The 72,089-nt window shown below is 41.0% G+C and overlaps 1 long non-coding RNA gene across 1 annotated transcript; it reads left to right on the plus strand.

The window, feature by feature from the left end:
• The first annotated feature begins 17,148 nt into the window (after positions 1-17,148).
• LOC140737968 (uncharacterized) lies at positions 17,149-55,947 on the plus strand. The gene is made up of 6 exons (XR_012101271.1): positions 17,149-17,244; positions 25,591-25,712; positions 39,313-39,364; positions 42,890-42,959; positions 48,283-48,442; positions 52,900-55,947. It is a non-coding gene; the product is annotated as an uncharacterized lncRNA (long non-coding RNA).
• Positions 55,948-72,089: the final 16,142 nt, after the last annotated feature.

Below are 72,089 nucleotides of genomic sequence, written 5' to 3' on the forward strand. Positions count from 1 at the left end.
ATGGTGAATTCTATTATATTATGATCACAGGTCCCTAAGATTTCCTTTATCTTGACCTCTCTAATCAATTCCGGATACCTTTTGCAGAACTGAGAAAGAAATAAAAGCAGTGTGTAAAGCAGCAGAAGGATTGGGGAAGAAGATAATCTGGGCTAAACTGTGAAATTAAAAAAAATATCTGCTCAGTGAGTCAATGGCAGCAGACAGAGGAAGAAGACACGGATAACAGAATATGGGAATTGCAAAATGCAGAGCAGGAAGACAAGTTCAAATCAAATTCAATGTCATTTGCATATATACCCAAGGTATAAATGCCATGAAAGTTATCTTTTTAGCCACTGCATAGAGCATTACAATATAATAAATATAAATTATACATAACTTGCACAACAAAATAAACATTAATGACATCAATGTAAGTTCAGGGAAATACTGTATTGTCCAAGGTAGGACTAAGGTTTTTTTTCAGTTGAGTTGAAAAACCTGATGGTAGTAGGGAAGAAGCGGTGTTGAATCTTATGGTGTAGATATTCAGGTTACTGATGCAGCAACCTACCTGATAGCAGCAATGAGAAGAGGGCATGAACTGGATGGTGGGAGTCTTCAATAGAGAATGGTGCCTTCCTATGGCATTGTTTTTGTAGGTGTCCTTGATGGTGGGAGGAGCTCTACCCATGAAGGAACTGCAGGCCAGGCTAGTTACACCCTCCAATCCTAGAGTGAGTGAAATAAAATACAAACCCCATTTCCAGAAAAGTTGGAATATTTTCCAAAATGCAATAAAAACAAAAATCTGTAATATGTTAATTCACGTGAACCCTTATTTAACTGACAAAAATACAAAGAAAAGATTTTCAATAGTTTTACTGACCAACTTAATAGTATTTTGTAAATATACACAAATTTAGAATTTGATGGCTGCAACACATTCAACAAAAGTTGGGACAGAGTTAAAATAAGATTGAAAAGTGCACAGAATATTCAAGTAACACCGGTTTGGAAGACTCCACATTAAGCAGGCTAATTGGTAGCAGGTGAGGTATCATGACTGGGTATAAAAGTAGCGTTCATCAAAGGCTCAGTCTTTGCAAGCAAGGATGGGTTGTGGCTCACCCCTTTGTGCCAAAATTCGTGAGAGGATTGTTAGTCAGTTCAAAAAGAACATTTCCCAACGCAAGATTGCAGAGAATTTAGGTCTTTCAACATCTACAGTACATAATATTGTGAAAAGATTCAAAGATTCAGAGACATCTCAGTGCGTAAAGGGCAAGGTCGGAAACCGCTGTTGAATGCGCGTGATCTTCAAGCCCTCAGGTGGCACTGCCTAAGAAACCGTCATGCTACTGTGACAATTATAGCCACCTGGGCTTGGGAGTACTTCGGAAAACCATTGTCACTTAACACAGTCCATCGCTGCATCCAGAAATGCAACTTGAAACTGTATTACGCAAGGAGGAAGCCATACATCAACTCTGTGCAGAAACGCCGGCGAGTTCTCTGGGCCTGAGCTCATCTCAGATGGACCGAAAGACTGTGGAACCGTGTGCTGTGGTCAGATGAGTCCACATTTCAGCTAGTTTTCGGAAAAAACGGGCGTCGAGTTCTCCGTGCCAAAGATGAAAACAACCATCCTGATGTTATCAGCAAAAGGTGCAAAAGCCAGCATCTGTGATGGTATGGGAGTGCATCAGTGCCCATGGCATGGGTGAGTTGCATGTATGTGAAGGTACCATTGACTCTGAAGCGTATATTAGGATTTTAGAGAGACATATGTTGCCATCAAGGCGACGTTTCTTCCCGGGACGTCCATGCTTATTTCAGCAGGACAATGCCAGACCACATTTTGCACGGGCTACAACAGCGTGGCTTTGTAGACACAGAGTGTGTGTGCTTGACTGGCCTGCTGCCAGTCCAGATCTATCTCCTATTGAAAACATATGGCACATCATGAAGAGGAGAATCAGACAATGGAGACCACGGACTGTTGAGCAGCTGAAGTCTTATATCAAGCAAGAATGGACAAAATTTCCAATTGCAAATCTACTACAATTAGTATCCTCAGTTCCAAAATGATTAAAAAGTGCTATTAAAAGGAAAGGTGATGTAACACAATGGTAAACATGCCTCTGTCCCAACTTTTTTTGAGTGTGTTTCAGCCATCAAATTCTAAATTTGTGTATATTTACAAAATACTATTAAGTTGGTCAGTAAAACTATTGAAAATCTTTTCTTTGTACTTTTGTCAGTTAAATAAAGGTTCACGTGAATTAACATATCACAGATTTTTGTTTTTATTGCATTTTGAAAAATATCCCAACTTTTCTGGAAATGGGGTTTGTATAAGCTAGTACTACAAGGATACAGACAGAGAAATAAAGTTAACTGAAGTTGTAGAACTCTATATTGAATCCAGAAGGCTACAATGTTCCAGACAGAAAAGGAATTGCTATTTCTGAAGCTTATATTGGGCTGCACTGTGACAGCCACAGAACAATATTTCGGAGTGGAAGTCAGCTGAGAAAGTGACAGGTAACCTGAACCTCAGAGTCTGCTAATACTGTTTCTACACTTAGATCTCTCTCCTGAGCACATACCACAGGCTAAAGTTTATCCCACATGGATTCCAAATGAAATATTTCCTCTTCACAATCTGGGCCAATCCCAGATTACAGGCTCCTCCTTACTTTGAGAAATCTTCTCTCCACATCTTCTCTCTTACTGTGCCACTTCCTGGATACTCAGCTTCTACCTCCTACCAAAATCCATATGCAGGTTCACCGTATTTAAACCTGTACTCACCCCAATGAAGATATTTCTTCCTACTTTGACTCTATCCTTGCTCAAATGCTCTAGTCCTTTCCCACTTACTTATGACATATTCAACGCTCTCTGCTATTTTATCTGTTAGCAATTCTCACGTCCTAGCAGATTTTATTTTACCATGTATTTGCAAGCTCTTTATACTTTCATCCTACATCAAAATGATCTGAGGGTCTTCCACTTCTTTCTAGAGGAGAGGCCCAACCAGTTCACCTCTACCAAACCACTTATTTACCTGGCTAAAATTATTCTCACATTAAACAACAGCTCTTCCAACTGCACTCATTTTCTCTGGATTAAGGGAGAAGCTGTGAGCATTAGCATAGGCCCAGGTTATGCCTCTCTTTTTGCGGATATGTCAAACATTCTTTGCTTTAGTCCTGCTAGGGACTGCTCCACTAGTTCTTTTCCAGTACAACAACAACCACATTGATCATTTGTGCTGCCTTCACCATTTGAGCAGAAGTCAACAGTTTCATTACTTTTGTCATCTATTTCTGCTCTGTCCTCACTTGCAAGTGGTAATCTCCCTTCCCTTCTTATTCTGTATTTTTCTGTTTGCATCTTAGCACAAGTTACTTACTAATATTAATTAGAAGAATACTGACTCCCTTTGCTACCTTGACTATTTTTTGCCCCTGCCTTCTGTACGATCTCTGTTCCATTATCCAAGTTCTTCTATCTCCATTGCATTTCGTCCACTGAGACTTTCCACACATATGCCTCTGATATGTCTTCTTTCTTTGTGAACCATGGCTTCTCTTTTATGATAGTTAATAAAGCCTTTGAACATATTTAATCTAATTTCTATTTCCCACAGTTGTGCCTTTAGCCCCCAACCCCCCCCCCCCCCACCCCCATTGGAACAGGAATAGAGTTGCCCTGGTCCTCATCTTCCCACTGGTCTCTGCATTCAACAGATCATTCTCCACAACTTCTGTCAGCTTCAAAAAGATTCCAGCACTAAGCACATGTTCTCTTCTCAGCAGTTTGCATGGATTGTTCTCCGTTACTCCCTGGTTCAGTCCTCTATTCCCACCATCCAGGATCCCTCTCTCTCTTCACTTCCCTCAGGCCACATCTCTTCACCCAGTTCAGCTCTTGCACGTTCACTATCCTTTCTGATCTTTTACCTCTCTGATCTTGAATGATTAGTCTTTGCATTAGGGCTCCAAAATGAGCAGCGGAAATTGAACCCTGATCTCACAGCTGATGCTGTAAAGTGTTGTGCTAACCATATGCTGCCATGCAGTCCCACTTGACTATCTGGTGTGTGCAATGTGGTCTCCTCTACATTGGAAAAAACAACTGCAGATTAGATTCCAAACACGAGGAAATCTGCAGATGCTGGAAATTCAAGCAACTCATACAAAATGCTGGTGGAACGCAGCAGGCCAGGCAGCATCTATAGGGACAAACACTGTTGATGTTTCGGGCCGAGACCCTTGATCCTGATATCGACAGTGTTTCTCCCTATATATGCTGCCTGGCCTGCTGTGTTCCACCAGCATTTTGTGTGTGTTGCAGATTAGATTATTACTCTGTGGAGCATCTGCATTTAGGTTAACAATGTGATCCTGAGTTCCCTGTTGCCTACTTTTTATTTCTCCTTTCCACTTTGACCTATCAGTTTGTGACTTCTTGCACTGTCACAGTAAGGCCCAATGCAAGCTTTTATTTTCCATCCGGGCATTTGGAAGCCTTCTGGTCACAGTATTGAATGCTACAACTCCAGGTAATAACTTTTCAAACTGTATCAGTCATCTACCATTTGGATCACTTTTATCCTTTTTTCTCTCTCTCTGGGAGAAAAGGACACAACTCTCTGACCTGCTGGTCTTGTCCTCCTGCTCTGCATTTTACAGTTTCCACATTCTTTTGTCTCTGTCCTTACTCATTGACAAAAAAAAATTCTTTATGAGTTATTCCCATGGCCAACTCCGTTTTACCTCATCAGTGATGCCTCCTTGGAGTTTTGCATACTGTTTTTCATTCCTATTCAGTTCTAACAAAAGGTCCTGGACCTGAAATATTGACTCTGTTTCTCTTCCAACAAAAGCAGGCTAACATGCTGAGTATTTCCAACATTTAAAGATTTATTTGTAAGTATTTTGTTTACAATTATTTTTTAATATGTTTATTCAACTAAAACTCGTATTTTACTTCTGTTGCATCTGAAATATTGACTTTCATTACTTGAATCAGCAGCATTTGTGATAGTTAGAAGAGGAGCTGTGTCTGTCTCTGTCACATAACCATTTACCTTGTCGGTTGCAGATAGCATTTCACTTTGCAGGATCGTGGTGACTCTATGGAACAAACCCCTGTAGCCAGGTTCTTTTCGGGTAAGTACGACGATGTTTCAATCAGAAGCCAGTGGCGAGTATGGATGCCAGCAAATTCCCGACGACCTTGGCAGTGAGCTGCGTTGAGACAGCGGCTGTTTATTGCCTTCTCACACCGAGACCGTGTACACTGAAGCCAGTCCATGGACCACTGGTTACCCAAGCGGCAGGGCTGCGCCTTCGCTCTTGTGACTTCAGTGTTTTGGGCATTTTCTGCAGGCTCTTGCTGTCTGGTGACCAGTTGCACTGAAAGAATGAGCACTATGCTCTGTCCCTTTCCAGCCAACTGAGACCAGCTGCCGCACCCCTCCCAGACACTCAGCCAGGACCAGCCTGAGAAATTCTGTGGTATGCAAAACCTACAAGTGACTCATCTGTTCTTACCCAGAGACTGGGGCTGTCTGAGCAAAAGCTGCATGGTCAATAATGTGATGGGGGTGTGTTTTATTTGGGCGGTAGTCACCTGAGCAGGTATCTTATTTTCTGAAGGTGGCACCTGAGCAGTTTTAAACATTATTTTCATGAGAACAAATGGATAGTGCATTTTTAAGTAGGGGAGCACCTGAGCAATGGATTGTTTTGGTGTGCGTGGGTCACCTAGGCTGTAATTTGTATTGGGTGATGAATCAACTGGCCACTAATATGTTTTGGGTGGGGTTTGTCTGTGTAATTATTTATTTTTGGTGAGGGCAGTGAACATTATTTTGATAGGCAGACCAGTTATTTTTTATCATGTGGGGGTGGGTAGTACTACCTGAATGTGCGCCAACAAATCTTATGCATGTGCCATCATGGGCACACGTGTGATAGGTTTGCCACCCATGGATTGGTTAGTATAATGTTATCAGCATAATTAAATCTATAATAGATAAAAGTAGTTTCTAAACTACTGCTAAGCCTTATTTTTGTTTGACGGGAGACAGAAGTTGGGGAAAATCTCTATAATGATTTTGGTGGAGTAATCGAGGGAAATGATTTAAAGTGGATATTTGAGAGCAGTTTGAGGGAATTAAGGAAATGATAATAAAGTGTTTTCAGGCAGACAATAGTATTTTTTAGATCATTGCGTCTAGGGTGAGGCACCTGGTAGGTTATTTGCAATATAGACCTGTTTTGCAGGGATTTAGTAGTGCTGTAGGTTTTCATCTTTTAACTGACACTGAAGCAATTCTAAATCTAGTTTAAAACTTGTTTTAGTGGCTTTGATGACTTACATAGACAATTCAAATTTACATATTTAACATGAACCAAGCATTCTTTGTGATATACAGTAATTTATCTGCACTTATACATCACTTGAAAATTTTCAAATTCAGAAATGTGGTTCCAACTCCAAGTTTGCATTTCCTTGCACTAATTCTTAATGTTCCTGTTTATGTTTGGAATTAATGTCCCTCTACTTACAGTATGTCAGAAGGTGGACTGAAGGAATTAAGCAATGATAATTGGAGCACCTTAGAAAATGCACAATAAGGCAGTATTTTCAAAAATATATAACAAACCAGTCACATCATTGCTTGAGGACCACAGTAAAGTTAGGTTCATTTTTAATATTGAAAAATATTTCAGCTGAATATTTAGAGCCTTAGGATACTACAGGCCCTTCGGTCAGTCTAGCTTGTACTGAAGCAGTCCCATTGGCCTGTACCTGGTTCATAGCTCTTCTATCGTTGTAGCCATCGAAATTTCTCTTTAATATTGAAACCCCATCTGCATCCACTACTTCCACTGGCAACTTGTTCCACAATCTCACCACCCTCTGATTGAAGAAATCTCCCCCGCAAGTTCCCTTTAAACATTTCACCTTTCACTTTTAACCCATGACCTCTAGTTCTGGTCTCACCCAACCCCAGTGGAAAAGACCTGCTTGCATTCAACCTATCTATGCCCATCATAATTTTATTTACCTCTGTCAAATCGCCCTTTATTACCCGATGCTCTGGGAACAAAGCCCTAACCTAATCAATTTTCCCCTATAATGTTGATCATCTGGTCCTAGCAAAATGCTTGTAAATTTACTCAGCACTCTTCCAATCTTATTGACATCTTTCCTGTAGGTAGGTAATCAGAACTGCACATAATAATCTGAATTAGACCTCAGCAATGTTTTATACAACTTCAACATAACATTCCAACTCTTTGTACACAATAGTCTGATTTATGAAGGCCAATGTGCCAGAAGTTCACTTTATGACCCTATCTACTGTGACAGCACTTTCAAGCAATTGTGGATCTGTACTCCCAGATCCCTCTGTGCCCTACTGCTCACTATGATTTGTCCTCCTGAAGTACAACACCTCACACTTGTCTGCATTAAATTTCATCTGCTATTTGTCAGTCCATTTTTGCAGTTAATCCAGATCCTGCTGCAAGCTTTGATTGCCTTCCTTACTGCCCACAGTGCCCCCAATAAGGGTGCCATTTGCACGTTTGCTGATCCAGTTTAATACAGTTGATCTACATTAACTATCTGGATGACAATCACAAGTGGACCTATTATTGATCCCTGCAGCACTCCACCACAAGCCTCCAGTCAAAGAGGCAATTATCTGCTTCCACCCTCTGGCTTTTCCCACGAAGCCAATGTCTAAACCAATTTATGACCACATCATGAATGCAAAGCAACCAAACCTTCTTGACTACTTTCCCATGTGGGATGTTATCAAAGGCTTTGCTCAAGTCCATGCAGACAGTATCCACTGGCTTGCCTTTATCAACTTTCCAGGTAACTTCCTCAAAAAGCAATAAACTTAGTTAGACACAACCGACCAAGCACAAAGGTTTTAAAATGTTGAAATTTAAGCAACTCACCATGGATCTTTACTATAGATAACCTTTAAGCTGAAACAACACTGCTATTTGAACCTAGGTGACTATTAAAACTTGAAAGCACAGTATCTGCTCATTATTGTCCATGGACTAAGATACAGTGAAAAACTTGTCTTGCACCCTGTTTACACAGATCAAATCATTATACAGTGCACTGAGCTAGAATTATTTAAAAGACAACAATGCTGAATAAAGTGTCAAAGTTAATGAAGAAGTGCAGTGTAGATAAATGATAAAGTGCAAGATCATAATGAGGTAGATTGTGAGTCAAGTGTCTGATAGCAGTGGGATAGAAACTGCCCTTGAGCCTGGTGGAAATTGTCTTCAGGCTCTTGTATCTTCTGCCCAAAGGGAGAAGGGAGAAGAAAGAATGATCAGGGTGGGTGGGGTTTTTGATTATGTTGGCTGTTTTACTGAGGCTGCGGGAAATATAAATTTGGTCAGTAGAGGGGAGAATCATTCCTGTGATGTGCTGAACTGACTGCACAACTCTGTAGTTTTTTGTGGTAGAGCAATTTCCAAGTTAATTGATAAAAATTGGTAATTCCTTTAGCTTCTGAGGAAGTAAAGACACTAGTGAACTTTCCTGGCTGTGATGTCACCATACATCATTGCAATCCAAGGTTGTACCGTTAGGAAAAGGGTTATTCTCCATGATTCCTGATTGAACTTGCTCAGTAAATGTGCTGCCTGAAGTGAGAAATTTACCTGGGGAATGGAATAAAGTTGAAGAGTCAGCTAGTACTTCCTTGTATTCTATTTCACATCTACAGGATTCTAGTTAAATATTTCTTATTTGGTGAACAAAAAATATTGAGAAAAAGGATCTAGTGCTTACCTGGTGTATATGACAAATAAATTCTTCTTGGGCTCCCAGCCGGGTACTGGTACCAATTATAACTGTTGTTTCGATGACAAACTCTGCCATCTTCTTCAGGGATGATACTTGGGCATGTCTAGTCCAGTGGTATTTATACACCCATTGTCCGTCCCTCCTAATATGTTAGTTCTCATCCAATCAGGTTTCTGCTCTCCCACCTTGCCTACAATTGAATTCCAGTTCTTACTTAGAGCCAGATCTTTATCTTTATTAAAATTCTTTTCCTCTAGTTTTATTTCAATGGCTTCCTTCACTAGGCCATCTCAAAAGCCATTGGCGTGGCACAATAGTTTCGTGCCGTCAAAGTCAATCTGATGGCCACTGCAAAGGCAATGTTCTGCTACCACCAGTTTCTCCAGGTAACCCAAACAGATACACCTCCTGTGCACCTTGATGCAGATTTCCACCCTGTACCTTGTCTGGCCGATGTAAGCTGTTCCGCATTCACTGTGAATCCTCTAGATATGAGCCGGTCCTGAGTCCCAGGCCATCGCTAACCCACATAAAGCTGTGATTTGAGCTTCCTTACAGGTTTGTAGATGGTATTAATCCAGTATTTCTTCAGGATCCTGGTGATGCTTCCAAAAACTTTGAAAATATAGAGACTTTAAAAACGCAAACATGAGAAAATCTGCAGCTTCTGGAAATTCAAGCAACACACTCAAAATGCCGGTGGAATGCAGCAGGCCAGGCAGTATCTATAGGAAGAAATACAGTTGACGTGTCAGGTCGAGACCCTTCAACAGGACTAACTGACAAAAGAGATAGTAAGAGATTTGAAAGTGGGAGGGGGAAGACCCGAAATGATAGGAGGAGGGGGAGGGGTGAAGCTAAGAGCTGGGAAGTTGATTGGCAAAAGGGATACACGACTGGAGGAGTATCATAGGATGGAAAGCCTTGGAAGAAAGAAAGGGGAAGGAGAGCACCAGAAGAAGATGGAGAACAGGCAAGGAGTGATTGTGAGAGGGAAAAAGAGAAAAAATAAATAAATTAAAAATTAGGGATGGGGTGAGAAGCAGAGGAGGGGCATTAACAGGCATTCTGCGAAGGCTGAGGAAAGTCCATCTCCCACCCCCATCCTCATTACATTCTGCAAGGGTTGTATTGAGAGCATCCTGAGCAGCTGCATCACTGCCTGGTTTGGAAATTGCACCATCTCGGATCACAAGACCCTGCAGCGGATAGTGAGGTCAGCTGAGAAGATCATCGGGGTCTCTCTTCCGGCCATTACGGACATTTACACTACACGCTGCATTCACAAAGCAAACAGCATTGTGAAGGACCCCACGCACCCCTCATACAAACTCTTTTCCCTCCTGCTGTCTGGGAAAAGGCTCCGAAGCATTCGGGCTCTCACAACCAGACTATGTAACAGTTTCTTCCCCCAAACTATCAGACTCCTCAACACCCGAAGCCTGGACTGGCACCTTGCCCTACTGTCCTGTTTATTGTTTATTGTAATGCCTGCACTGTTTTGTGCACTTTATGCAGTCCAGTGTAGGTCTGTAGTCTAGTGTAGTTGTTTTTCTCTCTCTGTGTTGTTTTTTACGTAGTTCAGTCTAGTTTTTGTACTGTGTCATGTAACACCATGGTCCTGAAAAAATGTTGTCTCATTTTTACTATGTGCTGTACTTAGCAGTTATGGTTGAAATGACAATAAAAGTGACTTGACCTGACTTGACTTAACGGATGTTAGAGAAATCAATGTTCATGTCATCAGGTTGGAGGCTACCCAGATGGAATATAAGGTGCTGTTCCTCCGACCTGAGTGTGGCTTCATCTCGACGGTAGAGGAGGCCATGAATAGATATATCAGAATGGGAATGGGACGTGGAATTAAAATGTGTGGCCACTGGGAGATCCTGCTTCCTCTGGCAGACAGACCGTAGGTGTTCAGCAAAATGGTCTTCCAGTCTGCGTCGGGTCTCACCAATATATAGAAGGGAACACCGGGAGCACCAGACACAGTATACCATACCAGCCGACTCACAGGTGAAGTGTTGCCCACCTGGAAGGACCCTGAATGGTGGTGGTGAGGGAGGAAGTGTAAGGGCAGGTGTATCACTTGTTCCACTTCCAAGGATAAGTGCCAGGAGGGAGATCAGTGGAAAGGGATAGGGGGAACGAATGGACAAGGGAGTCACGTAGGGAGTGATCTCTGTGGAAAGCAGAAAGTGGGGGGAGTTTGTTCTGGAACAAATTCTACACCTGCCCTTACACTTCCTCCCTCACCAGCATTCGGAAAAAAACTCACAAAAACAGTCAAACATTCAACATGTGAAAAAGAAAGAACAAATCATTCAAACAATAAAAAATCAATAAACAATCCACAGGACATGAGCCACAAAATGTCTGAAAGTAAGTCCACATTCACGGAGCCATTTCAGCACTGCAGCCACTCCAGGAGCTCCAAGTCTACAGGCCACAGACGTGGAGCCAGGTTCAGCACTAAAGCAAGTGCTGATGACTGCAGGCCAAAGCTGTGGAGCTAGTTCTGTGCTGAGGCAGGTAAAGCATCACAGAGTAGTGAACTGAACACCTGTTTAGCCTTCGCCCTTGGACTCAATACCTTAATCTCTTTAATCTGACTCAGCACGTAAAGCAGTCAAATGTCGGTTTGTTATCTGCTCTCAGGCCGGGACTCTGCCGCTTCAATCTGGTCTGAACCTTTAGTGCAACCGCAAGTCCACTCCAGCAATGGCTGCTGAGGCAGTGCCTGCATTCTTGAGAGACCATTTTGCCAAATCCTTCAGGTTATCACCAAAACACTAGGTTGTACCTGTTGTGTCTGTGTGTAACTACATATTAATTAAATAAAAGCATGAACGTGGGAGATGGCTTTAACTGGTGTATTCACATTGCAGTGAGAGAATAATAGACATGCGTAGATATCAGTGCATGGACAGACGACAGATCATTACGTAGTGTTAAAGGGGAGAGGTGGTGGTCATTGCTCTAGATCCATACATTACACTTCCTCCCCCTTCAGATTAACGCAACATACAACTGTATATGTACAAAACATTCAATTTCCCTTTTACAAACCCATATTCCAAGTAACCATGCTTTCACAATAGCAATCCATAGTTAACCTCAGTTCTAAAGGTTCAGTCTTTTGGGTGGTGCTCTGGTTATTTCAGAATAGTGTCTCTGGACCTGTGGAATGGCATTGGGTTTGGTAGGTGCCTTCTCTGAGACAACGTTCTCAGTTCCCAGTATCGCGTCACTGAGAGTTATGTGTCTGTCTTGCTGGATGTAATTGTCTTAGCTGTGTTCATCGGTTGAGCATCCAATATCTGGTCCACATGACACTTCTATGTAGAACCTCCACATCCACTTTGCATATCAATGGTCTTATTCTTGTAGCTGTCCTACCAGGTGTCCACTTGTCTTCTCGGTAATCACACGCTAGGACACTCTGGCCAATCTTAAAACTCCTTGCTGCCTCACTTGGCAACTGGCTGAACTGTTTATTCTGTACTAGACCTAGTTTCAGGCGGCCTATGCGAGATCTCAGATTCCTGACCATGAACAACATTGCAAGTGTTTGATTTGCAATCACATGAACAGAGTTCCGATACACAAAAAGGATGTTGTCCACCAGGTTCTGCAGAGAAATATGTTCCCTGCCCATCCCTTTAATGGACTTCTTCAAGATTTGGATAAGCCTTTCAGCCAACCCATTTGTTGCTGGGTGATGAGGAGCTGACTTGAAATGTCTGATGCCATTTTCTGCAGGAACTGTTGGAATTCTTCTGACATATATTGTGGTCTGTTGTCACTCACAATTTTGTTCTGGTAAGCCATTTCTGGTGAAGACAGTCCTCAGGACAGAGACAGTCTTTGCTGAAGTGGCTGACTTCATTGGTATGACCTCCTGCCACTTCAAATGAGGATCCACAGCAATCAGAAACATGGAGTCCTTAAATGGCCCAGCAAATTCAATATGTACTCTTTGCCATGGTGATGATGGCAAATCCCACAGGTGAAAGGATGCCTGTGGGGGTGCATTTTGAAATATTGGCATCACAAATAGCTTTGGGCAAAGACTTTGGTCTGTCTATCTATTCCCTTCTCAAATACCTTCTGATTAGCATTAAGCAGCTGTGACAATCTCTGGTCAGTGCCATCATGCTCTCTATGTGACCTTGTCAGTGACACATTCTGCAGACTTTTTCTTTGAACCAACAGTCATCTGCAGCATAGGAGGATTTGCCACATCAAAAACATTTGTGGCTTTTTTCACCATTCAGGGACATTTTGTGCATTTCGCCTTCTAGTTCCCTTTTTTGTAGCTCTGCTGCATCCTTTGCTGCAGTCTCTAGCAATACTTCAATGGTCATTGCCTGTTCTAAGGTTAGATCTCTTTTGGATAATAGCTTCTTTTGTGTGCTTTGACTTTGCATAGCATATACAAACATGCTCCTTAATGCATCAGAAAGTCCATCTCTAAAGTACCAGTACTGGGAAAGTTTGCAGAGTTCTGCAATATATTCAGAAAGGCTTTCATCTTTTGACTGGTTCCTGTTGTAAAATCTAAATCTACCAAGTATTACCAGTGGTTTAGGGCTCAAGTGATTTTGTCATCAAACATCTTAGTTGCTGTCTTTGCAGGGGTTATTAAGTTGCGTAAGAGACTGTATGATTTTGGGCCCATTAAACTAAGAAGTGTCAGGGCTTTCTTTTGCTCTTCCACCTTGTTCATGTTACAATATAGTTCCATCCTCTAAATATATGACCCCCAGCCTTCTTTACCACTATCAAATCATCAACTTGCCTGAATGAAGCCATCACCACATTGTTTTCACTTTAAATGCAATACATTTTACATTGTTACTCACATGTCCTTTGGCTTTCTCATGCTATTTAACTCTCACTGTATTGTCCCGTAACTGTCAGTGCAGTTTGTGATTTTCTCTTACATTCAGGATCCCATCCTCATCGCCAATTTCTTCTGTCTGTACACAACTACATATCAATTAAATAAAAGATTGCATGTTGGATATAGCTTTAACCCGTGTATTCTCATTGCAATGTGCATGTGTAGACAACAGATCAACATGTAGTGTAAACAGGGAGCTGGTGGTCATTGCTCTAAAAGAAATAGATCCATGCATTACAGAACAGACGGTTCAAAAGCACACTTACTACCGGGAATTTGCAGGCTGCAGTTTGCAGTGATTGTAGTCCTGAAAATTTATTAAAATATATTAGTTCTATATGCAATATATTTTCTGAAACAAACAAAATGAAGGAGATTATAATTTTGTATGCTGTCAAAAATATTTGTTGTGACAAGATCAGATTATGAATCCATTTCAATCAAAGTGATTGTAGTAGATATATCCTGACAGTGTTCTGCTGAAACATTATAGCAGGTAGAAATACAAATCAAGAGTTTCCTAAAGAGCAAAGATGGATTGATTGAATTTAAAAAAAACCCTGTAAATACTGGAAGTGTGGCATGAAAATCCAAAATGAAGAGTTTATCCACTGGTCTGTCAGCAACAGAGTTAAAGGGAAACTGTTAATATTTCATATCAGTGATTCTTCATCAGAATATGCAATGACACTTTAAGTAGTGATCATTTGTCAGAATTAAAACAAGAAAGCAACATATCCAATGCAGAAATGAGCAACTTTTCCCTTATTCTTGCTTTATTCAGGATCTCTTTGTACTAAAACAGCATTCATCTTCCCATCAATCCTGATCAGATTTCCAGTTCCTGCCACTGAAAAGCAGCCCCATAGCATGATGGTGTTCCCTGGCTGATGAACAGTATTAGCTTGATGTCACAGGTACTGCTCAGTGTTGAGGCCAGAAGTTCCACTTTAGTCTCATCTGACCATGAGACCTTCCTCCATGTTTTACAGTATCTTCTAAGTGACACTTTGTGATGTTTTATTGGAAAGGATATGTTTTTTTAGCAGTACATGTTTGTTCATATTTATGTGAACAAAGAGTTGGGGGCCGAATACTTTTTCAAGGCAGTGTATGCTACTGCGACCACTTTCAAGGTTATTTGACACTATTATTCTAAACAATGACTGAATCACTAAGGAGTTATGTCATTGCGACTCTCATTTATAATCCTCAACACATTTCAAGGTTATTAGACAACTAGTGTGGTTTATGGAAATTGACCATAACATTTACTTCTTTGCAGCAGATAAAACATTTGGATGTTGATCCTCTTATGAGGACTGTCAAGAATTCAAACAAAGTGGAAAAATAATCCCAAAGAAATTGCATAACCATTTTCGGAGTGGAACAAGATTTTCTGCTCTGCAGTGAGACTGCCGAAACCCTTCGAGAGATAAGCAGGCTGTAAGCAATTCCAGTGTAATTGTTAAAGTGATAACAGTGTCTCAGTGGATTTAATGTACATGTCTGATAATTTCTTTAAGTTAACATGTTTTTTTTTTAATAGTGCCACTCTCTCCTTTTGTTTTCTGAATGTTACTTTGTTATTTTTCTGCTGTTGGGGTGATGTTGTACTCCTTAACCCTCATTCACTTTCATATCCCGTTTTCAGTGCATTGTATAGCTGTCAGTATTATTGTCAAAAGGGAAAGATAAGCCATCTTTTTCAACTAAGTACATTGAATATAGAGCAGTTTTATAAATACTTGGTCCTAAACTTGCATAGAAACGGTAGAATTTTATGTAAGACAGACAGTATTTGTACTGACAAAGGAGAGTCAGCAATGTTGTTCATTTGGATTTTCAGAAGACCTTTGACAAGTGCCGCACATGAGGCTGCTTAACAAGATAAGAGCCCATGGTATTACAGCAAAGATACTTGAATGGACAGAAGATTGGTTGGCCGGCAGGAGGCAAAGAGTGGGAATAAAGAGGCCTTTTCTGTTTGGCTGCTGGTTTCAAGTGGTGTTCTCTGGGGGCCAGTGTTACAACTGCTACTTTTCACATTATATGTCAATGATTTGGATGAAGGACATGATAGCTTCATTGCCAAGTTTGTGGATGATCTTAAGATTGATGGAGGAGCAGATAGTGTTTAGGAAAGAGTGTGTTTTAAGAAGGATTTAGATTGATTGGACGAAGAAGTAGGAAATGGAATATAGTCTAGGGAAGTGCAAGGCCATCGACTTATGGAATAAAAGTGTGGACTATTTTCCTAAATGGGAAGAAATTTCAAACATCAGAGGTAGAAAAGGGACTTGGGAGTCCTCATGCAAGTGATAAGGGAAGCAAATACAAAGTTAGCATTCATTTTGAGAGGACTAGAATACAAAAATAAGGATGTAAGGCTTTATAAGGCATTGGCCAAATCACACTTAGAGTATTGTGAGCAGCTTTGGACCCTTTATCTAAGAAAAGATTGGTGGTTCATGAGAATGATTCTAGGAATGAAAAGGATCACAATGAGGAGCATTTGATGTTTCTGGGCCTACACTCGCTGGAGTTTAGAAGAATGAGAGGTGATCTCATTGAAGACTATCAAATATTGAAAAGCCTAGATAGAGAGGATCTGAAGAGAATGTTTCCTATAGTTGGGGAGTCTAGGACCAGAGGACACAGCCTCAGAATAAAGGGATTTTCAAGTATTCAAAACATATTTATTATCAATATATATATAAATAATACAACCTTGAGATTTATTTGCTTCCAGGCATTTGCAAAGGAAGGAACCCGAAAGAACCCAATTTAAAAAAAATAAAGACCAATCCCCCAATTCACACAAATAAAGAGAAAGAGAAAAAGAAAAACAAATCATGCAAACAATAGAAACAAATAACAGCATTCTGAACCTTGGATTCAAATCCCTGGAGCAGCACATTCATTTAGAACAGTGATGAGGAAAAATATTTTTAGCCAGTGTTTGGTGAATCTGTGAAATCCATTGCCACAGATGGCTGTGCAGGCCAAGTCATTGAGTATATTTAAGACGGAAGTTCTTGATTGATCAAGGCATGGAAGATTATTGAGAGAGGCAGAAGAGAGGGGTTGAGAAGGATAATAAATTAGCCATGATTGAATAGCAGAGCAGGCTCAATAGGCCAAATGGCTGAATTCTGCTCCCATTTCTTATGGTCTGAAGGTAATTGCTTTGTCTCATGAAACTTCATAATTATATTTGTTTTGGTATGTAATTAGGAACCATAATTTAAAAGTATATAAATTTTAACAATTATTTTCACATTTCCGATAATTGAAATATATAGTGTTTCAGTAATTAAGAAGGTGACGTAGATTGGGTGGCAGCTGCTTTAGCCATGCAATTGTACATCCTAACTTGTACAAAAACATCATGCAGTGTGTGCAGGTGATGAACTGAGGCTTCAGTTGTAAAGGGCATATGGTGACTATCTTAGAAATTATGAGTTTTCCAAAGGGTTAGATGAAAGGTAAGTTTTAATCATTCATATTACATTTATTTTGCCTTTTGAAAGTTTGTAATTTGTTTGGTCTGCAATTATCATCCATAATTAAAAATACAAATATTTTTAACAATTACTGCTTATTCTCAAATGTTTCTAATTGTTGAAAGTGGTGTTGTGTTGCAAAGGGTAGGTGTTGCAGGTAATAATATGATCTTTATTTGGGCATCAGAGAATAATAAGTGAATGGGCCGTTAGGGTTATGGGATTCACTGTCGGGTGAGCAGGAGCAAAGGAGAAGTGATATACAATAGGACTCAGCTGAATAGGTTCCAGCCTGGTATCCTTTAGGTTTTCTGTGGAGCTTCTTAGAATAACCTGTGGTAGTTTCACCAGTAACAGAGCAAAAGGAGAGAATTGCATGGGGAACTAATAGTATTTAATACATTTCTGAAATACTTGTTAGGTATACAAGGGTGATTTGCAGCTAGTCAATGGCAATCAAAATTTCAGTGTTGCACAACCTGAATGGAAATTATCAATATCAATTTCTACTCTTTAAAAATAAATGAAAATTTTAATGCATAGCATATGAACAAAAAGCAAAGAAAAAATCTACAAGTCTAATTTATGGGCAACTTTAAGAAGGTATGGTTTGTCTTTTAACCCTGCCAGTTTCTAAACAAATTAAATACCACAATGAACCTACAGAATTCAAAAATATAATATACTGGCTCAAAAATGTATTTGCTTGAATTTGCTGGAAGAAAATAGGAAAATAAACCATGGCAATTATGATTTTTGCAAGAAAGGAAACCCGCAACAATTTATGATGAAAAAATAAAACAAAGGGTAAGAATCACCATAAATTTTGGTTAAATTCACCCATAGAATTGGAAGCCCAATTACATAATTAAATTCAAAGATTAAACAATTGCTTATTTATACTGAAAACTCATTGTTTGAACTTTTAGTGTGGTAAAGACTTCGTCAATTCACAATATTTTCCCAAGCCTTCACACTTTGAAATGACGTGTAGCAGTTATTCAAATTCTCAATAGGCAACATCTCTGGTGAGAGGAGCCATATTAATATTTATTTTTGTGAGAACTGAAGAAATGTTATGAATTCAATTGTTTTTAAGAAAGTTCAAATACATGGGAATTGAGGAATTAAACAAAATGTAAAATGGAATAGAGAGTAAGAGAGTATAAGAACAATGGTCAATCTATTTTTGTTTCAATCATTGCACTGGAAATGATTCTACTATTGCCATTTGCAACTCCTCTTGACCATTTTTGTTTGTTTGCCCCATGGCTCATCAATTTTTGACTTGGGTTATCACTCACCTTGTCACAGATTGTTATTTTTATTATTTTCTCCCCACCTTCCCTTTTCTATTTCATTTACTAGTTCTGTCAAAAGGTCATAAATATGATAGTTTAACACCATTTCTCTTTCTACCCTGTTGAGATACTCTAGCTTCTTCTGTTGTTTTAAATCTCCTGCATCTGCAGTGTTTTGATTATTAACTCCAGTGTTTGGTACTTGTGCTGCAAAATCCACATCAACCCAAGATCTGTATTAAATAAGTTTAATTACAAAGGCAAGGAAATACTTAGCAATGGTAAAATAACGCATGAAAGAATACAACTGAAATGAAGTAAAGAAATAATAGATTGGCAAAGTACTTTGATCATTATAAATATACAGTAATATGCAGAAGTCTATGGCACAAATATACCTTATAGCTTTTGTGCCTAAGACTTTTGAACAGTGCAGTGTTTGTCAACGTGGAGCGGAGAGCAAGTCTGTAAATCTGGTGGGAGCCAAGAATGTTGGGAATGGTGAGGGTTGAACATCACGGGTGGGGGGGTATGTGGCACAGGTGGCAGAGGAGTGCCAGGGATAGGGAGTGGCACAGGTGCAGACACACCCAGTCCTAAGACACCAGGCAAGGTCATTTGATTACAATCAATTGTTTATTAAACATTGCAGATTGACTTTCTGGTGCTTCCTGCTCCCTCCTCTTTCCCTTCCCCTTTTCCCAACCAATGATTTCCTCCTCCCTGCACCTACCCACTCTTGGTCTACAATAGAATCTCATATCAGACATCAGTTACATATGTCATTAAATCTGTCTTTTTTCAGAAGCAGTACAGTGCAATACATAAAATTATTATGTTCGCTATATGCCATGTCCTATGACGTGGGCACTCATGGCCTTTCCATGACCATGATTGTTCTTGACAATTTTTTCGACAGAAGTGGTTTGCCATTGCTTTCTTCTGGACAGTAACTTTACAAGCTGGGTGACTCCAACCATTACCAACATTCTTCAGATATTGTCTGCCTGGTGTCAGTGGTTGCATAACCAGGATGAGTGATATGTACCAGTTGCTCGTACAGCCACCCAAGCTTTATATATGTGCCTAAGACTTCTGCACAGCACTGTAGCTATAACTATGTAAGTCAGTGTATGGCTGGCAAGCTGAAATAGATTGACAACAACAGAGATAAGGATAATCACATTTGATTTCTTGTGACTTGCTACAAAATAAATAGCTTTTGTGAGTGTGGAGCAACTGCTTAAGTCTCATGAATTAAAAGAATCAACATGATGTGGGAGGTTATTTTATTGTACTGTGATCCATTTGTCAAACAGAAACAACATGGAACTATTGCTGCTGTAATTAAGGAATATTTAGATTTACTTTTTCAATGATGTGCAAATTGCTGCTCAATTCTGTTCGTACAATTAAAGGAAAGGTTCCATATGCCCAATTAATGATGGTGTCCAGTTATTACAGTGTGTAACAGATTTATTTAGAACTGAATGGTAACTTCAGGAAATAAGTCAATGTAGTTCCTGGTGCAGGATGCCCCAACACCAACCCACCCAATGGTAAATTCTGTTGTATGCTGAGAAATCTGATACGTGGAATCCAATTTCAATTGGCTTGTTAACATACACTCAGAATGTGATGAAGATGAGTATTGGAGTAGGGTAGGTTGAGTCGTGTTCCAACAATAACCTTACACTCAGCAATAGAAAGAACAAGGAATTGATTGTGGACTTCAAGAAGGGAAATCAGAAGGATACACACCAGTCCTCATTGAGGGGTCAACAGAGGAAAGGGGGAACAACTTCAAGTTGATGGGTGTTAACACCAATCCTAGGCCCTACTTATTGAAACGATCATGAAGAAAGCACACCAGCAGCTCTACTCCATTAGAAGTTTGAGGAAATTTTGTATGTCACTAAAGACTTGCAAATTTCTACAGCTGTACAATGGACAGCATTCTGCCCGAGAGGCTTCAGTGCGGAGGATCTGCAAGAGCTGCAGAGGGTTGTTGACTCGGCCTGCTTCATTACAAGCACAACTCTATCCAGCATCGAGGGCATCTTCAAAAAGCAATGCCTCAATAAAGCGGCATCCATTGAGTCACACACTCGGTGTTTTAGGAACAGCTTCTTCCCTCTGCCTTCAGGTTTCTGAATGGTCCATGAACTTATGAACATTGCTTCACTATTCCTGTTTTACACTATTCATATATTTTTTAGTGTAACTTATCGTAATTTTTTGTCTTGCACTATACTGCTGCCACAAAACAACAAATTTCTCAACACATGTCAGTGATAATAAACCTGATTCTGATATATTAAATAACTATTTCCACTTATAATTTAGCTTCTAGCTTTTATTTAATACAATTGCAAGTATTTTCAATCCTACAATGATGGAATTTCAAAAGTGCCATGGCAGAAGTAAAAACTTTTAAAAGAAGTTTAAAGATTGATAGGGTTATTAAGAAAGCCTATGGTGTTAGCCTTCATTAGTCAAGGGATTGAGCACAGGAGCTGCAATGTAATAATGACGGCTCTATAAAAGCCCAGTTAGATCTCACTTGGAATATTGTTTTCTGTTCTGGTCACATCATCATCGGAAGGATGTGGAAGCTTTAGAGAGGGCACAGAGGTGATTTACACAGATGCTGCCTGGATTAGAGAGCCTGTCTTATGAGGAAAGGTTGAGCAAGCTTTGTTTTTTCTCTCCAGTGAAGGAGGATGAGAGGTTATAGAGTCATACAAGCCAACAGCACAGAAATAAGCCCTTCAGCGCACCTAGTCTATACCAAACTATTAATCTGCCTAGGCCCTTCGACCTGCAATGGACCACACCCTCCACACCCCTCTCATCTATATACCTATCCAAATTTCTCTTAAATGTTGAAAAATGACCCTGCATCCACACTTCTGCTGGCAGCTCTTTCACACTCTCACCACTCTTAGAGTGCAGAAGTTACCCTTTATGCTCTCCTCTGATACTTCACATTTCACCCATGACCTAGTCTCACCCATGACCTAGTCTCACCCAACCTCAGTGGAAAAAACCTGCTTACATTTACCCTATCTATACCCTTCTTAATTTTGTACATGTCTATCAAATCTCCCCTCAGTCTTCTACATTCTAGGGAAAAAAGTCCTAACCTATTCAACTCAGGTCCTTGAGTCCTGGCAACATCTTTGAAAAATTTCTCTGCACTTTTCCAATCTTAATTAATTCTTTCCTGTAGGTAAGTGAGCAAAATTGTGCACAATACACCAAATTAGGCCTCACCTGTATCGTAAACAATTTCAACATAACATCCCAACTCCTGTACTCATTACATTGATTTATGAAGGTCCTATCTACCTGTAACACCACTTTCAAGGAGTTATGGATCAAGATTCCCAGATCCTTCTGTTCTACTGCACTCCTTAGTGCCCTACTTCTCACCATGTAAGATCCACCATGGTTGTTCCTCCCAAAGTAAAATAACTCACAGGTTCACATTAAATTACATCTGCCATTTTTCCAGCTGGTCCAGATCCTGTTGTAGGCTTTGAAAATCCTTCCACACTGCCCACTACTCTCCCAATCTTGGTGCGTTACACTACTATTCATAGCCTCCAGTCAGAGAGACAACCATATACAACCACTCTTTGGCTTCTTCCTCAAAGCCAATGTCTAATGTCTACCTCTCCTTGAGTCCTAGCGACTGAACATCTTTGGACAACCCATGTGGGATCTTGTCAAAGGCCTTGATGAAATCCATGTAGACAACATCCAGCGCCTTGCCTTCATCAATGTTCCTGGTAACTTCTTCAAAAACTCTATAAGGTTGGTTGGACATGACTTACCACGAGCAAAACCATGTTGACTATCTCTAATCAGTCTCTGCCTATCCAAAAACTTATATATCCAGTCCCTTAGGATACCTTCCAATAACTTTCCCACTACTGATGTCAGACTGAATGATCTATAAATTCCTGGCTTATTCTCGGTGCCTTTCATAAACAATAAAGCAGCATTACCTATCCTCTAATCCTCCGGCACCTCACCTGTGGCTAAGGATGTTTTAAATATCTTTGCTAGGCCCCCTGCAATTTCTGCACCAACTTCTCACAGCTTCTGAGGGAACATCTTGCCAGGTCCTGGGGATTTATCCACTCTAATTTGCCTTGTCAGCAAACCCATCCTCCTCTGTAATCTATATAGGGTCTATAACCTCAATACCACATTGCATTATATCTATAGAATCTTGTTTCTGTCTCCTGAGTAAATAGAGATGCAAAAGTTAAATTACAATCTCCCCCATCTCTTTCAGCTCCACGTAGAGATTACCGTTCTGATCTTCTGGAGAACCAATTTTGTCCCTTCCTATCCTTTTGCTCTTAATATATCTGTAGAAATCCTTAGGATTCTCCTTCACCATGCCTGCTAGAGCAATTTCATGTCTCCTTTTAGCCCTCATGCTCTCCTTTAGTGTTCTCTAGCATTTCTTATACTCCTCAAGTCCTCATTTGTTCCTGTCTGCCTATACCTGTATGCAGCTCTTTCTTTTTCTTAACCAAGACCTCAATATATTTTAAAAAAAACAAGGTTCCACAAACCTGTTGGCCTTGCCTTTTAGTTTGACAAGAACATACAAACTCTGTACTCTTGAAATTTCACTTTTGAAGGCTCTAAAACAGCCTGTCCCGATCCACATTTGCCAGATCCTTTACAATATCATCAAAATTGACATTCTCAACCTGAGGACCACATCTATATTTTTCCTGATTACTTTGAAACTATTGGCATTATGATCACTAGAAGCAAAGTGTTCCCCTACACAAACTGCTGTTACCTGCCCTGTCTCATTCCCTAAAAGAAGATCTTGTATCACACTCTCTTTAATTGGGACTTCCATGTACCATTTAAGGAAACTTTCCTGACAACATTTGACAGACCCTTTCTCATCCAGCTCTTTTACAGTGTAAAAGTCCCAATCAAAGTTAAAATCACCAATTATCACATCCTTAAGTATTTTGCAACCGTATGCAACCTGCCTATAAAGGTACTCCTGTAAGTCCCATGGCGGTCTATAATATAATACTATTAATGTTGTCATACCTTTCTTATTCCACAGCTCTACCCATAAGTCCTCACTAGATGAGCTCTCCGGTCTAGCCTGACTGAGCACTGCCGTGATATTTTCCCTAACTGGTAATGCCAGCAACCCCACTGATGCACCATCAATAACTCTTGGAGATGTGAGGCGAGATAGGCTTTTATTAGCTGGAAGAGAGCAGTCAGCAGCAAGAGACCATCGCACAACATCCTGGAGACTGAGGGAGGAGCAGTGCCTCCAATCGCCTTTATACAGGGGTCTGTGGGAGGAGCCACAGGAGCAGTCAGCAAGGGGGGTGTGTCCAGACAGGTATATGTAGTTCACCACACCCACCCCCACCAATCTGTCATTCTTTTTCACACTTAAAACAAGGCAACCCCGGAACATTGGGCTACCAGTCCTGCCTCTCCTGCAACCAAGTCTCACTAATGGGTACAATGTCATGGTTCCACATGCTGATGCATTCCCTAAGTGCATCCGCCTGTCCTACAATACTCTTTGCATTTGAAATTCACGCAGCTCAGAATGCCATTCCCACCATGCTCAACTTTTTGATTCCTGACTTTGTAAGTAAGTTTAACAACATCTTTCTCCACAATCACTCCACACTCTATTCTAAAGCTCTGGTTCCCATTCCGCTGCAGCTCTAGTTTGTACCAACATCCCCCCACTCCGTACAGCACTTGCAAACCTTCTTGCTAGGATATTAGTCCCTCGCTAATTCAGATGCAAATTACCACTCCTGTGCAAGTCCCACTTTCCCTGGAAGATGGCCTAATGATCCAAAAATCTGAAGCTCTCCCTGCTGCACCAACTCCTTGGACACATGTTAAACTGTATGGTCTTCCTGTTTCTGGTCTCGCGAGCACATGTCATGGGTAGCAATCCCAAGATCACAACTCCGGTGGTACTGATACTTAACTTAGAACCTAACTCTCTGAATTTGCTATACAGGATCTGATCATCCATCTTACCCATGTCATTGATACCAATGTGAACCATGACCTATGGCAGCTCACCCTCCCACTTAAGAACACTGTGGACTCGATCTGAGATGGTCCTGACCTGGCACCTGGGAGGCAACAAGCCTTCTGGGAATCTCGGCCTCATCCACACAACCTTCTTTCTGTTCCCGTAACCAATGAATCCCCGATTACTACAGCTCACCTCTTCTACCCCCCCCCCCCTTTCCCTTCTGAATCAGAAAGCCAGACTCATTGTCAGAGACCTGCTTGCTGTATCAGAATCAGATTCAATATCACCGTCATATATCTTGAAAATTGTTGACTTGCAGCAACAATACAATGCAATACATAATAAAGGAGAACAAATCTGTGAATTAGATTAGGTACATATATATAAAAAAAAGTTGAATCATATGAGTAGTACAAAAATGGAAATAAATAAAAACAGTAAGGTAGTGTTATGGGTTCAATGTCCATTCAGAAATTGAATGGCAGAGGGGAAGAAGCTGTCCGGGAAATTGCTGATTATGTGCCTTCACACTCCAGTACCTCTTTCTTGATTGTACCAATAAGAACAAGGCATGACCTGGGTGATTGAGGTCCTTAATGATGGATGCCACATTTTTAAGGCATCACTAACATGAAGCTGTGCTAAATACTACGGAGGTTAGTGCTCACTGGTCCATTTAAGCTTCTGGTCAGTTTTGTCCTCATGGTTTGGATTGTAGGACCATTAGTATCACTTGAAAGCCAAGAGATAGTCTTTGGGCTTTCTTGTGTTGTTATATAACTTAAATGTTATGTGCCATAAGAACACAAGAACAGGCCATTAAACATTTCATATCTGAGACCATGGCTGATCTTTGATCATGTTAAATCACCTCCATTAAGTCCAAATGCTGCTTTATCTTTAGAGTGACTTCACTGAGTAACGTGATTAAAACAAAATATTATATTTATTTATTTACAGATATAGCACAGGGAGACCCTTCCAGGATTGAATGGCTTGTCATATGAAGAGTGTTTGATGGGTCTTGGCCTGTATTCACTGGAATTCAGAAGAATGAGGAGTGTCCTCTTTGAAAAGTAAAGGTAAAGAGGGATGAGGAGAAATTTCTCTAGCTAGAGAGTGGTGAATCTGTGGAATTCTTTGCCATAGGCAGCTGTGGAGACCAAGTGTTTATGTATATTTAAGGGAGAAGTTGATAGATTATTGATTAGACATGGCATGAAGGGATATGGGGAGAAGGCAGAAGACTGGGGCTGAGAGGAAAATTGGATCATCTATGATGAAATGGCAGAGCAGACTTGATGTACCAAATCCCCAAATTCTGCTCCTATACCTTATGGTCTTACAGTCTCGTGGTCTTCCAGCCTTTTGTGCCGTGCCTGCCCAACATCCCCCAGTTCAACCCTAATTTAATCATGGGACAATTTACAATGATCAGCTAACCTTCCAACCAATATGCCCTTGGACTGTGGGAGGAAACTGGAGCACCCGAAGGAAATGGGATTATAAGTCCCAATTCGAAGTTATGTTGTAATTTGTTATGTGTTTTTAAATCAAAAATTCTAATCTGTGTAATTTAGGAAGTTTGTTTTTATTATCTTGTTTGGTTTAAAACAACCATTATGATTTTTTATGGCACGTTAGCTTTTACTTATTGATTTTTTGATTGCTATGCCATGCTTTATTGAATTTAGGGAATGCCATGCTTAATTTAGGGAATGTCCATATACACCATCTTGCATCGAGCCTCGATTAGACTCTTGAGCCCAGAAACCGAGTAGCTGAGCAGTTAAAGGCGAAAAGCTGATCTCAATGGCATTATTTACAACATTGTTCATCCTAAGGAATCTCAATTGGCGAGTTTAGATTTGTCATTATTCTTGTCAAGTATATACAAAACCAATTTTATTGAGAAGCTAATTTTAGTAGAACCACAACGTCCTATTGTTGAAGAAGTTTGTGTGAATTTCTGTCAGGTTCATAGACGTAAAAGGTTTAGATATGGGTAAATCAGGAAGAACCTTGGTGGGCACGAACAACTTGGGCTGAAGAAGCTTCCATGCTGTATAACTTGATCTCTATCACATTTTCAATAAACTAAGAAAGTTGCAAGTAAGCATCCATGATATCTAACATATCATATTTAAACGTAGTTAATTCCATTTTTCTAGTCTGGCATTCCACCTGCATAGCTAGCACACTTAAAAAAATCTGTCATTTGGGATGTTACAAAAGGCTAGTGAGGCTACACTTGAAGTATAGTATGCAGCCTCGGTTACCTCGTTAGAGGAAAATATGACTAAGTCACCTGATTGAGAGCTTGAGCTATCAGGTGAGATTGGATATGGTGCTTCAGATTTCCCAGGAACAATGGAGGCTGAGAAATAACATCATAGAAGTATATAACATTGAGAGACATGAATAGGGTAGGGAGTTAGAGTGTGTTTCCCATGATAGGGATGTCTAATATGAGAAGATGTAAATTTAAGGTGCTGGAAAGGAGATTTGAAGGATAGGAGAGATTTTTTTTTTACAAATGTACTAGTATCTAGAATGAGTTGTCAGAGAACACAGGAACAGTAATACTGTAAGTATTTAAATCTGTAAAGTACAGGGGGCTATGGAATTAATGCAAGCAAGTGGAATTAGTATGGATTGCAAGATGGTTGGCAGAGGCACAGTTAGCCAAGAGCCTTTTTTTTGAAGATGTACAACACAGTCTCTTAGAGTGCAATTTAGTAATAAGCGTTTCATTAGGAGTGGCCAGGCCATTGGTATGGAAGCATAAAGGGAACAGTAGGGGAGCATCAGCAATGAAGCTTGTCAGATGGGGAGGGACTAACAACAAAAGATCAGCCAGCCTGGTAAAGGAACAGCCTTGGCATCATCTGGCCCCAACCAGGATCAGAGCTGAGGGAGTGTCCTGGCCATCTCTTGATAAATTAGTATATTTTCAATCATTGGCACCATTCCATTCTGGTGTGTGCCAAATCACGACTATTGATTTGTACCAGAAATGTTGTGTTCATGGGGCAACTTGCTGAAACTGTAGCTTGTATTACTCCCTATACTTGTGGCTTCTGGCCTTTTGAGATTTTAGGGGTTGTGACAAAAGTTTAATTGCTCTTTTGAATAAATACTAGAGGAAGCTTGGATTTCTGCAGACGACTTTGATTCTTTTACATCCTGTAGGAAAGGAATACGTAGAAACTAAAACGCTGGTTCATGGAAGAAGCTTAGATTGTAGAATGACAATAGATTTTGTCCATATGTATACATAACCATTCATCAAGATTTAGAAAAAAGGAGTCTTGTTCAATTTACTGTGACTTCCAGCCCATGAAAGGCATTTCATAAAGTGCCACATATGAGGCTGCTTAACAAGATAAAATCCTATGATGTTACAGAAAACATACTGACATGGATAGAGGAATGGCTGACAGCCTGAAGGCAGTGAGTGTGAGTAAAGGGGCCTTTTCTGGTTGGTTGCCAGAGACTAGTGATGTTCCTCAGTGGTCAGTATTGGGACCACTATTTTTCATGTTGTTTGCCAATGATTTGGATAATGGAATTGATAGATTTGCGGCAAAAAAGAAAGATGGGTGGGTAGGTATTACGGAGGAAGCAATGCAATTGCAGCAGGACCTAGACAAACTGGAAGAATGGGCAAAAATAGTGGCAGATGGAATACAGTGTTGGGAAATGTATGATAATGCATTTTGGTAAAAGGAACAATAGTGCAGACTATTATCTAAATGGGGAGAAGGTTCAAACATCAGAGGTGCAGAGGGACTTAGAAGTCCTCATCTAAGGCTCCTAGATGGTTAATTTACAGGTTGAGTCTGTGGTAAAGAAGGCAAATACAATGTTGGCATTTAGTTCAAGGGAAATATAATATAAAAACAAGGAAATAATGCTAAGGCTTTGGAAGACATTAGACTTGGAGTATTGTCAACAGCTTTGTACCCCATATATCAGAAAGGATGTGCTGTCATTGGAGAAAGTCTAGAGGAGGTTCACAAGGATGATTCTGGAAATGAAGGTGTTAACATATGAAGAGTGTTTGGCAGCTGTGGGCCTGTACACTGGAATTTAGAAGAATGAAGGGAATCTCATTGAAACCTACCAAATGTTGAAAGGACTAGATAAGGTGGATGTGGAGAGAATGCTTCCTCTGGTGGGATATCCAGAACTAGAGGGCACATCCTCAAAATTGAGGGGCGTCATTTTAGCACGGAAGTAAGGAGTCTTTTTTTTAGCCAGGGAGTAGTGAATCTGTGGAATGCTCTGGCACAGACAGTGGTGGAGGCCAAGTCCATGGGTGTATTTATGGTGTAAGCTGATAGTATCCTGATCAATCAGGGCATCAAAGGATATGGTGAGAAGGCAGGTGTATGGGATTGAGATGGATCCAGAATCAGCCATATTGGAATGGCGGAGCAGACTCGATGAGCTGAATGGCCTAATACTGCTCCTCTGTCTTATGGTCTAAAACACTAGATATTTGCTGACAATTCACTGCATACTTCTGCCAGGAAAACAATACTCAAGCATCATATTAATCAGTGTACAGATGATGATTGAAGCTTTCCTTATGAGTGACTGAAGTGTTGGGAATGTCCTTTATTATTCCTCAAAGGAATAATTTACAGCTCAGAAAGGAAGGAGGGAAAAGAGGAGAGCAGTAGTGATAGGGTATTCAATAGCTAGGAGGACAGATAAGAGGTTCTGTGGGAGAGATTGAAAATCCCAGATGGTCTGTTGCCTCCCTGGTGCCAGGGTCCATGATATCTCAGATCAGGTTCTCAGTATTCTCAGGAGAGAGGGTGAGCAGCCAGATGTCGTGGTCCAAGTGTGGACCAAAGACATAGATAAGATTAGGGATGAGGTCCTGAAGAAGGAATATAAGGAGTTAGGAAAGAAGTTAAAAAGCAGGACCTCAAGGGTGGTAATCTCAGGACTGCTGCCTGTGCCATGAGACAGAGAGGATAGGAACAGAAAGTTATGGCAGATGAATGCATGGCTGAAGAGTTGGTGCAGGAGACAGAGGTTCAGATTTCTGGATCTTTGGATTCTCTTCTGGAGAAGGTCTGACCTGTACAAAAGGGATGGGCTGCACCTGAACTGGAAAAGGACCAATATCCTGGCGGGCAGGTTTGCTAAAGCTGTTGGAGAGGGTTTAAATTTGTTTGGTGGGGTGTGGGAATCAGAATGTGAGTGCAGAGATTAGGGTAGAAGGACAAGGGTATGATGATACATGTTCTGAGTTGGTGAGGAAGGACAGGCAAAACATAAATGTAGCCAGTTAGAGGGGTTGAAATGTGTCTATTTCAACACTAGGAATATTAGGAATAAAGGGGATGAACTTAGAGCTTGGATCAGTACATGGAACGATGATGTTGTGGCCATTACTGAAACTTGGCTGGAGGAAGGGCAGGATTGGCTGATGCAGGTGCCAGGGTTGAGGTGTTTTAAAAGGAATAAGATGGGAGGTAGAAAAGGTGTTGGGGGGGGGGAGTAGCATTACTGGTCAGGGATAGTATCACAGCTATAGAAAGGAAGGACGCTGTAGAGGAAGTGTTCACGGAGTCAGTCTGGGTGGAAGTCAGAAATAGGAAGGGATCAATCACTGTGCTGGGAGTAGTCTATAGGCCCCCAAATAGCCCTCGGGAAACTGAGGAGCAGATAAGCAGGCAGATTTTAGAATGGTGCAGGAAATACAGGGTAGTAGTTATGGGTGATTTCAAATTCCCTCATTTTGACTGGCACCTCCTGACTGCAAGGGGGATAGATGGAGCTGAATTTGTCAGGTGTGTTCAAGAAGGATTCCTGACACAGTATATAGACTGGCCGCTGAGAGGAGAGGTCATACTGGATCTAGTTCTGGGTAATGAACCTGGCAGACCTCTTGGTGGGGGACCATTTTGGTGAGAGTGACCACAACTCCCTTAGCTTCAGCATAGCTATGGAAGAGGATAAAAACAGACAAAATGGGAAAGTGCTTAACTGGGGAAGGGCTAATTATGAAGGTATGAGGCAGGAACTAGCGAGAGTAAATTGGAAACAGATGTTCAAGGGTGAAAGCACAAAAGTAATGTGGAGGAAGTTTAGAGACCGCTTGTGCTGGGTTCAGGATAGGTTTGTCCCACTGAGACAAGGAAAAAATGATAGGAAAAGGGAACTGTGGCTGACGAAACACATGAGCATTTGGAGAAGTACTGTCTACTGAAGGATAGTCAACACTGCTTTGTGAAGGGAAGGTCGTGCCTCACAAGACTAATTAAGTTTTTGAAGAGGTAACTGATGCACCATCAATAACTCACTCTGAGACATAAGAAGCGAGATATCGGCTTTTATTGACTGGAAGAATGAACAACACTACATCCTGGAGAATGAGGCCGGGCTCAGGCCTCAATCGCCTTTATACAGGGGTCTGTGGGAGGAGCCACAGGAGCAGTCAGCAGGGTCTGTGGGAGGAGCCACAGGAGCAGTCCAGACAGGTATATGTAGTTCACCACAGTAACAAAAGAAATTGATGAGGGTAGGGCGGTAGATGTAGTCTACATGGATTTTAGCAAGGCATTTGACAAGGTCCCCCATGAGAGACTCATCCAAAAAGTCATGAGGCATGAGATCAGTGGAACCTTGGCTGTTTGGTTAAAAAATTGGCTTACAGAAAAAAAGCAGTGGGTAGTAGTGGAAGGAAAGTATTCTGCCTGGAGGTCGGTGACTAGTAGAGTGCCGCAGGGATCTGTCCTGGGACCCCTGCTCTTTGTGATCTTTATAAATTACCTGGATGAAGAGACGGAAGGATGGGTATCTAAGTTTGTGGATGACACGAAGATTGGAAGAGTTGTGGATGGAGTTGTAGGTTGTCGAAGGTTTCAAATGGATATTGACAGGCTGCAGTGTTGAGCAGGAAAGTGGCAGATGAAGTTCAATCTGGATATGTGTGAGGTGATGCATTTTGGAAGGACAAACCAGAAGGCTGAGTACATGGTTAATGGTCAGTTACTTAAGAGTATGGATGAACAAAAGGACCTTGGGGTTCAAATCCATACATCCCTCAAGGTCGCTGCGCAGGTTGATAGGGTAGTTAAGAAGACCTATGGGATGCTAGGTTTCATTAACAGGGGGATTGATTTCAAGAGTAGAGAGGTCATGTTGCAACTCTACAAATCTCTGGTGAGACCGCACTTAGAGTATTGTGTTCAATTCTGGTCACCTCATTATAGGAAGGATGTGGAAGCTATGAAGAGTGTGCAAAGGAGATTTATCAGGATGTTGCCTGGATTGGAGAACAAGTCATATGAGGCAAGGTTAGCAGAGCTGGGACTTTTCTCTTTAGAGTGTAGAAGGATGAGAGGGGACTTGATAGAGGTCTGCAAGATTATGAGAGGAATAGATATGATGGATAGCCAGTACCTGTTTCCCAGGGCATAAGTAGCAAACACCAGATGGCATATGTACAAAATTAAGGGAGGGAAGTTTAGGGGAGACATCAAGGGTAAGTTTTTTACACAGAGGGTTGTGGGTGCCTGGATTGACTTGCCAGGGATGGTGGTGGAGGCTAAAACATTAGGGGTATTTAAATGCCTCTTGGACAGGCACATGGATGAAAATAAAATAGAGGTTTACGGGGTAGTGTGGGTTTTGTACTTTCTTTAAAGGAATATATGGGTCGACACAACATCGAGGGACGAAATGCCTGTACTGTGCTATAGAATTCTAGTGCCTCGTGTCTTCTAGTGTCTAGAAACTGGTGCAGAATGCACAACCAATCTTAAGAATTGGTTGGGTTCTCACAAGGTAAATATTCAAGTTTGCATGGCTGCTGTTCCCTGTATGTGCAAGAAGTCTGTTATTCAAAGGTTTCAAAGGTCTCTAAGGTACATTTAATGTCAGAGAAATGTGTACAATATACATCCTAAGATGCTTTTTCTTCACAACCATCCACGATAAAAGAGAAGTGCCCCCAGAGAATGAATGACAGTTAAATGATGGAATCCCAAAAGTCAGCCCCCGCTCCTCGCCCTCCCGCACGTAAGCGGCAGCAAGCAACAATCCCTCCTCTCGCACCGGCAAAAAACAGCATTGGCACTGGCTACCGAGCACTCAAACATGAGCAAAGCAACAGCAAAGACACAGACTTGGAAGACCCCAAAGACTACTGGTTCACCCGGAATTCGACATACCACCAGCGCTCTCTCTCCCTAACAAGGAGAAAGAAGTTTCACTGTCTGACAGCGAGAGGGGAGACATAACAAACAACTTGCTGGTTTATGCTGTTAGAAGTCCTTCGCATCGCTTTTTCTGCATTCTGTGCCCGAAGATCTCGGTTCTCTGGGTACGCGGCCAGAGATCTTCCATCTCCAACGACTCATCGATCATATGCAAATTGATGCCACTTGCCACCTGATGCATAGCGGTGTCTTGTTGTCTGCCCTCATGGTGCAAAAGGTCATCAAGGCTAACCCTCTTTATCTGACCTAAGTGAGTTTAGTACCATGGCATCATGGGTACTAATCTCAGCTGAGAAAGTATTTCCCCTTGTTCTATCACATTGAGAAAGGATGTTCTTTGTTGAGGATTAAATAAGAGAGTGAATGTGGCACAGATAAAATTCCTTTGTGCATAAAAGAATAATGAGATTGGTAAATTAAGTGAACTTGAATATAAGTAGCACAGATAGGTGATAATTGTTTCTCTGTCCTTTTGCTGTATTCTGTGCAGTTAATTCATTGAGGAAAACAAAACTGGTTTAAAACTACATCAGGTCAACTGAGGTAAACTTATCTAATAAAAATCTGTCCTCAGGCTGGTTCCATTTTGGTGTAGCAGAAACTTCTTTTACAGACAGCGATTAATAAGTATTAAATAACCTCCTGCAAGTAAACTGCTTCAAGAAAATAACTGTTTGAAAATACCACAAACCTCATATCTACAGTGGAACTCCTTGACAAAGTATGAATGTTCATTGCTGAGACTAAATACACAGTTGGAGGCACCAACGATTATACCAGGAAATCCTTTAAAATTATGTTTTGCATAAAAGCTACCAGCTTCTTTTTTACCTGGATCTCCACTTAGGGAATGAGACAGGGCAGGTGACAGAACTGAGTGTAGGAGAAAGCTTTGAATCTAATGATCATATTTCCATCAGTTTTAAGATAATTATGCAGAAGGATAGGGCTGGTCCATCCATTAAGATTCTACACTGGAGGAAGGCCAACTTCAATGGCATCAGAAGGGATCTGGCAGACTTGGATTGGGATGCATTGTTTTCCAGAAAAGGGATGCTTGGTAAGTGGGAAGCATTCAAAAGTGAAATATTGAGAGAATAATGTTTATATGTTTCTGTTTGGATAAAAGGCAAGGCTAACAGATTAAAGGGAAATTGGTTATTGAGGAACATTGAGGCTGCAGTAAAGGAGCCATATGTAAGGTATAGGCAGTTAGGAACTTCAATGAGGAATATAAAAAATTCAAGAGAACAGTTAAGAATGTAATCAGGAGGGCTCACAAAATGTTGCTCTAGCAGACAAGATGAAACAGAATCTCAAAGGGTTATATAGCTACCGTGGCATGCAAAAGTTTGGGCACCCCGGTCAAAATTTCTGTTACTGTGAATAGCTAAGCGAGTAAAAGACGACCTGATTTCCAAAAGGAATGAAGTTAACAATGACACATTTCTTTAATATTTTAAGCAAGATTACTTTTTTATTTCCGTCTTTCACAGTTTCAAAATAACAAAAAAGGGAAAGGGCCTAAAGCAAAAGTTTGGGCACCTTGCATGGTCAGTACTTAGTAACACCCCCTTTGGCAAGTATCACAGCTTGTAAACACTTTCTGTAGCCACCTAAGAGTCTTTCAGTTCTTGTTTGGGGGATTTTCACCTATTCTTCCTTGCACAAGGCTTCTAGTTCTGTGAGATTCTTGGGCCATCTTGCATGCACTATTCTTTTGAGGTCTATCCACAGATTTTCAATGATGTTTAGGTTGGGGGATTGTGAGGGCCATGACAAAACCTTCAGCTTGTGCCTCATGAAGTAGTCCATTGTGGATTTTGAGGTGTGTTTAGGATCATTATCCTGTTGTAGAAGCCATCCTCTTTCCACCTTCAGCTCTTTTACAGACGGTGTGATGTTTGTCTCCAGAATTTGCTGGTATTTAATTGAATTCATTCTTCCCTCTACCAGTGAAATGTTCAACATGCCACTGACTGCAGCACAAGATCAAAGCATGATCGATCCACCCCCATGCTTAACAGTTGGAGAGGTGTTCTTTTCATGAAATTCTGCACCCTTTTTCTCCAAACATATCTTTGCTCATTGCGGCCAAAAGATTCTATTTTAACTTCATCAGTCCACAGGACTTGTTTCCAAAATGCATCAGGCTTGTTTAGATGTTCTTTTGCAAACTTCTGACGCTGAATTTTGTGGTGTGGATGCAGGAAAGGTTTTCTTCTGATGACTTTTCCATGAAGGTTATATTTATGCAGCTGTCGCTGCACAGTAGAACACTGCACCACCACTCCAGAGTCTGCTAAATCTTCCTGAAGGTCTTTTGCAGTCAAACAGGGGTTTTGATTTGATTTGCCTTTCTAGCAATCCTACGAGCAGTTGTCTTTTTGGTTTTCCAGACCTCAACTTGACCTCCACTGTTCCTGTTACCTACCATTTCTTAATAACATTACGAACTGAGGAAATGGCTACCTGAAAATGCTTTGCTATCTTCTTATAGCCTTCTCCTGCTTTGTGAGCATCATTTATTTTAATATTCAGAGTGCTAGACAGCTGCTTAGAGGAGCCCATGGCTGCTGATTGTTGGGACAAGGTTTGAAGAGTCTGGGTATTTATAAAGCTTTGAAATTTGCATCACCTGTCCTTTCCTAACGATGACTGTGAACAAGCCAGAGCCCTAACAAGCTAATTAAGGCCTGAAACCTTGGTAAAAGTTACCTGAGAGCTCAAATCTCCCGGAGTGCTCAAACTTTTGCATGGTGCTCCTTTCCTTTTTTTCCACTCTAAAATTGTACAAAACAAAGCTAACACACTAATCTTGCTTAAAATGTTGAAAAAAATGTTTCATCTTTAACTTTATGACTTTTGGATATCAGTTCATCTTCTACTCACTTATCTATTCACAGTAAAAGAAATTTTGACCAGGGGTCCCCAAACCTTTTCATGCCACTGTATATTAAAAGCAAAAGGATGAAAATGACAAAATTGGTCCACTTGAAGATCAGTGTGGTCAGCTCTTTCTGAAGCCAAAAATTAGAGGAGAGATCTTAAATGATTCTTTTTTGCATCTGTATTTACAGATGGGGGAAACAGACACAGGGCCTTTCGAACTGACTAGTGAGGTCATGGACTGTATCCAGATTATGGAAGGGGAAGTGCTTGCTACCTTGAAGTGAATTAGGGTGGATAAATCGCCATGGCAAGTCAATCTTATAGAGCTCTTCAAGGAGGTTACCAAGAAGGCTGATGAAATGAAGGTAGTGAGTGCTATCTACATGGACTGTAACAAAGTCCCACATAGAAGGCTGGTCTATAAGGTTGAGTCACTTGGTATTTAGGATTAAATAGTCAAATAAATTCAACATAGACGTTGTGGTAGAAGCCGGAGAGTGGTAGTAGATGGTTATCTATGTCTTGTGGTATACAGCAGTGATTGCTGCTGGGTCCATTGTTATTTGTCATCTTATATCAACGATCTGGATTGAATATACATTGAATGACAAATTTCCAGATGACCCCAAGACTGGGGCATAATTGACAGTGAGGAAGGCTATTAAAGCTTGCAGCATAATCTGGACCAGCTGGGAAAATGGACAGTAAAATGGCAGGAGGAACTTAATGCAGGTGGAAGAGTTGCAATTGCGGAGGACAATCCGGGGTAAGACTTACACAGTGATAGGCACAGAGGAGTGCAGTAAAACAGATGGATCTGAGAATACAGGTCTCTTAATTCCTTGAAAGTGGTGTTACAAATAGATAAGATTATAAAGAGAACATTTGGCACAATGACCTTCGTAAAGCAGAGCACTGAGAACAGGAATTGGGATATTGTGCTAAGGTTACAAACATAGAAAACCTACAGCACGATACAGGCCCTTCTGCCCACGATGCTGTGCTGAACATGTATTTACTTTAGAAATGACCTAGGGTTACACATAGCCCTCTATTTTTCAAAGATCCATGTACCTATCCAGGGGTCTCTTAAAAGACCCTATCGTATCCGCCTCCAACACCATTGCCAGTTTTTTTTTCTCTCTTCCTTGATTCTTTGAAAAATGCTTGAAAACATTTCATGGTGAGAATTAACTGCTTATTGTAAGTTTTGCAGTTATTTATGAAGGTTCTGAAGGAAGAACAAGACAAACATTAATTTTTGTTTGTCCTGTCTGTGATTTTAGTTTGTTTCTTTATTTGTTTTCCATGGAATTGAATTTAGTGAAAGACCCAGACTCCAAACGTGGAATCCAGTTAAAGAGATAGAAAATGAGCATCTCTATTCCAGATGTGAGATACCCACATTTCAGATGGAGTTGGGCATTTAGGGAAATTGCTTATTGGTGTACAGTTAATTTTGGAATTTGAAATTAACATTTTGAGAAGATTGCAGTATCTGTGGTTGATTTCCCAAAAGTTGATTTCACCAACAAGACTGTTCTCTTTTACAGAATAAAAAAAATGCTTCAGATGTATGACATACTGATTTTGAGTTTGAGATTCCTTGGAAAATAGTTTTGAAGCAATCAGTATTTTGTCATGTAAATTGCAAATGGAAATTCAATTTAAATATTGGACTGGTCCAAATAGCATTTCAGCATTAATTCCCACACACATTTATCTAGCTGCTGCTGGATATTCAAATTAAAATATCTTGGTCAGTCAGCTTTGACACTGCAGAGTTGAGATGTAGCTGTAAAGGGTATTAAAGTTTCTACCTTTCTTGCAGATAATCTTCATTGTAATGGAGAGCTACATGGATGTCAGGATATGATAGCATATTATAACATGGAACCATTTGTATCAAAGTAATAAGGGGAGAAGCAGAATGTCAGAAAGCAATACCCAAGAACAAAGACACAAACCAGTAAAGAAACATGTTTTGACATTTTTGCAGATGGCTCCTCATCAGTACAGATAAAACCATCAGATAAAGAAGCTGGATTAGGCCATTTGGCCCATTAAGTCTGTTCCACCATTTCATCATGGCTGATCCAATTTTTCTCTCAGTCCCAATCTCCTGCCTTCTCCCCACATCCCTTCATGCCCTGTCCAATCAAGAATTTATCAACCTCTACCTTAAATAAGACATGGCCTCCACAGCTGCCAGTGGCAAAGAATTCCACGGCTTCGCCACTCTCTGGCTAAAGAAATTCCACTTCTTCTCCATTCTAGAAGTACGCCCCTCTATTCTAAGGATGTGTCCTCTAGTCTTAGACTCTCCCACCAAAGCAGGTTTGTGGATGGTGGGGTCTGTGTATGCCCTGAGTGATTCGATCTGGTTACTGATTTGGGAACTGATTTAGAACAGAGCCATAAATTACTAGTTGCTACTTGTGGAAGAGAGGCAATATATGGATGCCGGCTTGGAGCAGAGTCAATAAGAAGGTGTTACAGGTCAGTCAGATGACCCATAACCAATAATACTGAAATGCAACATTTGAACAGGTAAGGAATGATTACAAAAGCAAAAGCTTCAAATGCAAAATAGCAACAACTCTCCAACCATCACAGATGTGGAGGACCCTAAGGACATGTGGAGATTGGAGCCAGACCATGAGGAATGCATGGGCAGCATAGGCTCCATTTCCAGGAATTACCTTTTCTCTGTTCATTGAGGGTCAGAAAAACTCACTATGAGTGCAAACAGATACTTGATTCTGTAAATTCACCTCCTCTTCCATTGAATCAATAAAGGAACTTGCCAGTAATTACAGATTCTCTCTGCACCTCTCTGATTATTATTACTAAGGGGTAATCCTGTAACAGTTGAATAGGTTAGTACATTATTCACTGGAGCATAGGAGAATGAAGGGAGATTTTAGGAGCTATGCAAAATTATAAGACACATAAATATGGTGAATGCATGCAGGCTATTCCCTCTCAGACTGGATGAGACTGCAGGACATAGATTAAGTGAAATATTTCAGAGAAATCTGAGGGAGCACTGCTTCACTTGGAGGGTGGTGCAAGTGTGGAATGAGCTGCCAATGGAAGTGGTAGATAAAACATTTCAGAGAAGTTTGGATGAGTGAGGTATGGAGGACTATGGTTCAGGTATTAGTAGATGGGACTATGCAATAAGCCAGCCAGCATGGATAAATGGGCTGGGGGAGGCAGGTTGGTTCTGTACTGTAGTGTTCTGTGGCTCTATGGGAAGTGAGGACAGGTGCATATGAGGAAGAACATGAGCAAGAAAGCAAAAAGTATACAGGAGGAGTGCTTTACTTTTGTACCTAGGACTTCAAAATAATGTAATTTTCTCTCAGCCAATCTTCCTATATAATGTAGATGTGAAATATTGTTTTTCTCTCTACCTTTTACTGAACTTTGCAGTGGTGAAAACAATGGCAGAATCAGAGACTCGTTGACCATTTGCATGTCTGTTCCCCTGTATCCCGTACCCACTCATTGCTCAGTGTTATTATGTATCTCTATTCCACAGGAGTACTTCAAGGCTGACAAATTCCTGCAAGAGTCAAAAATACTGTGTACAGGTAATGTATATATTAAGCTAAATTTTACAGTAAACGTAGTGTCAACCATCCCTTACACTATTTGCAGAGGTATAAATCTTTACTCTGCCACTATTGCTGTTGCTGTGATTTCAGAAGAGTGGCAGCAGCCTGCTTTGTCATCTAAAAGGTTCTTGGACATGCTGTGTTGTTGGAGCCTAATTATAGTTTGGTTATTCAGAGTCAGTTATCGAGACAAGTGAAGAATGTGATCTTTCACTTTTCCTGTAATCAAGCTATGGAACGCTACAATAATTTAAACCATGGGTACCCAATGGTTTTTATACCATGGACAAATCTGTGGACCTCAGACTTAGATGAGGAGACATAGAAGCAGAATTTAGCCATTCAGCCCATTGAGTCTACTTTGCCATTCCATCATGGCTGATTTATATCTCTCTCAACCCCGTTCTCCTGCCTACTCTCCGTAACTTTTAAAACCTTGATTAATCAAGAACCTATCAAACTCTGCCTTAAGTATGCCCAATGACTTTGCCTACACAGCAATCTGTGGCAATAAATTCCACATATTCATCATCCTCTGGCTAAAGAATTTTTTTCCTCATCTCTGATTTAAATGAATGTCTCCCTATTCTGAGAATGTGCTATTTAGTCCTAGCCTCCCTGATTTTAGGAAACACCCCCTCCACATCCACTCTTTCAAGGCTTTTCAAGATTCACTAGGATTCAATGAGATTACCCCTCATTCTCCTAAGCTTCAGCAAGTACAGGCCCATAACCATCAAAGGTTCCACATAGGTTAACCCTTTCATTTTTGGAATTATTCTCATGAAACTCTACTAGACCATCTCCTATGCCAGCACAGCTTTTCTTTAATAAGGGGTTCAAAACTGCTTATGATACTCCAAGTGCGGTCTGACCAATGCCTTAAAAAGCCTTTGCATTTACATCTTTGCTTTTGTATTTTAGTCCTCTTAGAATAAATGCTAACATTGTATTTGTCTTCTTACCAACAATTCAACCTGAAGATTAACCTTTATGGAATCCTGCACAAGGGCTCCGAAGTCACTTTGCACCCCTGATTTTTGAATGTTCTCCCCATTTAGAAAATAGTCCATGTCTTTAGTCCTTCTAGCAAAATGGATGACCATGTACTTTCCTACACAACATCAGAATCAGAATCAGAATCAGAATCAGAATCAGACTTTAATCGCCAAGTACCTATGCACATACAAGGAATTTACTTCCGGCAGATGTTGTCTCTCTGCTCATAACAATAATAATGATAAATATAAATGAAAATATAAATTATACATACAGGTAGTGCAATCCAAGTAATAGTTAGCCGACAGTTAACCGGCAGTTAACTGTTCAGCAAAGTGACCGCAGTAGGGAAAAAAACTTCTCCTGTGCCTATTAGTCTTAGTCTGGAGGGATCTGAAGCGCCTACCAGACGGAAGCAGATCAAACAGTCCGTGCGCAGGATGGGAGGAGTCCTTTATGAGTTTCCCCGCCCTCTTCTTCAACCTGGAAGAGTACAGGTCCACAATAGAGGGCAAGGAGGCTCCAATAATGCGCTCGGCAGTCCTCACTGTGCGCTGTAGTCTGGTTCTATCCTGCTTGGTTCCATCTACTAGGTTTTTTCCCATTCTCACAATCTGTCTAAGGGCTTCTGCAGACAACCTGCTTCCTCAACACTTCGTACCCCTCTACCTAAATTATTTCATCAGCAAACGTGGCCACAAGCCATCAATTCCTTTATCCAAATCGTTGACGTACAATGTGAAAAGAAGCTGTCGCAGTGCTGACCCCTGCAGCACACCACTAGTCACCAACAGCCAACCGGAAAAGGCTCCCTTTATTCCCAGCCTTTAGCTCCTGCCAGTCAGCCAGTCTTCTACCCATACTGTTATCTTTCCTGTAATAGTATAGGCTCTTATCGTGTTAAGCAGCTTCATACGTGGTACTTTATCAAAGGCCTTATGAAAATGTAAATAAACAACATTTATTGACTTCCCTTTGTCTATCCTGCCTATAATTACCTGAAAAGAATTGCAACAGATTTGTTCTGCAAGATTTCCCTTTAAAAACCATGTTGACTTTGGCTTATTTGGTCATGTGCCTCCAAGTACCCTGAAACCTCATCTTTAATAATGGACTCCAACATTTACCCAACCACTGAAGTCAGGCTAACTGGCCTGTAATTTCCTTTCTTCTGCCTCCCTCCTTTCTTAAAGAGTGGAGTGACATTTTCAGTTTTCCAGTCCTCCAGAACCATGCCAGAATCTAGTAATTTTGGAAAGATCATTACTAATCCCTTCACAATCTCATTGGCTACTTCAGTCAGAATCCTATGGCATAGTTCATCTCATCCAGGTAACTTATCCATCTTCAGACTGTTTGGCTTCCCAATAACCTTTTCCTAAGTAACAGCCACCGTCACTGGTGCATGGCACAGGCAGCAATCTTTTCAGCTTTCTACCTAACTTCTTATATTGTCTCTCCAAGACCTTCTCCTGTTTCATACTTCTGTCATTGGTACCAATATCTACCAAGATATTTGGCTGCTCATTCACCCCCTTTACAAATGCTGCGGACCGATCTGAGAAATTCTTGACCCTAGCATCTGGGATGCAATGTACCTGAATCTGCTGTCCGCTCCTCTAGTGATGGAATACCCTATCACTACTATACTCCTTTTCTCCTCCTCAAGCCCTACCCTTCTAAGCCACAGAGACAGGCTGTGTGCCAGAGACCAGATCACTGCCGCTACCCCGATAGGTCGTTTCTGCCCTACACTCCCAACAGTGTCCAAAGCAGTACACTTATTATTGAGGGGAACACCACTGGGGTAATCTGCACTGGCTGCCTATTGCATTTCCCTCTCCTGACAGTCACCTAGGTACCTTCATCCTGAAACTTTGAGTTCCTACCTATCACCTCCTCTTTTTCTCATATGAGCTGATGGTCATTGAACTTCAGCTCTAGCTCTTTAACATTGTCTCTGCAGCTTGGTGCACTTTGAGCAGCTGTGGTTATCAGGGAGACTGAAGGTCTTCCAAAGTTCTCACATCTCACTCAAGGAACATACCACTAACTCTGGACCCATTCTCAGTGCATTAGCTAAGTACTAACAAAAAAAACTTGCTAGAAATATACTTAGGACTTCCACTTGTGCTTGCCCAAACATGACCATTCTAACACTACCCCACTCCAACAATAACTGATTCAGTTATATCTCACTTCTTAGTGGCACCTACTAATTGCCTAATTATTGTGACTGCAGCCCACTGATAAGTCCTAAATGCACCCAAGCTCTTTTTAAACCTTGTTCTCAGTCACAATGAATGACCTTTCAGTCATTTAGGCACTGAAAGCCAAATATTGGGTAATTGTATATCCTGTTAAAGATGACATTTATGATGTACATGGCTTGTTGAGATCCTATATGGAATCAATTGAGTACCTCTTTTAATGTTCTGTGGATGAAGCCAAAAAAATTACCACATTTGTGCTCAAAAGTAACTCTTTTGATCTCTCTTTCAGTATTAGTGATGAAACTCTCACTGAAGAGGAGGCGTGATTATTTATCTCTCTCCTAAGGATAATCCAGTTTGTGAGTTAGAACTGTGACTAGATGTTGAAGATTCATTGTTAAGCATTTTTTCCCAAATCTATACTGAAGTGACATATTAAAAAGCTAGAATAGTTTAATAATTTAGATTAAATCACTGTGCTTTTCTCTCTTGCTCTGAAAAAGTCATTAAGCTGTGGCACTGAATCCAAAAGTAAAACATCAGATTCCAATTGCTTATTTCTGCTCCCAGGCATACCTCAGTCCTTGCATGAGACAAAGAATATAACAGCCCTATGATTATATAGGCTCTACCAAGATCTCCAGATGGAATTTACTGTGCAGCCGTTTCATGCCTGCAGTCTGGTTTCTTCCTTATTTATGCAATATATCTCTGGAATCCATCAGTTTGCTTTTAAATTCTGAATCTGAAAGGGAGTCAGGTATATGTTGTACACAACTGGATAAAGTGGTTTCCAGCGAACTTACTGCATAAATTTCTGGATCTGCTGTCTACAAAGAATGGTTCTCTGCTCCCACCATGTTGCTAAATTTACATACAGATAAATAAAAGCAGGTTGTAATTTATTTTGGAAAAAGTATTTTCAGTTGCTCAATTTTTACATGGTAATATTAGCAGTTATTGTGCACCAGTTTCCCACAGGCTGACAGGAATGTCACATTTCCTTGCAAGTCCGAACATTATGGTCAGCATGTAAAAGGTTTGTATTGCTGACAGTATCTATCACTGGATTTCACACAGAGCCCAAGATGATAACACAAAGTTGTGCTAACTTTCTTGGGAAGTTAAGTATGAGGGGATTTGGGGGGTATGGGGAGAGAGTGAAAAAGTGGTGCTGAAGACAAGATTAGATTGGCCTTCATCTTATTGAATAGTGGAGCAGCCACAAAGGCAGATGATCTGTTTCTGTTCCTGCTGTATTGTCCTCAGGGCCAATTACAGAACTGGCAAAAAAAATGTTGGAAAATGAATGCTTGGTGTTGGACGCAGCTTTTGTCAATTTCTTCATCTTTTTTTTGTGGTAGCTACCAACACATTTTGATAAGTAAATTTCATGATAGTTCAGATAACGTGTCATAAAATTGGTTCCAATTTGCTATCTCCAAAATAGTATTGAAAATGGGGACAATTAAGTGCAGAGCAATCTCCAAGAACTGAATGGAACAAAGCTTTTCAGTTCATTGTTGATGTGTTCTAGATTCTAAAAAACCTGTTAATACAAAAATAAGAACTGTAATAACACACACAAAATGCAGGAGGAACTCAGCAGGCCAGGCAGCATCTATGGAAAAATGATGTTTTCCGTATATGCTGCCTGGCCTGCTGAGTTCCTCCAGCACTTTGTGTGTGTTGCTTGGATTTCCAGCATCTGCTGATTTTCTCTTGTAAGTGAAATAAAAATTGTAATTCATTTACCTGTTTTGAATGCTTGAAATGTTCAGGAACTCTAGTTTTAGTCGATTCTGATAAAGACGGATAGTTTGGCATATATAGCTTGGCATATAAGACTTTTCATTTTTGTGGATTATCATTTCTGAGTTATATTCCATTGACTTGAATGTCCCCTTGATACCTTGTGATTGGTCATGAGATATTAGACTGACTTTCACTGTAAATGTCTGATTGTGAAGGTTGTGGGAGACAAGTTCAAATGAATAATGATTAGTGTAGGTATGAGGCAGCAGCTTTACTATCTATTCCACTAAGTAAGAAGTTTCTGCTAAATGATCTTACTTTGAAGTCTTTAATAATTTCTTAATTTTTTAATATGTTTCTAAATTAACTTTTAAAATTTTAACATTAATTGCATCAATCTTAATAGTTTTTAGATATCTGTGAATGCAGGCATTTGAAAACGATTCAAATGATTTGCAGGCTTTGATGGAAGGCAGAGTTATACCACCACGTTTACATTCTGTCAGAATCTATTGTGTTTCCTTGGAGTGGGTTTTGAGTTGTCTGCCACCTAAGACTGAGTCACCACTGTGACCTCATTGCCCACCTCCAGAATGTTCAGCACCAGTGGGATTGGCATCTGGATCATTAAGTTCGAATGTGTGGGGACTCAAATCAATGCCTTTGGAAGTCAGGTCAGCTCCAGAAACACTATAGTGCAAAACAGGCCCTTAAGTTCATCTGGTCCATACTGAACTATTAATCTGCCTAATCTAATTGATCCACAACCTGACTATGGCTCTCCATACCCCTCCCAACCATGTACTTATCCAAACTTACCTTAACTATTGAAATCGATCCCAATTCCTTCACTTCCACTGGTAGCTTGTCCCATGCTCTCGCCACCCTCTGAGTGAAGAAGTTTCACCTCATGTCCCACTTAAACATTTCACCTTTCAGCCTTAGCTCATGACCTCCAGTTGTTTTCTTACCCAACTTCAGTGCAAAAAGCCTGCTTGCATTTACCTTATCTATACCCGTCATCATTTTGTATACCTCTGTCAAATCTCCCCTCATTCTCCTACACTCTAGTGAATAAAATCATAACCTATTCAATCTTTCTCTTAAACTCAAGTTCTCAAATCCTGGCAATATCTTTGTAAATTTTTTCTGCTCTCTTTCAATTTTACTGATATATTTCCTATAGGTAGGTGACCAGAACTGCACACAGTACTCCAAATTCAGCCTCAGAGATGTCTTATACAACTTCAACATAACAGCTCAACTCCTGCACTTTAATCTCTTTAATTAATGAATGTCAGTGTTCCAATGGTTATGACCCTATCTACTTGTGACACCACTTTCAAGAAATTGTGGGTCGGTATTCCCAGATCCCTCTGTTCTACCACACTCCTCAGTGCTCTACCACTCACCATGTAAGACCTACCCTAGTTTGCCTTCCCGAGGTGCAGCACTTCACACTCGTTTGCATTACATCCCTACATTACACAAAGCCCTTGTGCAGACATATTATACAGTAACTTACTGTGGGCTTTCCAAAGAAGTAACGTCTATACAGGCAAGACTTCACAAAGGCTCTCTTCACTGAAATATGTAATGTCCTGCCACTTGAGGTACAGCCACATACGCCTGGGCAGCTTTACCAGTAAAAATTCAAACCATAGTTACTCTAAGTTTCTTTGCCTAGGGATTATTCCAATCTCCTGTAACTGATTTCTGTAAAATCTTGCTACTTGCTGTTGCCTGCTCTATTAGGGAGATTACCCAATCTCATTGACAAAAATCTTTGTCCACTTTTCCATCACCTGATTGTCACAAGCAGAGTTAGCATGAAGGCTGCCCAAAATACAGGCATTCATAGACTTCACACATGTAGCATGACTCTACTTGGAAACCTCCCACCAGAATTATCGAGGTATTGTCCTGGTGGGCAATTGTGCATGAGAAGAATACACTAGACCCATTCTCCACTTGTTGTTAGATCGCATCTGGAATTTCCAGTTGGCGGACGATTTCCCTGCACGACACTCTGACATATTGGGAAATCATGTTCGTGGCAGGTTACAGCAGTGGTTAGCCTTTGCCTTCTGCTGGGTGACTTTAAAAAGATCACCGCCTCTTGCAGTGGATGACCAGGATGTCTAAGTGTCTTGTCGTGCTCTTAGCATTCCACAATGCTTGCTGGCCTAGCTTCTTGACCATTGGACCGTTAATTGGTCTCTTCCGCTCAATCCGCCAGTGCTAGACTTCACACGCTGAGACAGACAGATCCCCTACCTCACCGAGGGTCGAAGACCCGTCGGCTGCCCTCACCTGGTTTGGCCCGTCTGCTGAGATGGTTTACCAGGGTGTGGCCGCTGCGCATGTTACAGCTACTTAGAGGCACAGATGAGAGCTGAGCACCAGGTGGGGACCAAAAGTGGATGAGCTGTCCTGTAAAGGGCATTGCAGGCCCCCCCCCCCACCACCAGAGGTGCTACCCCTCCCTAGACACCATTCTCCACTAACACTCCAAAATTTTTGACTGTCTGCAAGCACTTTCTGTTCATTGAATCACAATCTTTATGGGGCTTAAAATCATGTCAGGGCACACAATACCATTTAAAAGTCATTAAAAAAATTAGGAAGGGAATTTGTGACTATCATCTTCCACAAATCCATCATGGGATACTTGAATTTTCACATTGAGGAACATATTCACTCATATTTATCAATTATTATTTACAATTTTTATTGCCATTTACACTGCTTAATGTGTCCTCTACAACTGATTTTCCATCATTAAGTTTATTTATATTTGAATTGTATGCTTCGGTTAAGCAATGTTTGATATTGATTAACCTAATTAGATACTCCACAATAACTGGCATAGTTTTGTTTAAAGTTCCATGTAACAGCAAATGAAAATACCAATCATAATGGGATTTAATTTGTAAATTGTAGTTTTGTTCTTTCTAACATTGTTGATCGAATGTTGAAAACCTCAATTAAATAAAAATGAACATGAAAAATCTAAATTTGATGATCATGGAGAAGAAATCATACCAAAAAAAAACATTACTGTTTTATTGACTGGGAAAATATGAGAATTCTATGGCACTTTGTCTGCATACTCATTAACAAAGCATTATAAGCATTTCTTTTAGTACAATCTTCTCTCTGACATATTAACTAGAAGATCCAAATCTATGAAAAGACCAGCATCTGTTCACGTTCTTTTATTACTCTCCCTGCCTTGGAATTTGTGAATTCAATTTCTATAACTACAGTGGAAACTTAATGCAGAAAAATACAATCTTATTTCCATTTGGCTTTATTGTCCTTACTCAGAATTACCCCAGGATAAATGATGCTGAAGAAATCATATTTAGGCTTCATGTGTTCAATCTAAGCTGGATAGTCCACGAGGCAAAATATTAGCAACATTCACTCTGGAATCATCCACAGAGTCACATTTCCACCAAACCCTCATCTGGTTGATTCAGTGTCCAAAGCTGATGTGGTTTGGAGCCAAAGTTGCATATTCACAGCAAGGCCCTAAAATAATTTTTCACACTGAGGTCTACAAAGTATCCTTTGACTTAGCCAGGCAATGTGAGTGTGACCTCATTAAAACAAGAAATAAATCTAGGGGCGGAGATCATGTGCTTGCTCAGCCATTCAGTAAGGTCATGGCTTCCCAGCTGCATAACCAGCCATGAATCCAGTTACATCATAACATATAGACAGACATTAAAATAAATGCATACTTTGTGCTGGCACTATATATAGTTCTGTCATATTTAGGTTGAGAAATAAATCTAGTATCTGTACGTTTGGATTTTGCAGGTATATATATTGGGCTGAATTTTACAATTCCAGTATTGACAAAACTGTTGGATCATTGACTTTACCTCAAATAACTACAACTACCTTGGATATGCATAGGACTCTGGAAGCTGTTGTAAGCAGTTTGCCTTGGGGAGCCACCTGCACTTCAATGCTGGAGTTTGATGTGGAAATGGAAAGCTGTGGAACTTCTGAGATCCTCTGTAGCTGGTGCATTGAGCAGTGCTCCAATCATTTCATTTAAGGGAAAGACTTGTAAGTAAGTACTGTAAGATTTGTAATATTGTAGTCAGTTCCATATCTGTGTTTTGAAGTGTTTTAGAATTGTAATTGTTGAATAGTGAAATTTTGAAAAAGTCAGTCTTTAACCATTCTGGCTAAGTTGGCTAAGATGGTTCCTGAATGTAGCTGGCTCACTACCAGTTAGAAATCCTGTTCTAAGGAAAAAACTACAATAGCCAGCCATGATCTAGATCAATTTCCACTTGTGATGTAACATGTTTCAATGATTCAGGTCTCGGCCCAAAATGTTTGGTATTTTCCATAGATGCTGCCTGGCCTGCTGAGTTGCTCCAGCATTTTGTGTGTGTTGCTTTGATTTCCAGCATCTTTATATTTTCTCTTGCTTATATTTCAATGGTTCTTCATTTTGTACAAAGTTAAAGTAATTTTAATCAAGTGCATATTTGTATTTAAATAAATCAAAAGGTAATTCAGGCATGAGATTGTGTAATGAACCAGATTTATGTAGAGTGATATTCTTACGGTAAAGACTTATATCAGTTTGTCCTGCTGAAAGACAAACTTCCTCCCGAGTTTAAACTTTCTAGCAGAGGATCTCTCTGTATTTAGCAGTATTCATCTTCCCATCAATCCTGACCAGAGTTCCTTCCCTACTGCTGAAAAGCATCCCCATAGCATAATACTGCTATTCCTTACTTTACAGTAGGGATGGTGTTACCTAGTTGACGTGCAGTATTAGATTTACACCACATGTACCGCTTAGTGTCGAGGTCAAAAAGTTCCACTTTAGTCCCATGTGACCACAAGACTTTCCACACCTTTACAGTATCTTCTAAGTGATGCTTTGCAAGATCTTTATGGGTAAGTATACGCTCTTTTTTCAGCCAGAGATTCTTCCTTGCCACTCTCCAATAAGTGCCATTTCTATGCAAGTCCTCGGTTTTTCATACTTTACCATTTCCCCAGTTTTCTGGGGTTGTGATAAATGGAGCATGTGATTCAAAAGTAAAACTTCTCAGTTAAGTTGATGCGGAGCCCTGAACTTCATCTCATTTGTAGCCACTGGATTCTGCAGCTCACTCAGAGTGACTGCTGGCGTCACAGTAGCCCCCCTACAAGTATCCTTCTTCTCTGGCGACTGAAGTTTAGAGGGGCAGTTGTGGTTTCATATCCTTTCCACTTTTTCACTATGTACTGCACTGACTCCGAGGTATGCTCAGTGCCTTTGAAATGGACTTGTCCACTTCCTCAGATTTGTGCTTCTCTATTTTCATGTTCCTGATTTGTCTTGAATGCTCTTTGGTCTGTTGAAAATCTACTATACAATTGGACCTTATAGAGAAAGGGTGTATTTATTCTGTTGATTTCATTGAAAATACGTGATCCTCCAATTTTCTACATCAACAAATTTTGTGAGTTGGTAAGGTAATGTACTGCACCGGAGGAAAAGAGCGTAATAATTACAAAGGGGGTGAATACTTTTTCAGCCTCACAATTTTGATTTTTAATTTTTACTAAATTGTTGACAGGTTTTTGCATTTTACAATTCTATTTTAATATATTTTAAATTTAGAAAATGAGATAGTAAAATATGAAAATAGTCGTGGGGAATGAATACTTTTTCAAGGCACTGTAAAAACAAAAGAGTGGGCACATATTACAGCACAAATTAGTGGGAAGCTAGATGATTGGGAAACTTAAAAACCAATAGAAGGCAACTAAAATAGCAATAAGGAGAGAATAAATGAAATATGAAGGTAAACTAGACAATAGTGTAAAAGTAGATAAAAAGTAAAAACAAATATGTTTTTGCAGATGTATATAGAGTCAAAGAGAGGCAAGAGTGGATATCAGACGGCTGGAAAATGGCACTGGTGAGGTTATAGTGAAGGAACAAAGAGATGGTGGATGAACTTAATATATATTTTGCATCAGTCTTCTCTCTGAAAAATGCCAGCAGTACACTAGAAATTTGAGACTGTCAAAGGGCAAAAGTGAGTGTAGTTGTCATCACTGAGAACAAGGTGGTGGGAAGCTAAAAGGTTTGAAGGGTAGTTAAGTTATCTGGTCCAAATGGATCACACCCCAGGGTTCCAAAAGAGGTAGCTGATGAGTCTGTGGAAGCATTAGTATTGAATCTGCAAGATTCTGGAATGATTTTGGAGGACTGGTAAATTGCATATATTACTTCATTATTTAAGAAAAGAGGGAGGCAAAAGAAAGGATATTATAGGCCAGTTAAGCCCGACTTCAGTTGTTGGTAAAATGTTGGAGTCTATCATTGAGGATGAGGTTGCGGGGTACTTGGAGGCACATGATAAAATAGGCCAAATTTGGCACGTTTTCCTTTAGAGAAATCTTGTCTTACAAATATATTGGAATTCTTCGAGGAAATAACAGGCAGGAAAGACAAAGGTAATCAGTGGAAGTTGTTTACTTGGATTTTCAGAAGGCCTTTGACAAGGTGCTGCACATAAGGCTGCTTAACAAGATAGAGCTAATGGTATTACAGGAGTGATTCTAGCATAGATAGAGGATTAGTTGATTGGCAGGAGGCAATGAGTGGAAATAAAGGGGGCTTTTACTAGTTGGCTGCCAGTGACCACTACTCTTCCACAGGGGTCGATGCTGAGACTGTATCTTTTCACATTATGTGATAATGACTTGAATGCTGGAATTGATGGCTTTTTGGTCAAGTTTGCAGATGATATGAAGATAGGTGTAGGGGCAGGTAATGTTGTGGAAGCAGGTTATCTGCAGAAGGACATAGACAGACTGGAAGAACGGGCAAAAAAGTTGCAGATAGAAAAACGTGCATGGAAGTGTATGGTCTTGTATTTTGGTAGAAGGAATTAAGGCGTAGCCTATTTTCTAAATACTCAGCAAATTCAGAAATTGGCAGTGCAAAGGGATTTGGGAGTCCTTGTTTAGGATTTCCTAAAGGTTTATTTCAGATTGAGTTGGTGAAAAGGAACCAAATGCAATGTTAGCATTCATTTTGAGAGGACTGAAATGTAAGATGCAAGACAGTGCCGGCGACCAACACTACTAACAGCAATGTCCTGCAGACAATTCACAAAACTACTTCTTTCTTCTTTTTCTTTTAAATATACTTCTACTGCTAATCTGTGTGTGCCTGGAGCTTGTAATTTACATTTTGATAATGTGTTTTTGGGCTGACTGAGTGACCTAGCGATGTTGCTGTCTCTAATGGAATTCGGCATGGTCGAGAGTGAAGTTGGGAACAGAGTGTGCAGCCTAATGTTAGAGCACAAACACATGATTGGCTCCAATTCTTGAACAACTCAATGATTACAGCATCGAGCTTTACTCAATGAGGATGAGAGGGCAAGGTGAGCGGGTGTTAAGCGCCATCTGCCTGCATTTGACTGGTCTCACTCAGTGCTTTTCTGGAATAATTCCCTTCAAAGACTGCTGAAGATTTCCAAAGTTTGCAAGAAAAAAAAATTGTAAGAGTTCCAAATAGTTTTAGAAAGATTTTAGCAAATATTAACTTCCTGAAATGATTTAAAACCGCATAAACTCTCCTTTACAATTTGTTTTTAATATCTTAGAAATACTGTGAAATAAAATGGGCAGACTATAAAGGGCTGAATAACAGAAGATCTAAAGCAATTAACTCCAGGTAACTACACAAGTTTTTCAAAACAGAAAAAAGTTGGAACAACCGCAGATGGAAGATTTGAGAAATCATAACTTCAGTGACGAGGATGTGCATAAACTTCTCAATGAAGTGGTGTTATGGCATCATTAACTTTTGGGGAATGGGAATAGCAAGGCTCCCCAGAGAGAGGTGGCAGAGATTGTGACCCAGGGTTCAGAGCAATGTCACCAGAAACTGAATGACTTATCTCATGCTGCCTGGGTTTGTATTGTTATTTGATGTTTTAAAGTTAATACCTCTTGAGTTGATGCTGGTACAACCATTAGCTGAGCATTTAGACAATCATAATTTCAGATGATCATTGTTCAAAATAGTCAATTAATTTTAAAATTTGCTATAGGATACAGGCCTCTAAGTGGTTGTAACTGTTTACATTTATAGTGCATAAATGTGGGATTATGAAATTCTATTTTGTAGTTTTCTCTAGTAACCAAACTAACCAAATTGGGTCTCTTTCCATGACTTTTTTTTTTTAATTTCCATTCAGAGTGAGCTGAACCTCAATAAATCTTCAAAAAAACGGAAGAATGTTCACTCTAAAGAAGTTGACCGCGTATGAAGAAAGCGCCATTAATTTGTGGTTAATCAATGTCAGTCCAGTGTCTGATTCTCTGTCGGACACTGGAGATGGAGAAAGTGAGTGTCATACACAGCCTACCTGAAACATACTTATTTATGGATCATAATTTGTGAAGACAAGATCTAATAATAACTGCACCTAAGTTTCAAGAATACGACATTTGAAAAAAAAGCTTTACTGATGAACTCATCTGTTTTCCTTCCAACAGTTGAAATGCTTCTGAAAGCCAGTGAGGTGGTGGAATGTGAGCCAAAGGAGAAAGGAGAATGAATGTGATCAGCATTCTGAAGGAAAGAAGGAAGACTGACTATACTGACCACACTGACTATAAGGAGACGAGTTGCGGTATCAGCCTGGCACCTGCACTGACCCTAGAGGCTACCTGGGTTTGGTCACTTGGCCACAATGAGCCTCATCTAACTGCCTCTCCATCACCCAGCCACCATACTGCGATTAAAGGTAGGCCAAGATAACTCAGATGCGTCTGGCCCAAAAGAGAAGAGAAAACCTGCAATCATAACAGTCACAGCTCCGCTGCCACCAGTAAGATGAAGGAAACGTCATCAACCTGTGGATGTTAACTGAGAGGATAATTTGCTTCCTGCAGATGTGAAGCAGTTAATCAGGGAGCAAAATAACAGGCTCTTTGAAAGCAACACACACAAAATTCTGGAGGAACTCAGCAGGCCAGGCAGCATCTAGAGAAAAAAGAAAAGTCGATGTTTCCATCTGAGACCCTTCATCGGGCCTGGAGAAAAGAAAGACCAGGAGTCAGAGTAAGAAGGTGGGCATGGGGAGGAGGAAACACAGGGTGCTTTGGTGAAACTGGGAGTTGGGGGGTGAAGTAAGAGCTGGGAAATTGATTGGTGAAAGAGATACAGGGCTGGAGAGTGGGAAATCTGAATAGAGAGGACAGAAAGCTGTGAAAAAAGAAAAGGGGGAGGAGCACCAGAGGTGATGTGCAGGTAAGATGAGAGGGAGAAATGGGAATGAGGAACGGTGAAGGAGGTGGGATGGGGGCATCACCAGACATTCGAGTAATCGATGTTTGCTATCAGGTTGGAGGTTACCCAGATGGAATACAAGGTATTACTCCTCTAACCTGAGTGTGGCCAAAAAACAAATGGAGAGCTTTGAGGCCCTCCTGGTGGGAGTGGAGGTATTTAGGGACTGGACATCCATAGCGAAAATAAGGGCCAGGGAAAATGAAATTGTTGTAAAGTTCAAGAGCATGTGAAGTATCATGGAGGTTGGTAAGAAGGGATTGAACTAGGGAGGATAAAATTGAGTTGAGGCATGCAGATATAAGTTCAGTGGGGCAGGAACAAGCAGAAGCAATGGGTCTATCTGGACAGGCAGGTTTGTGAGTTTGGGTAGGAGGTAGAAATGGGAGGTGTGGGGTGATGAAAGTATGAGGTTGGTGGCAGTGGATGGGAGATTCCCAGAGTTAATAAGGTCAGTGACGGTGTGGGAGACAATGGCCTCTAGTGGGGTCCTATTTGTGGGGTAAGTAAGAGGAAATGTCTGACAGAATTCACCAGGCCTCAGCATGGTAGAGGTCAGTCTGCCAGACTACTAACACACCTCCCTTATCTATGGGTTTGATGGTGAGGTTAGGATTAGTGCGGAAAGAGTGAAGAGTAGTGCGTTCGGAAGGAGTGAGGGTGGAATTGGAGAAAGGAATGGTGAAGTCAAGGCAGTTGATGTTCCGTCATCATTTAGCAATAAAAAAGATCCAGAGCAGCTAGAAGACCAGAGCGTGGTGTCCAGGAAGAGGAGGAGGGTTGAAGGCGGGAGAAGGGGTCATCCATGCAGGGTAGGGAATACTTGCCAAAGAAGTAGGCTTGGAGACAGAGGCAGCAGAAGAAGAGCTCAGTGTCATGGCGGGCACGGAACTCACTGATGTGTGAATGCAGTGGATGCAGAGGCCCTTACTGAGGGCAATACATTCTGACTCAGAGAGCGGAGGTCAGAGGGCACGATGCAGACACGGCACGGATGAGAGCTGGGATCGGAGGAGGGAAGGGGGTTGGTAGTGTCAGAGGAGTGGGAAGGTTTGGGGTGTTCAGGAAAGGTAGGGCAAGAGGAAGATGGAGTCCCTGAGGACCCAAGAGCTGGTGGTGGGGCCTGAGGGACATGCGATTGTAGAGTGGTGGTGGTGGAAGGGGAGGCGAGGGTTCCAGTGGCTATGCGTAAAATCCCGGCCTGGAGGCGCTGTTGGTCAAGGTCCAGGCTGGAGTTGGAGTTGGAAGTTGCACAATCGGTACTTTGAGGTCATTGGAATCCGGAGTGATGGTGGTGAGTCTGTTTTCTGAATCTGCTCGGGATCGTTAGAACCATTGAGGTCAGCAGCAGGATGCATTGCAATCAACTGACCACAAATAAACAGGCTACAAACCATCATTTGGCCCTTATTAATGAATGCATTTCTCACTCACTGCATTTCTAAGAATGCATCTGCCAATTCATATCTGAACATTAGAGATAATGGAGTAGTTTTAGGCATTTGCTTCACCAGCTCTTCTTGTTCATAGAATAGATCCAACAGCAATGCAAGTATCCCTCCTAAAACCTCACCTTTCCCCTACTCTTGCTTGCTCCAGTATAGTTAGGAGCCAGTAACTACATGAGTAAAATACTCCTCTAAGCACGGGCCTCAAAGCTCTGAGTTTCCTACCTGATGTTCCCAATAGTCATGACATTGTGATAAGTGAGGCCAACTCTCTCAGAAGTGACAGTTCTTGGGCCAGGAGGGTAGTAGAGTGCCGTCTCTAGATTATTCTTGAGTACATTGCAGAGCAGCATGTGATGAATAAAGTCAATTTTTTTGTATTTTCTAATTACAGGTGTTGTCATCTGCTAGTTAATATTTTTACTGGTTCTTTTTACAGCTGTTCTTAGATTGCCAAGGGACTTTCAATATTTACATAATCAATATCATCAATTTTAACTGTTATTGCTGCATGCAAATTAACAAGTAGTTAAATATTTAGATTTTGATGTTTCATGATATAATTATTTTGAAAAATAATTTTGATAAAATATCGGTAAATGTTTTCAATAACTTTCCCAAATGTATTGTTGCAAGGATGTTCTGTTTCAATAAAATAAAGTCACCCCAATATGCTTCAAATCTCCCCAATCCTTGGCTTGCTTTCATACAAGTGAAATTAGTATGGAGACTAATCTTGGGTGTAGGCTGGATGGTCCTTACTATCTGCAAAGAGATCAGCGTAAATACCCTCTGGTTCTTTGTTCTACTTCTATTGGCAGGTAGCTCACTTCTTGTGCTGTACTTATCAGGATATGGAGGCTCTTGAACAAAAGAGGATGACTACACTCATCTACTGGGATGCTCCCACAACCAATGATCTCACTTTGAGGACACTTCATCTTGTTATTTATTGCTATTTATTTATATTTGCATTTGCACAGTTTGTTGTCTTCTATGCTCTTGCCCATTCATTGATCCTGCTCTTTGGGTGATAAAATGATGCTGAATTAACAAGTCAGTTTTGAAATATTGAGTAATTTCTTTATTCCTGGAGCAGATGAGCAATGCTAACAACACAGTAAAATTGGCAATTCAGTCAGTGTGAAAACTGGTGAATCTTAATCTGATATTTAGTTTAGCATTAAGAATTTAACAAAAGCTGAACAGTGTATATGCTACAGGTTAACAGTAAACAAGTTGCCTTCTGTAGCATTTGAAAGTGAATGGCTATCTGAATCAGTCATGATTAATATTGGCAGGAATTGAGCCAGAAGTTGAAATTTGGCTGTAGTTTAAAGCTTTTCAAAAGTAGATTTTGTTAAATTCCAATAGTTTTTATGTGCCAACATGAGAAATTGGGGAATGTATGAACTTGATGAAAATTGAAATTACATGCTGCCTTGTACCTCCAATACTCTGCGGTGGTTTCTGTATTCAGTTAAATGTTTACATCTTGTTTAATACTTAATGCAAGTTAGCACATTGCTTCGGATGCGTGCGCGCGCGCACACACACACACACACACACACACACACACACACACACACACACACACACACACACACACACACACACACACACACACACACACACACACACACACACACACACACACACACACACACACACACACGTGACTAACTTCTTGAAGGTGAACCAGTTAAAATAAACTAAATGTCAAGCAAATGAATCCAAACTAATTAAATGTGTAATATATCTGTTGAAAAGAGATGGCAAGGTAAGTGATGCAGTAGCAGTGTGAGTGCCTGTGAGTTGAGGAACACAACTTTAGGTTTGTTGAGCTGGAACCTGAGCTGCAGCTACATCAGAGCTTCAGAGAAAGAGTTACCTCAATCATTTGAACCAGGGAGAAAGGGACATTTCTTATTTTAAAGAGGAGCCAGGTTTTGGCTAAGGACAGGAGTGTGTAATTCGGAATCAATATGGACCCAGTGAAGCAGAGATCTGAATTACTGACCCATTCCAACAGTACAAGGTAATTTCATTCTATATGGACCTAAACCAAGATTTGTAGGGAGACTGGACCATCGAACTACAGCACTGTGATAAATACTTCAAAGTGTGGAAGAAAAAGGTGTGATTGTGGTTGAGAAGAAGATAGTTATATTACAAACAAGAGAAAATCTGTAGATGCTGGAAATCCGAGCAACAAACACACAAAAGCTTGGAGGATCTCAGCAGGCCAGGCAGCATCTATGGAAAAAAGTGCAGTTGATATTTTAGAGAAGAAAAGCTGTGGAGTAGATTTTGAAAGATGGGGGGAGGGGAGAGAGAAATGCTGGGCGATAGGTGAAACTTGAAGGGGGAGGGATGAAACAAAGAGCTAGGAAGTTGATTGGCTTCCTCTTGTCCTCACCTACCACTCCACCAGCCTCCACGTCCAGCACATAATTCTCCAAAACTTCCGCCACCTCCAGCTGTATCCCACCACCAAACACATCTTTCCCTCCCCTCCACGTTTGCTGTCTGCAAATTTAACTCACTACGTGACTCCCTTGTCCACTTGTCCCTCCCCACTGATCTCCCTCTAGGTACTTATCCTTGCAAACAGAACAAGTGCTTCACTTACCCCTACACCTCCTCCCTCACTACTATTCAGAGCCCCAAACAGTCCTCCCAGGTAGGGCGACACTTGACCTACGAGTCTGTTGGGGTCATATACTGTGCTCTGTGCTCCCGGTGTGGCCTCTTGTATATCGATGAGACCCAATGTAGATTGGGAGTTTGCTTCACCAAGCATGGCCTCCTCCACTGTTGGGATAATGTACACTTTGGCTGGAGGAACAACACCTTATATTCTGCTTGGGGAGCCTCCAACCTGATGGCATGAACATTGATTTCTCAAACTTCCAGTAGTGTTTCCACAACCCCCTTCACCATTTCCCATCCCCTTATCCACATGTTATCCACATGTTATCTCCTTGCCTGCCCATCACCTACCTCTGGTGCTCCTACCCCCTCCTACTTTCTTCAATGGATTTCTGTCTCTTTCACCAATCAACTTCCAAGCTCTTTGCTTCATCCCTCCCCCTCCAAGTTTCACTTATCGCCTGGCATTTAGACCATAAGACAAAGGAGCAGAAGTCGGCCATTTGGCCCCACGAGTCTGCTCCACCATTTCATCATGAGCTGATCCAATCTCCCCTTTAGTCCCATTCCCCCGCCTTCTCACCATAACCTTTGATGCCCTGACTACTCAAATACCTATCAATCTCTGCCTTAAATATACCCAACGACTTGGTCTCCACTGCTGCCTGTGGCAACAAATTCCATAGATTCACCACCCTCTGGCTAAAAAATTTTTTTCGCATCTCTGTTCTGAATGGGCACCCTGCAATCCTCAAGTCATGTCCTCTCGTACTAGACTCCCCCACCATGGGAAACAACTTTGTCACATCCACTCTGTCCATGCCTTACAACATTCGAAATGTTTCTATGAGGTCCTCCCTCATTCTTCTAAACTCCAAGTAGTATAGTCCAAGAGTGGTCAAATGTTCCTCATATGTTAACCCTCTCATTCCCAGAATCATTCTAGTGAATCTTCTCTAAACCCTCTCCAATGTCAGCACATCCTTTCTTAAATAAGGAGCCCAAAACTGCACACAGTATTCCAAGTGAGGTCTTACCAGTGCCTTATAGAGCCTCAACATCACATCCCTGCTCCTATACTCTATTCCTCTAGAAATGAATACCAACATTGCATTCGCCTTCTTCACCACCGACTCAACCTGGAAGTTAACCTTAAGGGTATCTTGCACAAGGACTCCCAAGTCCAGTTGCATCTCAGAACTTTGAATTTTCTCCCCATTTAAATAATAGTCTGCCTGTTTATTTCTTCTACCAAAGTACATGTCATTACACTTTCCAACATTGTAATTCATTTGCCACTTCTTTGCCCATTCCCCTGATCTATCTAAGTCTCCCTGCAGACTCTCTGTTTCCTCAGCACTACCTGCCCCTCCACCTATCTTTGTATCATTAGCAAACTTAGCCACAAAGCCATCTATTCCATAATCCAAATCGTTGACATACAACGTAAAAAGAAGTGACCCCAACACGGACCCCTGTGGAACACCACTGGTAACCGTCAGCCAACCAGAATGGGATCCCTTTATTCCCACTCTCTGTTTCCTGCCAATCAAACAATGCTCTATCCACCTATGTAACTTTCCCGTAATTCCATGGGCTCTTATCTTGTTTAGCAGCCTCATGTGCGGCACCTTGTCAAAGGCCTTCTGAAAATCCAAATACACAACATCCACTGCATCTCCCTTGTCTAGCCTACTTGTAATTTCCTCAAAAAATTGCAGTAGGTTTGTCAGGCAGGGTTTTCCTTTAAAGAAACCATGCTGAGTTCTGCCTATCTTGTCATATGCCTCCAGGTACTCCGTAACCTCATCCTTGACAATCGACTCCAACAACTTCCCAACCACCGATGTCAAGCTAACAGGTCTATAATTTCCTTTTTGCTTCCTTGCCCCCTTCTTAAATAGTGGAGTGACATTTGCAATCTTCCAGTCCTCTGCAACCAGGCCAGAATCTATTGATTTTTGAAAGATCATTGCTAATGCCTCTGCAATCTCCACTGCTACTTCCTTCAGAACACAAGAGTGCATTCCCTCTGGTCCAGGAGATTTATCTACCCTTAGACTATTCAGCTTCCTGAGTAATTTCTCTGTCGTAATTGTGACTGCATATTTCTCTTCCCTGATACCCTTGAATGTCCCGTATATTGCTGATGTCTTCCTCAGTGAAGACTGATGCAAAATTCAGCTCCTCGTTCAGTTCCTCCGCCATCTCCTTATCTCCCATTACAATTTCTCCAGCATCATTTTCTATCGGTCCTATATCTACTCTCACCTGACTTTTACTCTTTATATACTTGAAAAAGCTTTTAGTATCCTCTGATATTATTTGTCAGCTTCCTTTCATAGTTCATCTTTTCCCTCTTAGTTTCCTTTTATAAGCTTTTAAAAACTTCCCAGTCCTCTGTCTTCCCACTAATTTTTGCTTCCTTGCCTCTGCTTTGCTTTTACTTTGGCTTTGACTTCTCTTGTCAGCCACGGTTGTATCCTTTTTCCATTCAAAAATTTCTTCTTCTTTGGAATATATCTGTCTTGCACCTTCCTCACTTCTCGCATAAACTCCAGCCACTGTTGCTCTGCCGTCCTTCCCGCTAGTGTCCCTTTCCAGTCAACCTTGGCCAGTTCCTCTCTCATGCCACTGTAATTTCCTTTACTCCACTGAAATACCGCCACATCAGATTTCGGCTTCTCTTTCTCAAATTTCACAGTGAACTCAATCATGTTGTGATCACTGCCTCCTAAGGGTTCCTTCACTTCCATCTCTCTAATCACCTCTGGTTCATTACACACTACCCAATCCAGCACAGCCGATCCCCTATTGGGCTCAACAACAAGCTGTTCTAAAAAGCCATCTCGTAGACATTCTACAAATTCTCTCCCTTGAGATCCAACGCCAACCTGATTTTCCCAATCCACTTGCATGTTAAAATCTCCTACAATTATCCTAACACTGCCCTTCTGGCAAGCCTTTTCTTTTTCCTGTTGTAATTTGTAGTCCACATCACTGCAGCTGTTTGGAGGCCTGTAGATAACTGCCATCAGGGTCCTTTTACCCCTGCGATTTCTTAGCTCAACCCATAAAGTTTGTGTACCTTCTTCCGATCCTATGTCAACTCTTTCTAATGATTTAATATCATTTCTTACCAATAAAGACATGCCACCCCATCTGCCTACCTGCCTATCCTTCCGATACACAGTGTATCCTTGGACGTTCAGCTCTCAGAGACATGCATCCTTTAGCCACGTCTCAGTGATGGGCACAATATCATACCTGCCAATCTGTAACTGTACAACAAGATCATCCACCCTATTCCTTATGCTGCGTGCATTTAAGTATAACATCTTAAGTCCAGTATTTGGTACTTTTTGCATTGATTGCACTCCAACTTTATTGCACTGCAACTCATCCCAATAGCTGCAAATTTGCTCCATCACCTTCCTGTCCTTCCTGACATCCTTACTGCTCACTGCCTTAGATCTATTTCTATTTTCTCTCTCCTCCGCTCCATCATTCCGGTTCCCACCCCCCCTACCAAAGTAGTTTAAACCCTCCCTAACAGCTCTATTAAACCTTCCCACCAGGATATTGGTCCCCCTAGGATTCAAGTGTAACCCGTCCTTTTTGTACAGGTCACACCTGCCCTAAAAGAGGTCCCAATGATCCAGAAACTTGAATCCTTGCCCCTGCTCCAATCCCTCAGCCACGCATTTATTCTCCACCTCATTCCATTCCTACTCTCACTGTCGCGTGGCACAGGCAGTAATCCCAAGATTACTACCTTTGCAGTCCTTCTTCTCAACTCCCTTCCTAACTCCCTATATTCTCCTTTCAGGACCTCTTCTGTTTTCCTACCTATGTCATTGGTACCTATATGTACCCTGACCTCTGGCTCCTCACCCTCCCACTTCAGGATATCTTGGATGCGATCAAAAGCATCCCGGACTCTGGCACCAGGGAGGCAAACTACCATCCAGGTCTCCTGATTACGTCCACAGAATCACCTATCTGACCCCCTAACTATCGAGTCCCCTATTACTACTGCCTTCCTCTTACTTTCCCTACCCTTCTGAGCCACAGGTCCGGACTCTGTGCCAGAGGCACGGCCACTGTTGCTTCCCCCAGGTAGCTGTCCCCCCCAACAGTACTCAAACAGGAGTACTTATTGTCAAGGGGTACATCCACTGGGGTACTCTCTAGTACCTGACTCTTCCCCTTCCCCCTCCTAACCGTGACCCACCTGTCTGCCTCCCATGGCCCCGGTGTGACCACCTGCCTGTAACTCCTCTGTATCAACTCCTCACTCTCCCTGACCAGACGAAGGTCATCGAGCTGCAGCTCCAGTTCCCTAACACGGTCCCTTAGGAGCTCTCTCTTTCCTCCCCCCACCTTTCAAATCTATTCCTCAGCTTTTTTTTTCTCCAGTCCTGCCGAAGGGTTTCAGCCCGAAATGTTAATTGTACTTTTTTTCCATAGATGCTGCCTGGTCTGCTGAGTTCCTCCAGCATTTTGTGTATGATATAGTTATATTAGTTAGACACTGTTCTCATTTGGTACAATCAGATGTTCTGAAAGTGGTGTTGTCTATCACAAAATCGAGTTAAGGACATTCTTTTCTGAATGGGAGGAAAGGAAGATGATCTAATTGCCTTCTTCCAGGAATCAGCAACACAGATAGAGGTAAGCGTAAAAAAGGTTTTGCTAAAAAAATGAGAAGTTGTAGATAAAGGTCTGAATGTCTGAAAATTAAGCCACCATTAACACCTAGAGGAATTTATATTCTGTCACCACATTTCATTCTTTTAATACATTTCTGAAGAAGAATACAATGTACTGTTCCAGTTTGTGCTGTCATCTTATACTACAGTTGGGGATCAATTTCAAGTCAATTGTATCTAAACATAATACCTTTTGTATCAAAAATAGGCACACTGTTGATAGAAATAGATTTGACCTAACAGTTACAGAGAGCCATTTGCATGTGACCAGGTTGGGAATTTAACACAAGCTACTTGACATTGGAAAGGAACAGAAAATGACCAAATTAGCAGATAATAATAGTGTAGAAAAGGCAGTGCTGAGCAAAGATTGGTCCAGAAGAACTGGAAATAAAATCAGTATTAGGGACATTAAGAGATAACCAAGGTCATGGCAATGTTTGAAATGGCTTACAGGCCTCATAATAGCAGCAATACATTTGCAGAGAGAAATAACAAGAAATAAAAGCTTGCAGCAAAGATAATGCAATAATCATGGGGGACCTTAATCTTCAAACACACAGGCAAATCAAAATGTCAAATGTTTTTGGAGGATGAATTCATGGAATACTTCGAGAACCGCTTTCAGGAACAATTATATACCTTCTTGAAAATGTTTCTGTATGGTTAATTCTCCTCAGTGCACTGGAGCAAAGCAAGGCTAGAACAGGATTTGAATTTAGATTTAGAAAGCCACTTAGTGCTGCTAAACTCTGCTTCACTGAACAAAATATATTGTTGTTGGACAGTGCTGCAAATTGCTCAAGTGGATTGTACAAGTATATACTTTGTCCCTGGTCCTCAATTTTCCAATAAACACAGGAATTTTATAGGATGTTCTTGGTTGCTGTGGGATTAGACCCCATATAATTTTTGAGCTGCTTTTCACCTGTTTATTCATTGTGCTCATGTCCCTTATCATCAAACTAATACTATGCCACCTATATTTTCAGCTGGATTGTTCTGCTAGTGCTGTCATCCAAAGAGTTGAGCTTTGTTGTAAACATAGGATGTGTATGAAGATTTGAGGTTAGTGAAGATGTAACAGATGTGTTTCTGTTACTGCAGTTTGACTGTAATATATGGCAGGCTGTCTCCTTCAATCTGCTTTGCCTATTTTAGATTACTTTTGTTTCCATTTATGTTGTGTATGTTTGCACGTAAAAGTAAATAAACAGCTTGTGATGGAGGATCATTTTGATTTTTTTGGGAATGAGTGGCATGGTTAGCACAATAACTCATTTTCACGCGGAGACTAGATGTATATAGAATTTACAGCCACTTGGAATTGTTAAGATTCAAGATTCAAAAACTTTATTGTCATTCTAACCTGCAGCTCTGCAGGGCAGAATGAGACAGCGTTTCCCAGGAGCAGTGCAATCATAACATAACAAACGCAACACTAAATAATAAACATAACAATAAATAGTAAAACACAACAGCCACATGTCAATTAAAAACAAGTTATAAGTGTCCAGTGCAAGTTAAAAGTGTCCAAAGCAGAGTCAGGTAGAGCAGCTATTTAGCAGTCTGACTGCTTGTAGGAGGAAGCTGTTTAGTAGCCTTGTGGTTTTAGTTTTGATGCTCCTGTAACGTTTGCCTGATGGCAGAAGAACAAACAGTTCATGGAGAGGGTGTGAGGGGCCTTTAATGATGTACCGTGTCTTCGGGAGGCATCAACTCTGAAAGAGGTCTTGGACAGAAGGTAGGGAGACCCCAATAACCTTCCCTGCTCTCCTAACCACCCTCTGCAAGGCTTTTTTGCTGGCAGCACTGCAGCTGGAGTACCAGGTGAAAGGCACTGTTAAAGAAATGCTAGATAGAAGCAGGAAGCAGAAAGAGATGAATGTGTTGATAAATTAAGGTGAAGACTCTCCATGCGGATATTAAGCATGGATCATCTGAGCTGATCAATCTCTTCCTGTCCTTTAAGTTCTATATAACATGCATCAAATAGTTAATATTTTAGCCATTTCTAAATGAGATTTACCACAGTTATTTAAAAACAATGTAGCTGTTGAGCAGTTGAACTAAAGACCGGAAATTCTGGACAAACCCAGCAAGTCAGGCAGCATCTAGTGAAAGTGTTTTACGTTGCAGAGGATAGAAGAACAAAAGGGATACCTGTGATAGAGTGGAGAGCAAGAGAGAGTGAGTGACATGAGGCAGGTGGTATCAGATGAGAAAATGTAATGATGGCTTTCATTAACACATGATTTGTCTGGAGAAGATGAAATGAATGAAACAAGAGAGAAAAGAAGGGAAAACTATCTTGAAGTACTGATAAAAGACAAAGTAGTGTGGACTTGTGCAGAAAATGCTGGAAATCACCGTCGGCTGAAAGAAAATTTGACTTAATGTTTTAAATTTATGTTCGTGCATCTGAATTAACAAACTCTGATACAGATTGTAAAGGATGCTTCTCTGAAATTAATTTGCTCTGCAAAAACAGGGATACATTATTTATATTTATTTATTTATTTATTTATTTATTTCAAATCATTGGTGTTACGAGGTGCTTCAGCAGTTCTGTGCGTTTTGTGTTTTTGAAATTCTGTCAAAATAATTATTGAGCTTGAAATTTGGCTCAGTTATACCTTGATTTTGCCATAGACTCACGGACTCCAACTCAGACTGGATAGAAACAGGATCTTCAACCCACCATTTCCATGCTAATCTTCATCCTAGCTCTACTAATCATGGTCCATGGCCCACTAACCTAGGAAATTCAAGTGCTAATCGGGATGCTTTTTAAATCTTATATGAAAAGTAGGTATTAAGAGTCTGCTTTTGCTACCAAGGTGGTAAACCCAACATGATATAAACTGAAGGAAATGCAACTAATATCCACGAGAAATCCAGAAATATAAGGACATCATAGTATTAATGAAAGGGCGACACCAATTTGACTCTAAGGCAGCCATTTTGAAGCCACCTTTCCAAATGACTGCCTTTCTCACTCATTAATATTAAAAGAAATCAACCATTTATAAGCTGGCTGTTGCTCTACATTTTCTGGCTTTGGTTTTGCTTTCACATCGTTTTGAGGTTTTCCATGGTGTTTGATGTTGCTAAAGTCTCAGTGGCAAGATGGATGCTAAAGTACTTTTTGTTGACATAATGCCTTACCCCTTCCACTTTCATCGATGGTTGAATTTATTTCTGTGAAGTGCAGACTGTTTTATATCCCAAGAGAGTTCACTTTAATTGTGCTGGTAGCTGTAGCTGCAGGAGCTCTATAACACCATCAGTGACTTTCAAACCAAACATCCTGATGGTATCTGTATTATCACAAGAGATTTTAACCATGCAAACCTAAAGGCAGTCTTGCCTAAATTCCACCAGCATGTTGATTTTGCTATCAGAGGTGAAAGTACACTAGACCTGGTTTACACTAACATATCAGGTGCCTATAAAGCAGTCCCTCGATCCCACATTGGACTCTCAGATCACTTACCTGTAATATGAATTCCAGCATACAAACCAGTGATCAAATGGGTCAAGCCTGTTCTAAAAGTGGTGAAAACCTGGCCTGAGAGTGCAATCTCTGCACTGCAGGACCTCTTTGATGACATGAACTGGAGAATGATATCTATGGCAACCATGTTAATATCGAGGAAGTCCTGCCAAAGGGTCTTGGCCCAAAACGTGGATGGTACTTCTTTGAGTCCTGTCTAAGGGTCTCGGCCCAAAGCGACAACTGTACTTTTTCCATTGATGCTACCTGGCCTGCTCAGTACCTCCAGCATTTTGTGTGTGTTGCTTGTGAAACCCCACTGGTTTCCTTGACTGCGTGAGTCTAGGAAATACACACTTCGGTCCCGCCAAACCTTTGAAATTGAGACAGCTCTCCACTCAAATTCCGGTTTGTGCAGATGCTATGTAATTTGCTACCCTGTTACAACAGGAAATAACAGACAGCACACTTCATGCGGTTAAATGAATTATATTTGTGAATCTTAACTAAAAGATTAGTAAAGAAAAGAAAGGGGAAAAAAAACAAAAATAGGGCCCATTATAATCAGTCAAATGTGTACAAGCTGAGCTTAACTCTTCCCAAAATTCATATTCACCGATCCTCAGTCGATCACGGCACCTTGCTCCATTGAATCACGGTCCCCCATCGGGTTGAATCTCCAGCATCTTCTCTCTTCATTTCCTGCCAAGCAAAGGACCCAGCTCACATTCCAAAGCACTCGTTATCTCTGATCATAACCCCCCCCCCCCCCCCAACAAACAGTGCTTCTACAGAAAGACCATTATGTTAGCAGTTAAAACTTTTTCCAGGGTGTTACACTTGAATTTCCAGCATCTGTACAAATTCTCTCTTGTTTGTAAGAGTATGTGTAAGAATTGAAGAATATGTGGATTCTGTGACCAGCCACATAGAGAAATGCACTGAGGATATTACCATCATGAAACACATCCAGGTGAGGGCAAATCAGAAGCCATGGCTTACTGCAGAGGTCCGTGCCAGGATGAGGGGGTCGTGATGCTGCCTTTTGATCGGGGAATGTGACAGCTCTCAGGGAAGCAAGAACTGGTCTTTCCTGCTCCATCAGGAAGGTGAAATGGGAGCATTCTCAGAGAATATAAAGCCACTTCTGCAATACATGAGGCACATGTGGCAGGGAATTCAGAGGATTACAGTCTATATGTCTACCCTGAACGTTCGTGACCAGGATGCTTCATCCCTGAGAGGCTGAACATCTCCTTTGTCTGGTTTGATGCGCAGAACAAAGTGCTGGTGAGGAAGGGTCCCCTCCCTTCCCAGGGGAGCAGACACTCCATCTGGCTGAAGCTGAGGTGAGGAAGATCCTGGCAAACCATGCAAAGCTGCAGGACCTGATAATATACCAGGTCGGGTTCTGAAAGATTGAACAGCCCAGCTGATGGAACTGACAGGTATATTCAACACCTCTCTGGAACAATCCACTGCCCCTTGGCTTTCAAGGGAGCAGCCATCATTCCAGTGCCAAAGAACGTGACAGTAAACTGCCTAAATGAATATTGTCCTGTGACATTAACATCAACCATTATGAAATGCTTTGAGCAGCTGGTTATGGAGCACATTGAAGCCTTTCTCCCATCTACACTAGACCATTTTCAGTTCACTCCTCACTCAAATTGATCCACTGGTAGTGCAATAGCCTCATCCCTCTACTCTGTCCTGTCCCACCTGGATAATGGGGTCTTATATGCCAGACTGCTGTTTATAGACTTCATTTCAATGAACTGGATTTGATCAGGGACCTCGAGGTAAACCATGAACCGGATTTGATCAGGGACCTCGAGGTAAAGGAACCATTAGGAGGTAGTGACCATAATATGATATGTTTTAACCTACAATTTGAGAAGGAGAAGGGAAAATCGGATGTGTCAGTATTATAGTTAAACAAAGGGAACTATGGAGCTATGAGGGAGGAGCTGGCCAAAGTTCAATTTGAACAATACCCTAGCAGGGAAGACAGTGGAACAACAATGGCAGGTATTTCTGGGAATAACACAGAAGGTGCAGGATCAGTTCATTCCAAAGAGGAAGAAAGATCCTAAAGGAAGTAAGGAGCGGCCATGGCTGATGAGGGAAGTAAAGGGCAGTATAAAAATAAAAGAGAAGAAGTATAACATAGCAAAGATGAGCGGGAAACCGGAGGACTGGGAAGCTTTTAAAGAGCAACAGAAGATAACAAAAAAGGCAATATGCCAAGAAAAAATGAGGTATGAAGGTAAACTAGCCAAGAATATAAAGGAGGATAGTAAAAGCTTCTTTAGGTATGTGAATAGCAAAAAAATAGTTAAGACCAAAATTGGACCATTGAAGACAGAAACGGGTGAATTTATTATGGGGAACAAGGAAATGGCAGACGAGTTGAACAGGTACTTTGGATCTGTCTTCACAAGGGAAGACACAAACAATCTCCCAGATGTAATAGTGGCCAAAGAACTAGGGTAAAGGATGAACTGAAGGAAATTTATATTAGGCAAGAAACGGTGTTGGATAGACTGTTGAGTGCAAAGGCTGATAAGTTCCCTGGACCTGATGGTCTGCATCCCAGGGTACTTAAAGAGGTGGCTCTAGAAATGGTGGACGCATTGGTAATCATTTTCCAATGTTCTATAGATTCAGGAACAGTTCCTGCTGATTGGAGGGTGGCTAATGTTGTCCCACTTTTCAAGAAAGGAGGGAGAGAGAAAACAGGGAATTATAGACCAGTTAGCCTGATGGCAGTGGTGGGAAAGATGCTGGAGTCAATTATAAAAGAGGAAATTATGACACATTTGGATAGCAGTAGAAGGATCAGTCCGAGTCAGCATGGATTTATGAAGGGAAAATCATGCTTGACTAATCTTCTGGAGTTTTTTGAGGATGTAACTAAGAAAATGGACAAGGGAGAGCCAGTGGATGTAGTGTACTTGGACTTCCAGAAAGCTTTTGATAAAGTCCCACATAGGAGATTAGTGGGCAAAATTAGGGCACATGGTATTGGGGGCAGAGTACTGACATGAATTGAAAATTGGCTGGCTGACAGGAAACAAAGAGTAGCGATTAACGGGTCCCTTTCAGAATGGCAGGCTGTGACCAGTGGGGTACCACAAGGTTCGGTGCTGGGACCGCAGCTGTTTACAATATACATTAATGATTTAGATGAAAGGATTAAAAGTAACATTAGCAAATTTGCTGATGACACAAAGCTGGGTGGCAGTGGGAAATGTCAGGAGGATGTTATGAGAATGCAGGGTGAATTGGACAGGTTGGGTGAGAGGGCAAATGTATGGCAGATGCAGTTTAATGTGGATAAATGTGAGGTTATCCACTTTGGTGGCAAGAACAGTAAGGCAGATTACTATCTAAAAGGGGTCAAGTTAGGAAAAGGGGAAGTACAATGAGATCTAGGTGTTCTTGTACATCAGTCAATGAAAGCAAGCATGCAGGTACAGCAGGCAGTGAAGAAAGCTAATGGCATGCTGGCCTTTATAACAAGATGAATTGAGTATAGGAGTAAAGAGGTCCTTCTGCAGCTGTACACGGCCCTGGTGAGACCCCACCTGGAGTATTGTGTGCAGTTTTGGTCTCCAAATTTGAGGAAGGACATTCTTGCTACTGAGGGAGTGCAGCGTAGGTTCACAAGGTTAATTCCCGGAATGGCGGGACTGTCATATGTTGAAAGATTGGAGCGACTGGGTTTGTATGCACTGGAATTTAGGATGAGAGGGGATCTGATTGAAATATATAAGATTATTAAGGGATTGGACATGCTGGAGGCAGGAAGCATGTTCCCGCTGATGGGTGAGTCCAGAACTAGAGGCCACAGTTTAAGAATAAGGGGTAGGCCATTTAGAACAGAGATGTGGAAAAACTTTTTCACCCAGAGAGTGGTGGATATGTGGAATGCTCTGCCCCAGAAGGCAGTGGAGGCCAAGTCTCTGGATGCATTCAAGAGAGAGTTAGATAGAGCTGTTATAGATAGTGGGGTCAAGGAATATGGGGAGAGGGCAGGAACAGGGTACTGATTGTGTATGATCAGCCATGATCACAGTGAATGGTGGTGCTCGCTAGAAGGGCCGAATGGCCTACTCCTGCACCTACTGTCTATTGTCTTTTGCCTATTCAGCATTGAACACCACCATACCCCAGAAACTGGTGGGGAAACTGTCCTAGCTGGATCTCAACACCTCTCTCTGCAGTTGAAAACTAGACTTCTTAAGAGTAATGCCACAATCAGTCCATGTGGGCAGCAATGTCTCTTGCCCCATTACACTGAGAGCTGGTGCTCCACAAGGCTGTGTTCTCAACTTGTTTCTGGCCAAACTGCTGATCAATGACTGTGCCGCAGTATCTAATTCAAACTGAGTCATCAAGTTTGCAAATGGCATAACATTGGTTGGCCTAAGGAAGAACGATGACAAGACAGAGCATAGAGAAAAAGTGGAGCAGCTGGTGGATCGGTGGGAGTAGCACAACTGAAGCCTGAACATGGAAAAGACAAAGGAAAACATTGTGGACTTCAGGAAGTGCAGGCAGACCATCCCCCTCTGCAAATACATGGTTCCTCCATAGAGAGAGTTAAATGCACCAAGTTCCTGGGGGTTCACACCATGGATGAACTCACTTGATCCCTTAATATCACCTCCACTTCCAAAGAAGACTGAGGAGAGCAAAGTCAACCCTACCCATCTTAACTGCACTTTACAGGAGCACCATTGAGAGCATTCTGACAAGTTTCATCTCCATCTGGTGTGGGAGCAGTTGAGCTTTGTACCGGAAGTCCCTACAAAGCGCAGCTGAGAGGATCATGGGGGTGTCCCTACCATCCATCAGGGATATTTTATCAGGAGCGCTGGAAGTACAGGGCCCTTCCTTCTGTCTTCTATCTGACAAACAGTACCACAGCATTAAAGCGAGGGCCAACAGGCTATGGGACAGCTTCATTTTACAAACCATTAGACTTATAAGTTCATACGTCTGTACATTGCGATGGACAAAGACTTTTACTCTCTCATGCTGTGGGACAGATGTAAGATTTAAATAAATTTGATTAGTATTATTAAGGATCTCACCCATTAATCCTGCATCCTCTTTGACTTTTTACCATCAGGTACGAGACTATGATTCATAGAAAGAACAATGATCAGGATGTAAAACAGCTTCTTCCCACAGGCTGTTAGGCTTCTGCACATTGTACACAGTGTCAGTTTTTGCTCTGTTCCGCACCTTACAATACTTAATATTACTGCACTTTAGTTTGTTACTTAGTGTGATCCATCTGTAGATTTTATCCTTGCCTTCATAAGTTATCCTGTGTTATGTGTGTTATAGGTACTACTGTGTGTTACACCCAGGTTCAGAGGAACGTTGTCTTGTTTCTATATACATTATATGATTATATACATTATATACATGTATGGAGTTAAATGACAATAAATTTGACTTGATTTACCTATAATCCTGACACAGTTCATTAATGTAGAATCAAATGTGGCTAAGAGAGCGCACAAAGAGGACAATCTGCTAGAGAAAGGAGAACAGAAGTTACATCAGAAGGCTATATCTATCCAGTGTATTTGGAGAGCAATTCTACATAAATCTTGGTGGTGAATAATTTTTGAGATGAATACTTCTCTGAAGTTGGAAAACCTTTGCAAGAACAACTCCAAATTTAGAGTATGGTATGGATCTCACTGCCAATGCCCATGAAAGAAAATTCTATCTGCCTTATGTCGTGATATATCAGAATCAGAAGCAGAATTAAGTTTAATATCACTGATATATGTCATGAAATTTGTTAATTTAGTGGCAGCAGTACAATGCAATACATGATAATATAGAAAAAGTAAGCAAATCAATTACAGTACATGTATATTTATATATGTATATTAAATAGTTAAATTAAAAATAGTGCAAAAACAGAAATAATATTTTTAAAAAGGGATGTAGTGTTTGTTTATGGGTTCTATATCCAGTTAAAAATCAGATGGCAGAGCAAAAGGAACTGTTTCTGAATTGCTGAGTGTGTGCCTTTAGGTTTCTGTACCTCCTTCCTG

This window comes from Hemitrygon akajei, chromosome 13, assembly GCF_048418815.1.
Source record: "Hemitrygon akajei chromosome 13, sHemAka1.3, whole genome shotgun sequence".
Classification (NCBI taxonomy): domain Eukaryota; kingdom Metazoa; phylum Chordata; class Chondrichthyes; order Myliobatiformes; family Dasyatidae; genus Hemitrygon; species Hemitrygon akajei.